The sequence below is a fragment of the Lactuca saligna genome, chromosome 8 (genome assembly GCF_052625555.1).
Source record: "Lactuca saligna cultivar CGN05327 chromosome 8, ASM5262555v1, whole genome shotgun sequence".
In the NCBI taxonomy this organism is placed as follows: domain Eukaryota; kingdom Viridiplantae; phylum Streptophyta; class Magnoliopsida; order Asterales; family Asteraceae; genus Lactuca; species Lactuca saligna.
Window position 1 is genome coordinate 1,503,354 of NC_136424.1, and position 72,089 is coordinate 1,575,442.

Sequence of the window (72,089 nt, forward strand, 5' to 3'; positions counted from 1 at the left end):
TCTAGTTGGAATTGTGAATAATGAATTAATTAAATTCAGAAATCTATTTATAGTCCTGGAATATTTTGACAGAAAATATTTTTATTCCAGAAGTCGGACTATAATATTGTGAAACTTACAGTGTTCAAGTTTCACGATCATAGGAGCATTCATTCTCCATATATGTCCAGAAACGTAAACCCTAATGTACACAAACTTGTTCGGACAAGTCTGAAATTTACAGAAATTGGACTAGCTTCTATTGAATAGATGATGTTCGTACAAATGAAAATTTCGGGTTGTCACAACTGCTACCCCAGGGGAGTTTTTTCTAGTTCTCTCTACATTTCATGTTTGTTATTTTTCATGCATAACATGCAATGAGGACATTGCATAAATTAAGTGTGGGGTAGGGGTTGATGTCGTCTTAGTAAATATAGAATCCTAATTTAGGTTAATAATTTTTTTTAAAATTTTTGCATACCAAAAATATGAATTAGGAATTAATTTAGGAAATTTTGGTAAAAAGTAATTAGGATTTCATGTTAGAGTTATGCTGATGATTGCATGAAGACCCAAATGTTTAGTTGAGCCTATATACGTTCTAGTGCATTTGTGGCTTCCTTATTCCAGTGAAATCATGGGACAAAAACACAACCTTGCTTAGCCCGAGGGATGCAATATGTTTAGCATCGTGTAACAGAAATGTATCCAGGAAAATTATTATCGTTAGCCAATAAATGTTGAAGTTGAGAGCCCCTACTTAAGCATGTAGGGTTTTGAGCAAAAAAAAAAGTGAGTTACATGTTTAAAAAAAAAAAGAGAACTACAAGAAAAGTTGTAAGAATTTTGGAGCAATCGAAGTTAAAGTATAAAGTGAAAGATCAAAATTCCGAAGATTCAAAAATTTAAAGATACCAAAAATTAAATCAAACAACAAGGTGATGAATTCACAAGAAATCGAAGATCAAATATCAAAGAAGTGAAGAATTCAAAAGAGCTCCATAATGGTATCATAAATTGTAATTGTCTAGATTATGTATGCTTGGGTTGCTCAACCAAAAATACCTTGAGGTTAAGAGGTTTTCTAAGGATGGATTCGGAGGGATGCATAAAATGAGCATTGTTCGGGATAAGTGGGCGAATGTTTATGAGGATTGTGAGTATTTGGAGTATGGGGGGTCCTTAGGAAAAATTTTAGACACAAATGCATGCGTTGCGGTCTTGGCATAATGGCTGGGTTCGATTGGAGTTGTCATATGTGATTCTAATGTGTTAAAATTCAGTTTTGCTTGGGGCAAGCAAAAGTCAAGTGTGGGGTATTTTGATATTTGCATATTTAGTCTTATATTAAGCAAAGATTTTTATCATTTATTAGCTAATTTATTGCATATCATGGACAAAAGATACTTAAAAGTGTTTGAATTATGTTTTCAGTCCAAAGGTGAAGCTCGGAATCAAAAGGAAGCAGGAGAAGCGGTTGGGAGCTCGGGAATTGAACAAAGAAGAAAACCACCAAAAACAACACCTAATCGGCGAGTAGGGTCGACTACTCGACGAGTCTGGTCGAAGGATTGAGAAGATAATGAGAAGATAAAGACTCTATGACTTATCGTGCACAGGAATCAAGTGATGGACTCAGCGAGTCGGACATGGAATCGGCGAGTCGGTTCGCATCTATAAAAACGGATGCCCAGATCGACATTCAATATTCTGGAACCCTTGGGGAGAAGCAAGCTGTGAATTAGAGCCAGGAGAGATCTGAAGAACGAAGATACAACCTAGAATTCAATCCCGAAGGAGATTTGAGGCAAAATCTACATCATTCTACTTAATCTTTTGTTTTTCATTATGGCTAGACAATTAGAATTCATTTTTATGTTGTTAATCACCTCAATCATGAGCTAAAACTCTTAAACTTCTATTTGGGGATACAATATTGATACTATGAATTGATTATTTATGGTAGGATTAATTCAATGTTGGTGATTTTGTTTACCTTAGCTTGTTAAAGAACCTTGTGTGTGAATAATAACTATTTTTCTGTTAATAGGAAGATAATTAAATAGTATGAACATCTTTTAATTGTCAACCTCATATACTTATGTGACCACTTCATCATATGACTAGGATTAATGAACATGAAACAAGAATTAATAAGAAAAATGGGTAAATTCATGTATGAGCTTGTGTGATGACCATCAATAAGAAGTTAACTAAAGGACCAAATTAGTTAGCTATTACAAGTCTAAATTAACCCGAATAAATAATCTAGTGAATTAAATTAAATTAGACAACTGATCACTGTTTGAGTTAGTTTGTTCTCTAAGGATTAGTGCAGCAAACATGAATCTAATCACTTGAATCGGTAACCAATAGAAGAATTAATCCATTGCACTATTGCCATAATATCAACCATAGAATCAATTGAGTTGAACTAAACAAAAGTCCTTCCCATTATTGAATTTAGTTGAATCTTTGCTTTTCTAGTTTTTAGTTTAAGTGATAGTTAGTAAGTTTCTAATCTTGTAAAACTAGAGAAAAAACCCCTACTTATCAATTAATTTAGATAAAATTAGTTTTTAGTTTTAATTTACCGTTCCCTATGTTCGATACCCTACTTATTTAGCTTTACCACAATTGATAGGTCCACTGCCTTTATGTGTTTATTTTATAATTAAAAAGTAGGTTTAAAACTAGTTGAGTCTACACACATCAAATATCATAACAAAATATGTTAATATAATTAATACAATACAATTCATCCTCGTGTAGTTTCTATTAATATATAAATTCTTCAAAGAATTAAAATCACCATCTTCTACAACCTCACTCATTGTCTAGGCAGAGATTAATTGTTAGGCACATTCTAGTCTGTCGAGTAACGACTAGGGACTAATTGGGGTCTTGTATGGAGTTTTACAACAATATATATATATATATATATATATATATATATATATATATATATATATATATATGTTGTAAAACTCCATACAAGACCCCAATTAGTCCTTAGTCGTTACTCGATAGACTAGAATGCGCATAACAATTAACCTCTGCCTAGACAATGAGTGAGTTTGTAGAAGATATATATATATATATATATATATATATATATATATATATATATATATATATATATATATATATATATATATATATATATATATATATATATATATATATATATATATTTGTTGTAAAACTCCATACAAGACCCCAATTAATCCCTAGTTGTTACTCGACAGATTAGAATGTGCCTAACAATTAATCTTTGCCTAGACAATGAGTGAGGTTGTAGAAGATTGTGATTTTAATTCTTTGAAGAATTTATATCTTATTATTATTTTTCAAATAAAAATCTAAGAAAAATTATGCATTAATTAAACTAAATGGAAAATATTTAATTGTGGTCACCACCACCACCACATGTGAATATATCATGTAATATTAACATATGAATAGACAATGTAATATTTACATGTGGATATACCATATAACATATAAAGGTTATATGTTCACATGTGAATTTACCATATAAATATAATACATATATATAATATTCACATATGAATAGCATATATATATATATATATATATATATATATATATAGGGTTAGGTTCATGTGAGACGGTCTAATTTTGTGAGACCGTGAGACACATTTTTTTATTTTTTTAAAATTTTTTTTAGTTAATTCAAGTTCCGAAAATAATATTTAAAAAAAGAATTTTTTTGATTTTTCCATTTATTTTTCATTTTAAAATTATTTCTAGAATATATACAGTGTAATATTCTATTTAGAATATTTCACATATTTTTCAAAAAAAAAAGGATTTTTTTTTATTTTTTTATATTTTTTTTAGTTAATTCAAGTTCCGAAAATAATATTTAAAAAAAGAATTTTTTGATTTTCCATTTATTTTGCATTTTAAAATTATTTTTTAGAATATGTCAGTGTAATATTCTATTTAGAATATTTCACGTATTTTTCAAAAAAAAATGGATTTTTTTATTTCTTTTTATTTTTTATTATTTATTTTTTATTTTTTTTTAGTTAATTCAAGTTCCAAAAATAATATTTAAAAAAAGAAATTTTGGATTTTTTTCATTTATTTTGCATTTTAAAATTATTTTTAAATTTGATATCACGGTCTCACAAAATTAGAATGGTTTCAAATGAACCTGAACATATATATATATATATATATATATATATATATATATATATATATATATATATATATATATATATAATATTCATAAATATACCATGTAATATTCACATGTGAATTTATCTTCCTTCTCTAATAAAATATTCATTTTTAGCTATGTGTCCACTCATTAGACATCATTAACCTTCAACTAAATTTACCACCTTACCCTTACGTTGCTAGCAATCCCCTTCTTCTCCTTTTATCTCGCCTCCTAAAATTGATACGATATTCAAATTTTGAAATATAAAAACGGTAGGTATCCCCAAGGTTACAAACCGCAAACATTTTTTTTCTTGGATCCACGATATTGCCTTCTCTTTTTAAATCCACCCTTTCTCCAATGCTTACCATGCTTGAAAATGTTCCACAACTATATTATGCTTAAACTCAAGACTAAGAGAAATGATGGGAAAGGTAAAGTGATTTGATTATGCGTTTTATTGTTATTAAGAAAGATATTCATCTTTGTTTTTTCTTGGTTTATGTTTCATTATGGCATGTTTATTTTATTTTCACCAATTAATCTACATTTGTTTCGATTTTTATTTTGTTTTGGTTTGTAAATCTGGTTTGATCACTCGATATTTCTAAGGCTTGATTGGTTCGACCTGATTTCAGGTTAATTCAAACATTTTCTTTCAATTAGACTTAGGGTTTTATTTCATGAATCGTAAGGTTTAATTTGTAGGGTTGACTACTCGCAAGGTAACATCATCTTTTTTTGTTTGAGTTACAGTTATTCCATAACGCATGCCAACCGTTCGATGATTTGCCCAAATGAAAAACTTTGATGTGTATGGTATCGCAAAGTGTTATATTTTCCTCCTTTCGTGTTTCCTTTTAACCTAGAATACCATGGTAGTTTAGTCATGCAATTAGTTTTCGATTTTGATCTTGGTAAAAAGGTTACAGAAAAGAGAAAGTCCCTCTAAACATCAACATTTACATGTTCTTGTGAATTAATACTTCAGTTTATGATGATGTTAGTTGAAACATTATGTAAATCTTTAGTTATATCATCATATTTAAATGCAATATTCTTCTTAACGTGTTTTACTTTTATCATCAAAAAATATGTAATATATTTGTATTATTTGTTGTTTATTTTAAATTTATCTCTTTTTAGTTTTAACAAACCAATTATAACTTGGAAAACTTTGCTTATTAAATGCAACTTGAAACAAAATGACTTCATATGGACTTCTAATGTCTTCTAACTTGGATCAATATGTTAGATACCTATGTTTTTTAACATGGTCTAAATGTTATGTTTTCAATTTGTGCTACACATCATGGTACTCTAATGGAAACTATGATGTCAATACGATAATCGAATATCCTTTTGATACCATCAACAACAAGTTTGCACTCAGTCTTGTTGCCAATGATGACATTGGTTGATAAAAGGTATGAACTAGTAATTTAGCATTAATGAAATACAAGTGTGTGGATTATGGATAGAAAAGGGAAAATTAGAGAGGCTCAATGGATACAACCAGATCAAATTCACTATCAAAAAAAGGTTGAAGAGGAAAAGGTATATGTGCTATTTTATAAATATTAGATTTGGAGGAATTGAATACTTATAATTTTTTTATACAAAGTTGAAGGGCTTTAGGAGTACATGTTAGATCTTTAATTTATCTCAAAAATGACAATTGTATCAGGTGGTTGGATTGGTTTACTAAGGAAGAGCTTGTTTGGTCTTTTTTTTTTTTTTTGAAAAAATTTATTAGTAAGTGTTGCATTCACAGTAAAAAAAAGTGACGAAGTTTGTCTATTTTGGATGTCAAATTAGTTCGAAGAATGAAGGGTATAATCGGTATTTTATAAACACTAGAGTTGGAAGACGGAATTTTTTTCCCAATATATAACTGAAGGATGTTGGGAGTAAGTTATTCTCAACAATAGGATTATAGCATTATCATTCATCTGCATCAGGAAGTTAGGTTATTCAAACCATTGTGTTGAGCAATTACATCAAATTACTTAAGTATACAGAATTATGTTAATTCTTTTGTTTACCCGTTTAATCCAAAGAAATATATAGATGTTATCAAACTAGCCATATTATCCATAATTAATCCAAACTAGAGGGGTTACCCGCGCGTTGCGCGGGACAGAATGTGTTTCTTTTCGAAGACAAATAAGGAAGTACATTGCATAAATTGGTTTCCAAATTAAAGTATGTTGCTATTCTGTGTAATTACCTGATATACAAAGTGAACATTTTTTATGGCAACTTTGATGTTGTAGAAGCTATATGGATGACAATTTCAATAACCTATTGTTGGACCTACAATTTATAATAGAAAAACAATACACAAATAAGAAACTGGAGTCTAATAGAGTTTGAATGGTCTTAGTTTTTTTGTTAAATGTCTACATCACTAAATGTTGAATATGAGGACGTTATTCATATAGACTACATAGCAAAGGCATACAAATGATGATTAAATAGAAAAAACATAAATTTTCAAAAATAGGCATCTGGTTTTTGCATTTGTCGGCATCTGATTTTTGCATTTGCCGACTTAAAGTGCTTAAAAGTAATATCTCTGGGTGACTTCACCGCTTTGCTTTTTCCCTGCATAATAAAATAATTAAACTGTTAAATGTAATAAATATTAATGTACTTTCGTTAATATTTTTTCTATTACATCAATACTATCATTTCTTTCTATTTCAACCTTGTACTTTGGAAAATCTATCCAATTAAAATAATATCATCTGAAACAAAGCAAAACAAAATGGAAATAGGATCCTATAATTAAAAAAAACAATTAAATAAATAAATAAGTACGTTGCTAATTTTTTGTATTTCATTAGCCCTAAGTTTTTACAAAATTCAAGATCATAGATTGTTGTTGGTGGTGGTGGTGGTGAGGCTGCCCAGTTAGTGGTGGTGGTGGTGAGGCTGGGTGGCAACACCCAACTGCATCGGGATATTTATATTTATATTTATATTTATATTTATATTATTATTATCATTTCTGTTCTGATCTGTTTAACATTAACTATTTATGGATGCTTATGATATCAAGTTCAATAATAACACATTAAATAATCATTTTCTCCTCAGCTTTCTTTCCGACTCTTTACGACCTACAAAGGCTATTCACTAACCATCTTTTCAAGTTCCACCATTTTATGTGGCCTTTTCGCCTCGAGTAAAGTCTGTCAGCAAGTAACAACATGTAAAATGAGAATATTGCCCCCAAATTCATTTATAAATCAAAAGAATTAAAATAATACCTAGATGACAGCTTGAATTATTGCAACTACTTCTTCTGGTTTATGTTCAAGTAAAAAACCCCTTTTGCACATGAAAACCCACTTAAAATTGTATGTGTTTTTGTTGATCGATATCTGATTTGTTCAATTTTCCATAAATAATCATTATCTCTTGTAAAACATAAAACAAAAAACATATAAAAATAGATTTTTTGCTTACATACCCATGTCTTATTTTCTAGGACTTGACTAATTTATCCCTCAAGTGAGAACATACAATTCAAAGTACATTGCTAGTTTATCGGAAAAATATCAAAATAATAATAATAATAATAATAATAATGATAATAATAAGAATTTTTTTTTGTAAAGTGGAGGTACAGATTTACTGCATTTATAACCAATAAATGGAAAATCAACCAAATGTCAATGTAACATATTTTAAGAGAAATGTGGGAGAATAAAGATAAACCTAACCTTCAAAGCAACCAGTTTCATGCTGAAGCTATCACATTTTCTTATGTACTTAAAAGAGGAGATTACTAAAATAGCCAATCGTTTTTAAAAAAAAAAAAGAGTAAAAGAAATCAATATCGATTTCAACATTTCCAAATGGAATCCTTTGGAGGAGTTGATGAAAATAGTAATTAATTTTAGATTTAAAAAAAGCAAAATCTATATGCAAAGTAATAAATTTCATATCATACCTGAAGAATAGAATGAGAGCAACTCAAGAACCTTGTAACGTGGGGAGTTAGGGAACCAAATACAAAATGTGGGTTGAATGGTTTGACAATCTGTAGGACAGAAAAACAAAAAAAATTGTCAAAGTCTATGGAAAACAGTAAGAGAAAGTGTGAAAGGCGATTAAAAGATTTGTTTTTACTTACATATTCATTCTTCCAAAGCCCCTTTCGATTCAATGAAGAAAACTCAATGAAACATACGGAAAAAAAATCATATCGGGTTAGTGTTTTTTCGATCTAGTTACTGGAGAAGAAACAAACAAACAAAAAAAACATTATTATAGTTGGATGTAAGAGTAATCTTCAAATTCCCTTCCCTTTCTAAAAAAAACATGGATAGTTACCTCAGGATAAAGCACATCAAGATTCTGAAGATAAGCATAGTCAAATCCAAATTCCAGCTTACTTTACATGGTCCAATCGATGCTCCAAACAGAATCAATCTATGCACGAATGGACAACTCTGCTTTCAGATTGTTTAAAGCCACAATTAGGAATATAAGATAGAAGTTACAGTTTCATCATTTAGACATCATTCAAAAGAAAAACTTCACATATGTACTTCAGAAACTGAAAATAGAAAAATTCAAACAACTTTTTTACTTACAGTTCAATGCAATACATTTATGAACAATTGCATAAGATACAGTTGTAAAATAAGCATGTTTCATGGTGAATGACAATTTACTTTAATTTTACATATATAAAAATTGAAAACAAACCTAAAATCAAATGCATTACACACATGAATCAAAACAGATACCTTGAAAGAAATCCCAAATATGTGATATAATGGATTGGTAATTTCCCAAATCTTTCTTCCCTTAAATAGCCTACAAAATAAATCCGAAACCATGTTTCTTTAGCCCTAAGAAACCATTCAGTCACTATTCGTCAACATTATCTGACCAATTAGTTAATTTGATATCCTAAGAAAAGTCACTACAGTCTCTAAAATTACAGGAAAAAAAAAAAAAAGACTCACCCCCTTCTACAACAGGGCAACCAACAATTCTTTGGTGATAGTAATATTTCACAATAACAGGAACCTCCTATAGCCAAAGGCAAAAGAAAACATGAGATCTGATGTAGGGATTTCATGATACCTTTATAGAGTAGAGTATCCCCAAAGGCCAAAACAGGTAATTCATAAACTAAATTTCATGTATATGTTGCAAAGTGTTAAAACTACTTCTTAGACACTTGGCATTCAAACCAGTATCAAGTATCCGTAGAATAATCATAAATCTTTATGTGTACTGACATTATATATTGATGATATTAGGGATAGGTAACAAAAAGCTATAGCATGAGCAAAGAATTGCACTTTTTTACTCAATATTATTACTTAGAGTACATATTGAATTCCATGACTTCCAATTGGGACATGTATAGAATTGGTTGATTGGTTAAACCAATTGAGGTCGAATTTCAGAAAAAAAAATCCAAAATTTTTACTGAATTGCATTACTCAGACTACAAATTGCAATCAAATGGTTAGAATTACGTACATAAATCCATATCTTTATCCTAAAAAAGCAAATTGTTGATTGAATAAGTAAAAACAACGCGTAATTGCTCCCACAGGTCCTTCTTACTTGTCCGCTGCTGTATAACACCAAGTGCACATGTAAGTAAGACGTTTAATGGGAAACGGCTTATGCATGTAACAGAACAAAATCCCTAATAATAGATAAAATTAAATACACAAATCCAAATCCATTGTTCAGATCAAACCGTAGAACCCTAACTCAGTATCAGATGGTTCAGACTGAACATACAGATGTTGATATTGTAAAACAGTTGAAGGGTATCTGCAATAAATCACAGATTGCAGACCTGGAAGTGAAGGAGTGGAAATGTGGTTGTAGACTGGAGTTTGGAGCGCAAATGGAATCCACGGCAGTAGGTGGGGATGGAGACAAAGGTGGTGGATTGGAATAGTAATCGTTAACAACAGGGGAGCAAAAGCAGAGTGTAACGCCCATAGATCCGGGTTAGTCAATTTAGAGACAATAAGTGTCGAAAACGACTTTTCGACAAAGGATTATTTAGAATAAATAATCTTAACCAAGTTGTGCAATATGTCTCGAGGTTTCTGTACATATAAATAACGTCGAAATCCGAGTTATAACGAAGAAGTTATGACCAGTTGAAGTTTCGCGACGGAACCGGCACGATACCGGGAAGCGTAAATAGTGAATTTACGATAGAGCGAGATTTAGCCTTAGCGATCTAAACGGAAGTCATAGAATATGTTAAACTAAGAGCGTCGATAAAAAGAACGCCCAAATCTGAATTCGTATGAAGAAGTTATGATTTTTCGAAGTTTCGAGTTGGCAGTGTATAGCCCGAAATTCAAATATTAGATCGAGCGGTTTTTAGCTGACACGACCTAAACGAGAATCGAAGATCTCGTTAAAAGTAGCGTAACAAGAAAAAGATGGGAAAAAACGGACGTCGGATGAAAAAGTTATGAGAATTTAACGGACCAATCCTGTCCCGGCCTGTTAATAATATAAAATTTAAAATTGAGTAAAAATCAGCCGACAGAGTCTAAATGAAAGTTGTAGAGTATGTTCCCACCTTCGCGTGTATATAAAGAACATTGAAAATGAAGCTCGTACGCGAAAGTTACGAATTTTTAAAGTTGAGTATGTAAATTGCAAAATCTGATGCGAGATGGATGACGTGGCCTCATCGCAGCCGTCCATCGCCGATCACAGAGCGCCCTTCGGATCACGCCACGTCGCCCCGCTTCGCCTTACGCCCCGCGTCGGAGTTCGGTACTCCCAGCGTACCCTCGATCCTTATCCTCTTCCGAAGTGCGAGACAACTGGATGCAGCTGGACCCTATCCGAAGTTACGCCCCGTGTAGCCAAGGATTACGTCCAGCGTAGTCCGAGGCTCGCACGTTATAAAAGGGGGAGAGGGTCTCCGGATTTTTCACACATTTTCTCATTCTCTCTCTACAATCTTTCTCTCTCTAAGGGTTTTAACCCTCTCCTAAGCCTAGATGATCCCCTAGCACCCTAAGGAAGCCCCGAGGCTTCTGGAGTCCCGAGAAAAAGAGCCGTTCGGTTTCGAAACGCTGCTCCAAATAAGTTCCGATTTTCGATAAAATTCGCTGTAAGTGTGCTACACTTATGCAATTTTTAATATAGCTTTCAAATAATTATAGGAATGTTATTAGGTCCTTAAAATAATTATTTGAGCTATGATTATGAGTTATATTGAGTGTTATTAACGCTGATATAATAATAATAATAATAATAATAGTCAGACTAATTAATTTGTCGCGATTATCGTTAGACTAAATCCTAGTGGTGTTGATACTAGGTTTTATCGAAGGAAATTGTTTTGAGAGTATCGAAGCACTGTTCGAGTACTAAGTCACCACCTTTCAGGTGAGTGCATAGTCTCTTTCATCTCACACATAGATATGAAGTATCTTATATAAATTACGTGTTATGTGTGCATATTATCTGAATACTTGTTGTCTATGCTAGATGAACGTTTTATACATGTTTTAAATGATTTAAATTGTATACGTATTTTATATATACGAATATGTTGGGTATGACATGGGTAGATGAATAACGAGAGATATAAGATGATGAGAGTATACATTGGCAGCTATAGACTTAGTGCCTATTGGACAAACACCGGTAGCTATGGGTTTAGTACCTGTTAGACGTTGGTAGCTATGGATTTAGTACCTGCTAGGAATTGGTAGCTATGGAGTTAGATGCTGGTAGCTATGGATTTAGTACCTGTTAGGAATTGGTAGCTATGGACTTAGTACCTATTAGATGAACACTGGTAGCTATGGATTTAGTACCCGATGAGTAGACTATAGCAGCTATGGAATTAGTGCTTTACAAACGTACATTGGCAGCTATGGATTTAGTGTCAGTCCTATGACCCTGGAAGTAAGGGACTTCGGAATAAACGAATGCAGGATAGATGACTCTTAGGTTAAATCCTTAAGAGTAAAGAAGATAATGGGGATGGGTAATTGGGTTGATTGTTTGAGTGTTTAAACATAATAATTATATTATTGTGGGTTGAAAACCCTATGTACTCACCAGGTTTCCCAACATGACCCACTCAGTTTATTTATATCACAAGTGTTGATACGAAGTCACATTACACTGAGAGATTAAAAGAGATGTAGATCACTAGTGTAAATAAATGTAAGTTTCGTTTATGCTTATGTTTCTGTATTGACAATGACATCCCAAAAGTTTTAAAATGAATAAAATACGTTTCTTCGAAAATGTTAGATAACGTATTTATCGTATTTTTCTGGGAACAAATTCCGCAACATTTTATGAAAAGAAGTACTCTGATTTTTATAAAGAATAAACAAAATCGGTCTTTTCTGGCCGTGAAAATTAGGGATGTCACACAGAGAGCTAAATTACCAGAAACAACGACAGCAAGATGAGTTCCATCGATTACTTTCTTTTTCACCCGAAACAAAACTGCAAATCAAATTTTAGATTCGTATGAACAAATCATCTAGAAGATGAATTTAGAAGTTTTAGGTGACAAACGTTTCCAAAAAAGAAATGAAATAGGAAAACTACCTAGTACGAAGGTCGTCTAGCATCAAATATGACATCCGTATGAATTTTGTCGGGCTATTCGGATCTGTATACCTCCATCTCCATCCTCACCCCCAAAATCGCTCTTAAAAGCTAAAACAAAGGGAATTCCAATAACAAAATAAACAATACAAGCCATTAATCGGTCGTCATGAAATGAAGGTCAATACCTGTAATGAAATAGAGTGGTAGTAGTGTTGAAGAAGTGTGATTGAAAGAATAAAAGATTTAAAGTGGTGAATAAGCCGCTTTGCTTGTCATAGTCAAGTCGCCGAAACCTAAATCGGAACTTGATCGACGATCATCTTTGTCATCGCTCTAATCCCATCTTCACCGATAATTTGTCTTCATTCCATGGTGGCGCTGATTTCACCGTTCATCATATCTGGAATTAGCAACATGTAGAAGTGAATAATCGGGCGGAGATAGAGAAAAAAGGAAAGAGAAACGATGGTCTAATTCCAAAGCGAGTCGAGGTAGAGAATAGTCTTTAATCGAGAGAGAGAGAGAGAGAGAGAGAGAGAGAGAAAAGAGAGAGAGAGAGAGAGAGAGAGAGAGAGCAGACAGTGGTGATGGTGGTTCTCAATAGCTTCTAGAGAGAAACAGGCATACAGGTTGAGGAAGGATCCAAATGAAACGGTGGGTTCTAGATTAGATCAACAAAAATCGAAAGCTGATTGGCCAAAAAAACGGCGGACACAACTGTGAGTTACACATGTCCATAAACAATATACAAAATGACAAAAAAATGCTCACACAAAAACCGACAACAACATTAGACAGAAGAGAACACCCAACCATAAATAAGGACCAGTTTTGCCAAACCCTTACGACCTATGGACCGAACATTAGTGCAAGGACCAAAGTGACATTTCAATAAATAAAGGGATCAATTTTGCCAAATCCTTAGGGAGTATATTGTTCCTTTTTTTCACATCTTTAATATATATATATATATATATATATATATATATATATATATATATATATATATATATATATATATATATATATATATATATATATATATATATATATATATATATAATAATTTTTGAGCAATTACATCAAATTACTTAATTATATAGAATTATGTTATTTCTTTTCTTTACCCGTTTAATACAAAGAAATATACAAACTTTATCAAACTAACCATATCATTTAGGATCACGTATCCTTCAATGCGACCTACTTGGCATTTTGAATAACATGAAGTTGTTTGATAATTATGAAGATTTGATGCAATGACATTTAAAATATAAGTAACAAATCGAGCAAATTTTCAAGGAAATTCAGATAATTGTATATGATAATTTTGCATCATTGTTAGAATTTAATGTATATGTGTTTGTGTAATTGTCACAACAATGAAGTTAAAAATAAAAAATAAAAAATAAAAAAAAAAAAAAAAAAAAAAAAAAAAGACAAATCAATTACCTCTCAGAAATTATTTGTATAAATGAAACTAATCGTATTCATCAGCATTGTATAGTTATTTTATTTTTATTTACAAATATACATGTTTTAATAGAACATATTTTGTCAATTTAATCAAAGCTATTTTTGATAGTAATTGAAAGTATACATGTTTTAATAAATATATTTTGTAGATTATATATAAGGGAAAATAGTTTAATATAGTTTAAAATGCAATTTAGTTTTGCTATTTCAACAAAAGCAAATAGATAGACAATTACAAATATAAGTTTTTTCTATGAAAAAAATTTATATCGGCAACAACAATATGAACATATGAACATATCAGTGAAGAATATTGCTTTGTTACTTAAATGGATTTACTTATTCTTTATTTTCCTTAAAAAAACATTGTTTTAAGAATCTTAACATTTACACATTCCTATTTAATGTTTCTTTTAATCAACTGGTACAGGTATTAACCTAATCATGTAATATTTATATGTGAATATACCACGTATTATTCGTGTATGAATAAATCATTATTAGTATGAACTAACCCTATAATTCGTGTATGAATAAATCATTATTAGTATGAACTAACGCTATACGCATATTTACATTTGAATATATAATGTAATATTCACATATGAATATATCATATAACTATTTACTAATCAATGCCATAATTATAATCGTCATACAACTAGTAACAAAATGAATATACCATATAACATATGCAAGTTATCTTATATGTGAATCTACCGTATAAACAAAATATGCATGTAATATTCACATTGATAACCCTTTTTCCAATAGTTGACATAACTTCTCCGACACTTACCATATTATCAACAAGGCGAAATTTACCATACACTATTTCTAAAATCTAGAAAGATAAGTATGGCAATCACATATTTGCCACGAGAGCTCGCTAAACTTATCAGATTGGGGGACTTATTAGTGTATCGCCCTAATATGGCCACGACCGAACTGAAACACAACAGAATTTATGACCATATTCGAACCGAGAAACAATTCCACAATACCGTTCAAGGTTGGACAGAGCCAATGTATACTTGGCCCAAAGCAATATAAGGGATCAAAAGTATCCCATTTAATTCCAAACGAAGTACTATAAGCTTCCCACAATCACCTCCAGAAAGAAGACATAATAAAAATTGTATAAGGGTGACATGCTTTGGTCCCCTTCCTCAAGCACTATAAATACCTCATCCGTATGGGGTATCTCCATCTAATGAAGTCACATTCTCTCTCTAAAAACTCTCTCGATTAGCTCTCACTAACTTAGGCGTCGAATTGTAATCTCAGGACACCTTTTTAGACTGTGACAAACCCTAGATATTATTTTGTCATCAATAGGTCTTGGAGCATTCTATTCAATCAAGACGACCCTAAAACACTATACATAGTTAAATACATCCTCCATATAAGGTATCTCCAAGTAACAATTTAGTCTCATTCTCGGGAGAGAAAATATAAAAAGAGAATGACTATCACCGTATAAGACTAATTGGTCTTGATGATGTTTTTTTTTTAAATTGAGTTTGATAAAGACTTTGGTTTGACTAATTAGGAAATTTGGGATTCGGTGATAGAATAAATGAAATTTTTGAAAAAAAAAACATCATAATTAGATCCATGGTTATTTCACTTTGAGTCGAGACTCCATCTTTTTAGGCAATGTGACCCGCTCTCTATATTCTTTTTCCTTCTCTTCATGGAAGGATTACATGTCTATGAAGGATGCTTATGATAATAATATCTTTCATGGAACTTTCCTCCCGAATAACAGCACAACCATTTCTCGTTTCATGTATGTTGATGATATGATAGTCGGTGAGGAATGGTCAATTGGTAAATAACAGCCCAACCATTCCTTTGGCAAATAATCTTGTTAATAGGATAATGACATTTCCTCGGTCGCTTGGTGTTGTGGGTAACTCAAATGATGAGATCAAAAGTTGGAACATACATTTTTCCCATGTCCTTTTGTTGTCCGTATCTAGAAGGGGACAAGTTCCCGGTACGAAGCAAGTTTTGGCTCTCCACTATCGCTCCAAAAGTTGTTTGAGCTTGTATTTTTTCACATTTGGAAGGCTACGAATGTGTTGGTGTTCAATGAATCAATAAAAAAAAACCTATGAAAGTAGCAGATAAAATTCAAGCTAGTATTTTTACTTGATTATTTTTCACATTTGGAAGGCTACAAATGCATTGGTGTTCAATGAATCAAGAACAACACCTATGAAAGTAGCGGATAAATTTCAAGCTAGTATTTTTACTTGATTAAAACATATAGCAAAATTTTAATGTGTATTGGGCTGTTGTATCCCAAAATTAGCTTGTTCTTTGCAATTGCTAGGCATCTTGCTTGCTAGTTGTTTTGATTTTGTATAGAATGAAAGGACTTCTGCCCTTCCAAAAAAAAACATAATCATCAATAATTTGAGATATTAGATTTCTACATAAGTTGTTCTTGTCCGAGTTAGTCATTAATTTCCTTAAGTTTATTACAAATTGAATGAATTGACTAAGTTATTTTTTTTTCTTTATAAAAAAAAAAAAAAAAAAAAAAAAAAAAAAGTCATAAGATCGCCACAATCGATTTGTATGAAGTAAAGAAGCGGATACTCGTACAACTACAAATGTTGCAAATGTTGCAAATGTTGCAAATGTTGGGTTGGGTTGGACAGTAAATAAATTAAATGTCAAAGGCGATCTGTGGCTGTGGGTCCGACTGAAATCGACTTTTAGGTTTTGTCAAGTAAAAACATTAGGCTCAAGGAATTGGATTTTATTTAGGTTTTGTTGTGGAGTTTTCATCCATCCTGTAATAATGTGGTTAAAGTTTTGTTTGTACACAGCGCAGCAACAACATACAAACATGAAATGCATTTCGAGTTTTTGTTGAAAAACTATTAGCCGCTAACTAAACACAAAGCATGAATCCATGAATGAATGAATATATTTCAATTGTAAAAAAAAATAATAATAAATGTATGTTAATTGTGCACCCACTCACAACTATAGAAGGATGTGAAGAGAGATGCTTAAAAATCCAACCGATCACTGAAATGAAATCAAACAACGACTGCAGGAGGATGTAAAAAGAAAAAAGAAAAAAAAAATCATGACATGTATGGTTTTTATACAGAAGAGAAGATGCACAACAAGCGTCTAGAAAAACAAAATAATAGTAATAATAATATTGTAGTAGCATGCATTATCTGAAAATATAATCTATCAACTAACCAACCAACCTATAAGAAGAAGAAGAAGATGCAGATTCGCAGTAGTATTGTATGTTCAACCAACCACTCCAATGGTCCATTCTTGCTTCATTCCACTACACAACAACATTAAAATCTTTACATCATCAATTACACAAGACAAGACGGTAAAAAAAAAAAAAAATCAAATAAAACTTATTCAACATATAAAACCAACATGCATGCATATTTGCATATTTAGAGACATAACATAACCACCAAACAACCAATGCATTATGTATTATTATATTTATACCAATAGTCAATAGTACAGTACAGCCACAGGGAGGGATATCCATCCTTATTACTTTCAACTGTCGCCCCTATTCAGTATTCACCACTCACCAGACACCAGTACAGTACTCAAGTCTCAAACCAAACAATAATAATAATAATAATAATAATAATAAGAAGAAGAAGAAGAAGTGTGTTGTTTTCATATCATAGAATTAGATACCAACAAACAAACTCATCATCCTTCCCTCACAGTACGTACTAATATACAAGCATCAATACTCAACACATCTGTTTTTCACTACAACTCATCAACCTCCAAATTCTTACTCAAACAAAAAATGACTCATGCTTATTATTTTCTAAATCCAACTAAAATATGCAACTGAACCCTATTAAAACACTTGAAACATTGCAATTCTTAATTTAACATTAACACAAATGTTCTAAACAATATCAAATTCAAAAATCATATACTAATATAATGCACAACTGTCACGATACAAATACACATAAACCTTTATATACTTATTATAGTATTATAGTAAGGTAAGTTATTTAATATAACAAATGTGATACCATATATTCTATTTAAAATACAATAATACAACAGAACAGCTACTATTTGAAATACAATAATACAACAGAACAGCTACTATTTGAAAAGAGTCATTAGGTATTCAGCTTCAGCCATTCCATCACAAGTAACACAAGTCAGTGCTATTAATTAATCTTCTACAATTCCCCAAATAGCCCAGCCCCAGCCCTTAAACATGAAAAGTTTACACTCAAAACTATAATAATAATAATAATATCTCAATTCTCAACAACTCAACTTTATTTACTCCTCAAACTACAAACACTGCAACTCATGCAGCTTCACTGGTCATGATCATTGATCAGGTAAAAGATTATCACATCCACAAAAAAATGTACTCTACATACTGAATGCACTTCTCAAAACAAGATACTAAAATACAGGAAACCATCTCCAACCCATAATCCCATTTTTTTAACCAAAACAAATTCTTAAAAATTGGAATAGCTTCTTCTTTTTTTTCTTCTTTTTTTAAACAAAAAAAAAAACTCTCGGATTTATTAGCTTTTACAGACTTCATAAAACTTGCGTTTTAAATAATAAAAAAGTAGTACATTTTTATTAAAGTTTGAAACATAAAAATCAAATTTAGTATACTGTATACATAACATATTATCATCAATTTAATATCACAGGTAACAATATGCTATCAACTAATGAAAATCATACCAAAACACTGAAAGATTAATGGTATTCAAATAAATGTTTAAGAAAAAAGGATAGTTTGGCATGTTTGAAAAGCCACTCTCCCAATGGCCAATATCTTATAGGCTAACAACCCCTGTAACAGAAAACCAACCTAAAATGCCACTCTTTGTTTCCCTCCCATATTACCCTTTCCTTTTCTATAAAACATGCATAGCACAATAGTGAATATAGACTATTATTATACAAATAATAAACTGGTTGAAGAACCAATTTGTACTGGTGGGTTGGAGACTTGGAGCAACTTCACACCAAAATTAGTGTCCCCAATTTTTTTCAAATTCATCTGCTAATGATATGCATATGCCAACTAATTTGGTAATTTCAGACACAAATATAGCATGCCTACAGCCTACCTATGTTGTTGGCTTATTTATGAGCCATTATTTTTAATGAGACAACAAGCTCAACAAGTAGATTCTACAAACAATTTCAAATGTTCATTTCTGAATCATCAAAAGAGCAAGTGCAACACCCTTCCACAATGAAAATTACTCTTTGTACTTTAGATTTGCATATTTTAAGAGTTTGATATCAATACAAAAATCAAGATTTCCTTATGTTAGATTCATCATGCATTCCCATCTCTGAGGCTGTAGGAAACCAGTGGAACCTTTAGTGAAGAATTGTGCAATCTTAAGTTTAAAAACCTTGACAAATTTAAGGATTATTTCCTCCGATGTTACCATTCATTTTATTTGAGCATCATATAATCAAAAGCATAGTGCTGACCAATATTAACATCAGAGTGTGTGCAGCGCACATAATTGTGGTTTAATACTGCTTCTACATATGACATACATGCCTTCTAATTCAAAAGAACAGGAACCCAATTCTTTACTTAGATGTTAGCAATTAGCAAAAATCAATTCCCCAATAAAGTTTTTTTTTTTTTTTGCTAATCTGTAACATATTATATAGGCAGATGTAATGGGTAAGTAAACTATTTGACAATATAAAGTATGCAGATTTATACTAACCGATCATCAGCCAAGATCTTCCTGTCTTGCCTGACCACCACTTCCTGAGTTGGAATTGCCTGAGTTGTTGTTACCTGCTCCACTATTGCTTGACTCAGCAGATGTGCCAAACCCAGTAAAAGGCCAAGGCAAGTTAATCCTAAACCTCCTTTCCATACTATTTGGAGTATTGGGATTCTCCTGAGGATCACCACTGCCAGAGGCCACCCCTGGCCCTGCAGCACCCAAAGTTCCACCAGTAGAACCTTCGCGAGACCTGTTCTCATACTCCTGGTCATCGGTGGGTAACTCATATCGACAAACAGGACACGAGTTATGCAGCTCCAACCACGGTACGATGCAATCCTGATGATAAACGTGCTTACACGGCAACTGCTTGGCCTGCTCATGAAGCTCAAAGCTGTCTTTACACACCGCACAATCAGAATAATCGGATTCCAACAGATCATTAGTAATCTTGATGTTAGGTAGGTTCTGAATCACAGATTTTGACGCAGGGGGGGTGCCATATCGATTAGGATCGTTTTCGGCGAGCTGTTGGATCAGTTGCTCTAAGCCCGGGCCAATAAAGTAGTCTCCTAGATTCGCAGGGAGACGAAACCCCGACGGATCACCATCACTATTGTTTTCAATAACAAACTGGATGTTGGCGCCACCTGCTCGTAGAGTGCTGAGATAATTCTGAAGAAATGCAAAAGGATTGAACTCACCAGGATTCTGGAAGCTTCCAGATCGTGAAAGAGGACCGCCAAAGAGAGCAGAGAGATCCGTCGGATTCTGAAAATCTCCGGTAGCCGCGCCGGAGCCACGGGATGTAGTGGAGAATACAAGGGGAAAACCACTGGAGAAAGGAGCAAAAGGCGAGGCATCATCATCAAAGGCGAGAAACGGATTTTGCGTCGTTGGGCTAGGGTTAGGGTTTTCGTATTCTTCAAGGAAGCCACCACTACAATCGGGGCAAAAGAGTTCGGATGAGTCGGTAGGTGAAGGTCTAATAGAGACCGTGCGTTCACACTGGTAACAAAAGTATAACTTAGAGATTGCCCCATGAGTGTTTCCTCCGCCGTCACCGTCTCCGCCGCTATAGACTCCTTGAGACATGGCGTTGATGCAATGGGAAAAGGGTACAGAGCCGGCGGTTGCTATAATTTTTTACAGAGAAGGGAGAAGAAAGTGTGCTGCGTCGTGTTTGAAGAGTGGCGCGTCGATTGTAAAACACTCTGACCAAACAATAGAAACCACAATAAAGGGTTTTATGATTTTTTATAAAATCAAGACAACATTATATAAATGGTCCCTGCATTTTTTTAAAAAAGACCACAGATGGTCCCTATCAGAATTTTATTATGCTGATGGTCCTTTTTGAAAATCTTGCATGTTGCATTTTAGTCCTTACGATGAATAATAATAATAATTAAGGTTGTAAAAATCGTTCGGCGTTAGCTAGTCGGTGGACTGGGGTTAAGGGATTAATCGGCTAGGCGGAGATTAATCGGAGGATTAATCGGGGACCATTAATTGTTAATTTGCTAGATTTTAAAAAATTAAATATGACTAATATCATATAAAAGTTCATAAATGTCACTAATATCATAACAAAATAGGTTAATATGATAAATACAACACTAATCATACCTCATATAGTTTTTATTGAGATACAAATTCTTCAAAGTGTTAAAATTTCATCGAGTTCTACTATTTCAGTCATTGTATATGCAAGGATTAATCGTTAGGCGCTCTCTAATCAATCGAGTAGCGCCTAGGGATTAATCGGAGATTAATTGGGATTTTTACAACACTGATAATAATAATAATACATATAATTAATGGATTACATGTGTCATTGTAAAAAGATTAATAATAGAAAGATTAATAGATAGAATTAATGGATTACATATCTCATTATTTTATAGAAATAAGAAAATAATCACAAACAAAAAAATAGGATATATTTAATTTTTCATCAACAAAACACTTTTACCCTTCTTATCATTTTTCTTATATTTTCATTTTATTTGTATTTTATTCTTTTGTTTTCTTATTTAATCCATTAGTTAGTAATCAATACAAATCCATAGAAACTGAATATTCCCACTCCAACATTGTTTGTGCCTCTCTTACAACCACTAATTTCCAACTTTTCCGATGACCACCTTCCTCTCTCTCTTTCTAATTCTTCTCCACTACTATTGCGATGAAAATGAATGGGTTTAGGTAAGTTCTTGGTCCAAATCTGAAAATATGAAATTAAAAAAATTTATGAAATCAAACCATTGATTTATCGATCTTCTACATCCATATATACATGAACAAAAACAAAGTTGATGAAATTAGTGGTTTCATTTTTACCTCAAAAGGTCCAAAAAACAATACTAACCAACCTTTGGATCTGGAGTTTTCTAAACTTAATAGAAACATGACTAAAATGGACCAAACGTGCTCATAATGCTAGATCTATAAGCAAGGAAACATAAAAATTGAAGCTTTAACACTAACAAAGGTACAGAAGATGATGAGAGGGTAGGAACTTATCTATATCTAGCTTCATATGCACCAACACATCTTGCTTGTTCACCAAGAATCACCAAAACACTAACAAAACAGAATGATGGAAGGAGATAGGGTGAGTTTTTTCTCTCTATGGTTTCTGGAGGATAGAGGTTGCAGAAATGATAACTTGAAACATCCCAAAAACTTTCAGGCAAAATTTTACTTTTAAATCATTTCAAACATCCAATAATCGTATCAGAACAACCAAAAGTGTAGCATAGTGAATGATAGTAATAATATCATAGTACAAATCCTAAAATCACATAGTGCAGAAAATATGGGCGGATGTGGTGCGATCAAGCACAAAGTTAACATACATACATAACAGTCAAAAACTATAAGCACAAAGTTAACATACATACATAACAATCAAAAACATATTTGGTCTAGTTCACCCGCTTCGCTATCTTTCAACTGGTATTTGGTCTATTTCACCCCCTTCGGTATCTTTTAATCGGTACTAGGTCTATTTCACCCCCTTCGATATCTTTCAACCGATACTCATTGGTTTCATAAATCTTATTATTGTCATGTTTCTCACCTTTCAGTCCCTTGAGCTTGTGTTTTTTGAGTTAAGACAACTCCAAAACCTCACTATTGGGACTTTTTGGACTTGGAAAGTTGTGCTTGGGTACTTGTGCTTTAATTCATGCAAGTTGTGTTATCATTTTTGGTCATTTTAGTGCATAAAGTTTAGATCTTGCTTGGTGGGAGTATCTTAATATGTAAAGTTGGAAACTTTATCCATTAAGACATTGTAAAGGTCCATATTGGAAAGTTTAAGGGATTAGCTTTTTTTATTAAGAGATTAATAAATTTTTTGGATTTATGGGGCTATGTTGAGCGTAGCTTCCTATATGATGAGAGTGGGAAGGTCCTCTATGCTGAGAGTAAAGTTGTATGATACGTTAAGCATAGGTTAGCTGAGGATTGGCCATTGACTTTTTGAGTGGTTTGACTTTTGGTCAATTGTGTTAGGATTTAGTTTTGGATGGGAAACTGATATTTTTCCTAAAGGAGGATTAATTGTGAACCAAGACTCTTGTGAGTTAGTTATTACCTTAATTGTTGGTTAGGGTTTATGATGTGTATATTTAGTGTGAGGAAACTTGGTATCATCAGCTCAAGTACGTGGATTATATTGTCTTCAGATTGAGGTGAATTTCTCACTATGCCATGTATCCCATTGTAAACCCTTTGCATGGTAGGGGAGAGGTACTATCATAGTAAATGTATGCTAGCGACGAGGATAACTCCTTTGATATATATGTGCAGTTTAGGACACTTAGTGTCTTAGTATGTTAGACTGGTAGGATTTTGCCTATTGGTCGTACGGTATAGTTAGGATTTATGTTTGGATAGGGTAATTAAAGAAATCCATTTACCAGGATTATGTATGTTTGACTAACGAAGGGCTCCATTAAGAAGTTGTCATACACAGGGTAACTAGGGAACACTAGTTTCCAAGGGAACATACTATGTTAATTTATGTTATGAGTTTAAGCTATATTGTTATGTGGTAGTGATAGCTTGGGTTCTATGTAGTCTAATTTGGATAGCCAAAGAACTTTTGGTCCAATTCTTTATTGTGATGTTATTTTCTGATTGTTCGCTCTCGGGTGGATCATATGTTTGAATCTCTATCTGATCCCTGACTACATATAACTTTGTATTTCATGGAAAGGCCACAGGGGTACCGCATGGAAATTATATGAAAGACCACAGGGGTAACCCATGGCACTTACTTATAAGACTAGGATGTAGCCCATGGCATTACAGGTAAAAGACCATGGGAGTAGCTCATGACACTTGCTTGTAAGACCATGGGGGTAGCCCATGGTATCGCACGGGAAAGACCATAGGGGTAGCCTATGGCACTTGATTGTAAGACCATGGAGGTAGCCCATAACATTACAGGGAAATACCATGAGGGTAGTGTATGACTATGATTTGGCCCATAGCATTCACCCGGGGGTTGGAGCAAACTCGTTATTTCATGTTGCTAGGAGATTTGGTTGTTCGACGCTAGAGCCGAACTGTAACATCCCAAAATTCAAGGCTAAAAATTTCCTTTTTTTTTTAAATAAGTTATTACCTAAAACCATCAGTATAAAAACATTCATAATAATATCTCGTGCCAAACCAAAGTGCCAGTAATCAAAACATATTATCATAAAACCATATCAGAGTGTAATCCCAAAGATCTCATGTGCGGAAAACATAGTGTGATGCGTTGCGATCGAGCCGGCTCCTTTCCTTTGAAAACGAAGTACCTGAAACCAAAACTGAAAACCGTAAGCATGAAGCTTAGTGAGTTCCCCTATCATACCACATACAATATAATCATATAAATACTATCAGGCATATCTGGGTGCCCGACCTACCCCTTCGATCCTCTCGACTGGATACTGGCTAGCATATCTGGGTGCTGACCTCCCCTCCGGTCCTCTCGACCGATACTAGCTAGCATATATGGGTGCTGGCCTCCCCTTTGGTCCTCTCGACCGGATATTGGGGACTATTTCATCCCTCTACTACTACCACATAACATATATCACATAATCATATTCTATCTAGTTTGACTGGGTATGACTACCCCTCTTCGACCCTATCGACCGGAAATCTTGGGGACTATCTCCCCAACTGCTACTAGCATATAACATCATATCATACTAGCACATAACATATCAGTTAGAAGCAAACCTAGATGAATATCACAAAGACAATTATCTAACATACAACTCCTACTGGTGGGCCGGCATTGTGGTCGTAGACCCACCGCTACTGCAAGGTAACTCACCTCACACTGCTGAAGTCCCGCATACACAATCCCACACTTGTTGAAGTCCCGCAGACTCGACCCCAACTGTTGGCTGACAAATTCCCGAACTATCAACACCAAAATAACACCTAATTAATAATTGGGTCCCAATACATAACCATAAGTACATTCTTTGGGTAATTACTACATTACCCCTAGCTTGGCTTATTCAAGCCCAATGCCCAATCCATAGGCCCAAAGTCAATTAGGAATCAAAGCCCAACACATGGCCCAATTTTCCAAATTGGGGATAGGCCTATACATGGTCTCATTCTAAGGCCCAACATCATATAATCATTAAGGCCCAAACTATGTCCCATCTATGGCCCAATTTTCCAAATTAGGCTCAAGCCCCTTACATGGGCCTTACCCTAGGCCCATTAAATTACTCTAGACCATTTGCTTGATCTTGGATAGCCCATTTAATAACCCAATCATCAAGGCCCAATAGAAGGCCCAACAATAAACCCAAGTGAAATTAGGGTTTCATATAACATGATGATTAGGGTTAAGTTTCCTACTTAACCCATTAAGGACTTAATCCATTAAGTCCAATATTGCTTAGATTAATTTCCGCCAATGATTATTATTTAATATCTCAAGTTATTAAATAATTCCTATGTGTCCCGATTAATTTCCCAAAATTAGGGTTTTGATTGCATTAGGGTTTTCCAACCTAAATACTAGCCTATTTATTAATTTGTTGGACTTTTAGGTTATTTAGGGCTTTATTGGGCCTATCAAGCCCACTAGAATGTCATCAAGCCCATTTGGGTTTTATTGGGCCAATTTATGAATTTTTTGGGCTAACAAGGCCCATTAGGGTTTCAAGCATCCCCAATCGTCCAAACGAGTCCAAACACCATCAAAGCACACCGTCACCCGACACGGCGGCCGGTGGCGGCAGGAGGCGGCAGCCACCACCCTAAGGTGGTGGTTTTCAATTTCTTTTATTATTCCAAGCTATAATTTACACTTTACAATGCTGAAGCTCAAAATAAACACCTAGACTAAACAACATAAACACACACACAGCCACCCTGTGGTGGTCGGTGGTGGCAGGAGGTGGCAACCACCACCCTAAGGTGGTGGTGATGTCCTTTTCGAGCAATCTAGTCAACACCCACACGTATCATCACGCCTTCAGCTTGGAGAAGGAAGCCAACCATCCATTTGGTGGCGCATGGAGGTGACATATGGTTTTACGTCGTCAGCCACCACCTCGTGGTGGTGGCGATGGTTCCTTTGGGTCCCAGAGGAACAACGCCCCCACACCCGGATCTTGAATCAGGATCACACCTACATGAACTCATGAAAAGTTGTATCAATGATTCACGGTGGTGGCTCGACTGGTCTCAGTGGTTTTGGCTAGAGCGAGTCGTCAGCGAGACATCGACCAAGAGCAATGGTGGCGCAACAGCGGAAAGAAATAGAGACAGAGGAGATTGGCGACCCAAATAGCAAACCGCAGTAGCACAATCCTTGATCTCCCGACCAACCTGCATCGACTCGTGGCTCCTTTCTCTTCAACGGCGGCGGTGGTGATCGAACTCGAACTCACAGCGACGGTAGCTCCGGTCTGCGAAGTAGCGAGCGGGCGAAGCCTCAACTGACAGCGACTGAAGAAGGAGAATAGGGGAAAAAGGACAATCGTCCGATGGTCATTTGCTGATCGGGAACTTGGAGATGGCAGCGGCTCCGGTGAGGGGGCATAAGGGGGGAATGACGGCTACTACATACGGGAGGGTTTAGGGTTTTGGTAGCGATGCTTTAAACGGGAAGGAAGGAGTCATCGGGTTTAAATCCCGCTTCACTCAAAACTTTGCTCATTTTTCTAGAGTTTTTCTAGAGTTTTTCTTTTTGCATTTCCCACACCATTTTTCTTTACCTCCTCTTTTTCTAGACTTCGAGAACCTGTTGCTCTTGTCAGACCTTGAAGACCCCTCAAATTTCCTCTTCTTGCCAACTTCAGTCTTGTTGGCGATACTATCGTTGATCACTTCTTCGACTGACTTAGCAAACCCGATAGTTATCTCAAGAGTAGGTGCATGGCGTACTGGCACAGTAAGTTCATCTTTACTTTGTTGAAGTAAAATTTTTGTCTCTTCCATCTGTTGATCCAACATCATCCGTACCATTGCTTGTACTCCTGCCATCATGATTGGCTCAGGTGCAGCTGTTATTTCGGATGTACTCTCAATGACGTGTGGCTCAGGCTTCGGGTTATAATTTCCCAATCCATTTTGTGTGCTTGCCATTTCGATCTAGGTGAATTTCGATCTCTATTTCGATAGACGTTCAAATCATCCTTATAACTCCGAAACGTTTACATACTAGGTCTAATATCGTAGACGTACGCTTAGATTCCTAAACACATAAGGTTTTCAGATCTGGTCGGCAACGGATCATAGATCCAAACAAAAAATATCATATATGGAAAAGATATAGCATTTAGCACATAAAAGCATTTTGGGCATCTTTCCTAAAATATACTGGTGCTCGTGTCTAAAATATGGTAGACACTCATCTCTTAGCATTCTAAGTTTAAGTCTAGAAATCCTACAAATTCCTAGTTCGCTTAAACTAATGCTCTAATACCAACTATGACATCCCCAATTTTCACGGCCAGAACAGACCGATTTGTTTATGCTTTGTTTTAAAATCAGAGTAATCATTTAAAGGAAACTATTGCGAAATTTGTTCCCAAAACGAAATACGATAAGAATTTATCAAAGCATTTCTTAAAGAAATGTATTTTTATTATATAACAAAATCTCGGGATATCATGTTCTGATACAAACCAAAAGCATAAACAGGACAAAATAGACCTTACAACAGTTATTTATAACTATTAGTCTATAATCGAAAATCTCTCGTCTTGTCAACCAACTTATGCTCTTGTGCCACTACCTGTAATTCAAAGGAAACCGAGTGGGTTAGGCTTGGGAGTCTGGTGAGCATATAGGGTTTTCAACCCACAATATTATATCATACATATATTTTATAATTCACAAACTCATACAATTTCACCATATATAAGCAACTCTTACCCCACCCCATCGTTCCCATAACGACACAATCTATACTCTCATATCTAAAATTTACCTCCTTACCTAATCCATACTAATCGACCCAAAACTAACCTCTCTACCTAATCCATACTCCTAGATTAATAACAAATAACTATGTCTTAATCCATAGCTACCAAAGTTTTTCTCGTTTATCGACAGTATCGTTTTCAAGACCCCTCTCGCAATACATGTCAATGGGTTTTTAGAGTACACCGATGAACATTAAGTTCACAATACCTACAAGTTACGAGTCTGCTAGTGTTCCACTGGACTGTCTACAAATTAGAATAGTCTGTGGTTTTCATCCCTACTCTGCTGAATGACGGGGCTATCGCTTGGGTAAAGGTTTCACTCATTTTTCATGTGTCACCGTCATCTCATGATCTATATCACCTTTTGTATTTATCATCCAACTCATCTTTTATTACATACCAACTGTCTCATCTACCCATGTTCTACCCAACATATTTGTAGATATAAAATACATATACAATTTAACTCATTTAAAACCTATATAAAACATTCATCCAACACCCATCTCAAGTAAACAAACAACGTATAAACACATAACACGTATTTCATAGCAAATACTTCATATCTATGCGATAGAAGAAAGTAACTACACACTCACTTGTTAAGACGATTGTCGAACAGCACTACGACTCTTCAAGTATAAGTTCTTCTATGAAACCGGGATATCTTCACACATCAGGATTCTCGAGGGCACAGCTTTGGCTTGAAACTTATTTCTCCTCGGGATCTTCGAGGCTTCGGGACTTGCTTCGGGTGTCGGGATGATACGGGGGCTTCGGGGGTGCTTCAAAAGGGCTAGAGAGGGTATCGGGAGTGAGAGAATGAAGGAATTAGCAACTATGGTCGGATGCCCTTCGATTTCTATTTATAGGGACATTTTTCTGGATTCACGTCGTGAATCTCAAATATTCACGTCGTAAGTTCAGTAGTCATTAGGTACGTCATCGCAACTTTGGTTCGTCAGGCTCCAGAAGACGTTAATACTGAGTTCACGTTGTGAACTTTGACACAGTGTCCGAGTTTGTGCCCCGAAATTCAGAAATTCATATCTTTCGCATACGAGCTCTGTTTTCGATGTTCTTTCTATGCTTGCGAAGGTGAGATTATGCTCTACAACACTCGTTTAGACTCCATCGGCTAATTTTGATTTTAACTTTTATTATATTATTTTTAGTAGGCCGGGACAGGAAAACTCTGTTAGGAATTCACAACTCCTTCATTTGACGTCCATTTTCATCTTTCTTTTTACCGTTGGACTACTATCGATGAGATGTTCGATTCATGTTTAGATTTTTTCGGCTAGAAACCACTCGATCTCATATTCGAACTTTGGGTTGCATACTGCTAAGTCGAAACTTTGAAAAATCATAACTTCCTCATACAATGTCAGATTTAGATGATCTTTTTATGCATGCTCTCGATTTAAAGTATTTACGACTTTTGTTTAGATCACTAAGGCTAAATATCGCTCTGTCATAAATTCACTATTTACGTCACGCAGTGTCGTACCGGTTTTGTCACAAAACTTCGACAGGTCATAACTTCTTCGTTATAACTCAGATTTCGGCGTTCTTTATATATCTGGAACCCTTGTCACGACCACTACAACTTAGTTAAGATTATTCATTCTAAATAATATTCTATCAAAAAGTCACTTTTGAAGTTTATTGTCGCTTAATTGATTAGCCCTGATCTACGGGCATTACATTCTTATTGTAGCCATGCATGAGTTTAGCCATTTCCATGGAAGTTAGTTGTCATATTTCAAGTTTGGGTCAATTTGGTGGTTTACAAGCCACCAAGTAATCGACTTTATGAGTTAAGACATGTTAGTGGACTCAAATATGTGTTTTATTGTTTTAAGCTTAAGGTCTTAAGGGATTAAGCATTTTTGAAGAATATGGCTTAACAGGGCAGTACGTTGGGTATACAAGCCAGTACGTGCAGCATACAAGCCATGTAGCCTGTACACTTAGCGTACAGAGGAGTACGCCCCATGTACTCGCTGATTTTGGGCTTCACGTATTGCGGGCCTTGGTTTGGGTTACTCTTTGGACTTATGCCTTAGTGGGCCATCAGAAGTCATTTATTGGGCTAAGGACATGTTTGGGCTTAAGGGAAGGCCTATTTGGGGAGTTGAGCCTAGTCTAGAAAATTGGGCCATTAGTGGGCTTGGAAAGATTATATAAAATTGGACCATTGATGTTATGGATTCGGTCCTAGGTTATGGTCCAAATTAGATCAAGGGTAAAATGGTTATTTTACCCTAAGAAAGATTATTGGATATTGACTAAGTATTATTTTGCACTGATAGCTAGGGGAGTCGTCAGGGTAGCCGATAGAGATTTTGTAGCGAGAGATTCTAGATTCAGCTTTGAGAGGTGAGTTTTACTCCTGTATGAATGGGTTGAAGGCACCAATGCCAGCCCGTATATGTATACTAGTTCCGAGCCAAGGTCTGATGTCGAGTAGTGCCCGATGTAGGTTTATATGTTTCCAAATCTCTGATATGATGTCGGGCGGTGACCGAGGAATGTTTGTATGCTTGATGTCTTTGTGATTCTTGCATGTGTCTATTTTGTATGTTCCGGATTTCGGTCTGATGTCGGGCAATGCCCGAGGAATGTTTGTATGCTTCCAGATTTCGGTGCGATGTCGGGGGGAGCCCAAGGAATGTTTATATGTTTATGTTATGTGATTATTTATGTGTATTTGTTGATATGTTTATATGTATACTAAGCTTTTCTTGATGTCGGGCGGGGACCGATGCCGGATTTCGTCTGATGTCGGGTGGGGCCTAATGTTGAATAATGTCCGATGCCGGGCGGCGCCCAATGAAGCGGGAAAGGCCCATGATATGTTATGATGTGATTATGTGTATGGTATGTGGTAGTTTGAGGTGTGGTAGTTTGAGGAGACTCACTAAGCTTCGTGCTTACAGTTTTCAGTTTTGGTTTCAGGTACTTCCGGTTGCAAGGGGAAGAGCTCGGGATGATTGCAGTGCACACACCATGATGTTAACCTGGGATTATTACTCTAATATATATATATATATATATATATATATATATATATATATATATATATATATATATATATATATAACATATGTTTGATATGGGGATATTGTTTTTGATATTTTGAGATATTATGGTTCATGTTTTGGTAAATGATTTTTAGTAATTAGGGTTCATTTAATGATATAAAAAGGAAATTTTTGGTCATGGTTTTTGGGATGTTTCAGTTACTTGTTATGATATGATAGTACTACATACTAGTGATAGGCTAGGGATCTTCAGGAATTGCATTATAGAATTTCCTGATGTATGATGCCTAGCTTAGGCAGACTTCTTATATGTTAGTTAAAATTGACATCATTACTGTAGTCTCTCAGTGTGTGCATCATAGTTGTACTGTACATAACAAAGATTCTATAGCCTGAGGATGTTTGAATTAGCATTATTTCCTATTCTTGTATGATTAAGGTCTTAGAGTAGAGTTAAGTATTTGACTGTCTATGGGATCCAGTGTTATGTATCCTTGTCTTTCAGGCTCTTGGTAACCTGGTGGCTGGACGATGTGTGAGACTGCTAGTCTCAGCGGTGGTTGGGAAAAATATTTATATCCAGGTTTAGTGAGGGGTTTCTATGAAACAAAAGATTTCAGGTGAAATGCAAGTATAGGTCCTTAGATCTTGGGTTATGAGTTAAGTACCGAGTTGGTTTTTGGTGGGAACTCGCTTTGGGAATTGTAGGTGTTTATGTGCAAGGTCCTCATTTTAGTAGGATATTAATTAAGTAATATGGATGACAAGAGTATCAAGTGAAGGGTCCAGTGTTAAAGGGTGGTTTCAATTTCGATGGCAGATCTAATTCTTGTGACTATGGTTTGGTTAGGTTCTATCGGTGTAAGGGTCAAGAAAGTATGGGGTTTCATAATTTCATCATCGGTATGTTGGTTCAGGAGTTAACGGAAGCATTGTCTTTTTGACACTAGAAGGTTCATCACCCAGTTCGTCTCCCGTTATTCATTATATTCCTGGAAAGTTTGTCATCGGTATGAGCTTCCCTCGAAGGAATATTTGTCCCTTTGGTCAAGTGAAAGGTCGTCGGCAGCAATATATGGTCTATGAATCTTTTTACTAGTGGGAACTTCTGGTTATCAGAGGTTAAGTAGTCGGTTGGGGATAAGTAGAATGGAATTAGCAATGGTAAAATATGGGCAATCTGTCAGGGAGTCAACCAATTCGAGACTTCAGATTTCAGGTTGAGAAGGCATAGTTATTTTTCGTGAGATTGTTTGAGGCTAAGAAGGATTCTTCCATATTTGGGTTGGAGAGCCCTGCTACGGTTGGTTTCGGTTGCCTTAGGAAGGTCGTGTTGCTCAGGTTGTCTGGCATGTCGGAGATGGTAAAGAATGATTTCGAGTACGAAATCTAATTTAAGTGGGGTAGAGTTGTAACACCCTGTTCTGAATCATTTCCTAATGTAGGGTGGTAACCTGAAGACCAAGTATCATCAGGCTTAGGGCCTTTAAGGAAAAGAGATTTAGACCCATTTGGGTGTGGGTGAGGTAGCTGGGGTGATCCGGGAAGTTCAGTTTGTGTTTTGGAGCCAAGGGGTATTTCAATAAAGGGTCAGTTCTGTCTTTTAGGGAATTTGGATTTTCATTCGAGAGGTTCTAAGGTATGTATGAGTTGATAGAAGTGTAGAGCTTCTCATTACCTTTTCATGGATATAAGGATCGTAGAAATCGGATTTATAATGAATAAGTAATGGCCTTAGGAAGAATTTATGGTTTGGGGAAAACTCTAGTATGCGGGCGTACATAGGGAGTACGTTGGGCGTACTTGTGCAAGGACCATTACGTGAGGCGTACATTGGTGTATGTTGAGCGTAGTCAGTAGATGGATCATGAAGCCTCGGCCTCGTACATTGGGCGTACAAAAAGTGCAAGAAACCTTAATATAAGTGACTTGTATCATGTTTAAGCACCTTAAGTCTCTAGGGATGGCCTCTTTACCAACCTCCAAACCTCCTAAAACCCTAAATTGACCGTTAAACCTTCCTTGTGGTATTCTTGAGCTCTTGCGAAGATTTTGGTGGTTATTTTGCCCTCTATGAAGGAAGTAAAGAAGATTGGAGGTGTCTTGCTTGGTGGGAAGGTCATAGATCCAAAATCATCACCCTTGTTGCAAACTTATCGAGGTATCAACTTAAAACCTTACTTTCTCCATGCCTAGATCTCTTCATATCTTGGTTTTTATGCTTTTGGTGCCTTTTTAGGTTGGTTTGAGGAGTTAGGACGTTTCAAGGACTTATTAGTTTAGATCTAAACTTACTGTGGACTCCTTAAGCATGAAGGTGCAAGCTTTATGGGAATTTTGGTCACATGCATGCATTTAGTCACTTATTAAGTCCTTTTAAGTTTTAAGAGTTCATTTAGCCATGCATGAACGTAAAGTTAGAAACTTTATGTGATAATCCAGCTCAAGGATGTCAGATCTACGTTTTGGAGAAATGTCTTAAGGGATTAAGGGATAAATGCAGAAGATGGTTGAATGTGAAGAGTACGCTGGGTGTACAAGCCTGTACGTGCAACCTACAATCCCTAAAGCATGTACGCTTAGTGTATAGCTGAGTACTCCCCATGTACTCAGTCAGTGGGCTTCAGACATTGTGGGCTTCAGTTTAGGCCATTCTTTTGGGCTTTGATGCTTAGGGCTTTGTAGGCCATCTGAATGTAATTATTGTTTTAGACTAGGAATGTTGTTGGGCCTTAGGGCAAGGACCATGTAAGGGTTTAGGTCCAATTTCAAAAACTAGGCCATGTATGGGCCTTGGGTGTTTAGTTGGATGTTGGGCCTTTGGATTGCTGTTTTGGGCCTAGATTTGTGTCATGTTGAGTATACGGTAAAAAGGTCTTTTACCCTATTTCGGGCACTTAGTGTGGACCATATTCGATTATTGATGGATGCTTATTTTGGTGATTGTAGCACGGGGATTATAGCGAGGAAGTGGCCATAGAATCTTTCTGTGAGATTCGGTAGAGTGAGGTGAGTTTTCCTCACTGTACTTTTGGGTCGAAGGCACCAAGGTCGGCCCATTTGGATTGTTATACTGGTTTATCGCATGCTTGTATGTTGTAGTGATCTGTTAGATCTGTATCCTGTTATATAGGATGATGTTATGCTTAGTGATATGTTTGATCTGTATCAGGTATATTAGATGATGTTATACTTAGTGATCTGTTAGATCTGTTACATATGCATGACTGTCTGTATATGCTAGCTAGGGTTTGATATGACATATGTGTTGGGTTTTGATCACTATAACACTCCTATGGTGCACATGCAACCCGAAATGCTTTGGATCTATGTTTTCTCTAATTATACATGCATTTTTTCATTTTTGCAAAGCATATATCCTAACTAGCATACAAATTGTCAAATGAACAATACAACTAGTTAGATAACTTACCTTTTAGAAGGACTTGTAGTTCATGGCCTTTGAAGCTTGAGAACCATAAGTGTGATGCCTCTAATAGTTCATGTAAAATCCAGACTCCCAGGTATATTATTTATTTTTGAGATCTATTGAGCAACTCGACGAGTTGGTGCATCAACTCGTCGAGTAGAGACTGATTGACCACGTGGGTCTAATAACTGACTCGACGAGTCAGAGAGCCGACTCGCCAAGTTGGCGTTGTGAGATGAAACCCTAAATCCCCAGGGTTGGGGCCTATTTAAGGGAACTTATGACCTCATTTGCGCCTCACCAGCTACCCAACTCCCCTGTGCGAAACCCTAATCGGCCATTGATCTAAGAAAGAGTGTTTGAGCTAATATTTGAGTGTTTTGGTGAATCTTTTGGAAGGAAAGAATTAAGATACAAGCAAGGAACGAGGAGAGGCTGTGGGATCCAACATTCTTTCACTTGGAGCTTCTGTTGAGAGGTAAAAGCCATCACCTTGCTCATCATGTTGTTTAGATCTTGCTAATGAGGAACTTTTGGGGCTTTTTCCATATTTCCTTGAGATTTGGTATGACTTGTGTTTTCCAGGCATTGAGACATCAGATCTGGACCTTTTGAGGTCCATAAAGTCCAAAGGTCCCAACTTTATTCAGCCATATAAGAGTTATTGTGCTTAAACATCCTTGTTAGAGTTGTATTGGCATTTTGGAGCAAAATATGCCATGCATGAACATAAAGATCGAAGCTTTACGTGATAATCGAGCCTTGGGAGCCTAGATCTAGAGTTTGGAGTGGTAGATCCGCCTTAAAACGTTTGAATGAGAAACTAACTTAAAGGACTCAACGAGTCAAAGAGCTGACTCGACGAGTCGGCTAGGTTTTCCCCGATGAGTTTGGACATGGGTAACTCGGCGAGTTGATGGGACAATAATCTAGTTTATTTCGAGTTGTGATTTAATTGTTAATTAGAGATTATTATCTTATGTGTTAGGTGGAGGCTAGTACGAGATTCGTGTAGGCGATTATTACTTGCTAGCTTACGAAGTGAGTCTTCTCACTATACTTTACCTAGAGTGGTAATCTTTGTGTGACCGAAGGGTCTTATGTGTTATATTGAGTATTATGATATCCTACATTATGTCTTTGTGATTTGTGTTATGTATTATTCTGGGCTATTGAGTTAGGATTGGAGGGTCCCACTGAGACACATTTACCAGATGAAATTTTTAGGTGAATGTGGTTGGGTATAAAATGAGTGAAGTATGTCATTCCCTTCCACATAGGATGACAAATTTCCTTACCGGACCATTCTTCTTAGCCTTATAAGGCCTTCCTTACCTTAAGCCTTAAGCCTGTTTTTTTAGGATTCTAGGTTTTTCGAGTTACTATAAATATGACCTCTCGAGTCCTATTTATTCCACATATCACATATAGTGTCATATCACCTTGTGTCATTGGCCCAACTAGATATGTGTGTGGGTTTGACTATCCCTTAACCTACATTAAAGGTCTTGGAGGCTAAAGGTAAAGAAAGCCTTATAAACCCATAAATCTTTCTTTATCCCAGAAATGCGGGATAATGAGAAACTTGTAAATTGCATTTAACCAATTAAATTTACAACAATATGATACAAAAACATGAACGGTTGAATTATGGCATAACTAGAATTGACCAGTTAGTAATGAGCATGTCTAAATGAAGGAAACTACAACATTGTCATTGTCAAGACTCGAACTCAAGTTATTTCTTTATCTCAAACCCGAAACATGGCATCCGAGAACCAAATAATGAGAGATAAGTTACGCATGCATTATTGTAAAGTCATGAACAAATTAAAGGATAATTTCATGTAAAACATGTTCTCTGGAAAGGCTTGGGACCTTATGTTTAGGAAGGTGAAAATCAACGTTGTTATAAAAATAGTTTTGGCGGTTATTTTGTAATGTGTTGATTTGTGAAGAAAATAACACAAGAAAATTGTATAATAAGGTAAAAAGAGACGTCGCATGAGGAAAGAAGAAAAGGAAAACAAAGAAGAGAGTAGAGAGTAGAAGAAGCGTGAGCAACAAAAATAACAAAGAAAGACATGAAAGGCAACAGTTAAGTTGAAAAAAAAAAAAAGACCCCACCAAATAACGAATAGGCTCACATCGATCTAATCAACGTCTTACATTGCATTTGCATAACAAATCTTAATATAATAAAGGGATAATGATTTGAAAGGGTAACGAACTTTCGACTTTTGTCACATTTAGTCACTAAACTTTTTTTTGTTATCTATTTGCCATTGAACTATTGAAACTGTTCACATTTTACCCTTATGACCGGCTGTTACCGTTCATAAGGGTAAAATGTGAACAGTTTCAATAGTTTAGTGGCAAATAGATAATGAAAAAAAGTTTAGTGACTAAATGTGAACAAAATCCAAAGTTCGTTTCCCTCTAAAAAGTTCAATAACTAAATGTGAACAAACTTCCTATTGTATTATGTTTTAGCAAAATTATTTATTTTTGTTTAATTGTAGCAACATTTGTTGATGAAGAAATCTATGAAATAAAAATATAAAATGTAACATCTGGATTTCCATGTATCATCATTTAAGTATTTTTCTTTTGAGTTAAGAAGAGAGACTCGACGAGTTGACGCCTCAACTCGTCGAGTAAGGTCGCGACTGGTGATTCAGATTAATGAATGGACTCAATGAGTCGGTGAGGCGACTCGACGAGTCCGCACTGTTGGCAGAAACCCTAAATCTTTAGGCTCGAGCTATATTTAAAGGCACTTATGGCCTTCAATTGCGACTAACTTTCCCATAAGTGCGAACCCTAGCAAGCTTGAGTGTGTAGAGTGAGAGGAAGAGCTATCTTGAGCTTTTTGGTGTGATAGATCTGGACCCTTCTAGGTTCAGAGAGCCGAGAATATGAAGCTTTAGTAGAGTAAACCTTGGGGTTCAAAGTTAGGAAGCATTTATGGTATATATATAGTTACTTTCATCTTACACATAGATATGAAGTATTTTATATAAATTACGTACTATGTGTGCATATTATTTGAATACTTGTTGTCTATGCTGGATGAACGATTTTATACATGTTTTAAAAGATTTAAACGGTATATTTATTTTATATCTACAAATATGTTGCGGATGAAACATGGGTAGATGAAATAGTTGGTGTGTGATGAAATAAAATGATGAGAGATAGGTAATGATAGAAAGGTGGTGATAATTAGGTAAATAGATGATGATGAATATGTGATGTAGGATGAAAGGAGATACCATAATCTTCACCAGCAATGTGGCGATGTAGTCATCTACCAGAGTATAGATGGCGACCACGGACTATTCTAGACAACCCAGTGGAAACACCAGCAAGCCCATAACCTGTAGGTGATGAATTACGAGTTCAGGCGATGTTGTAACTACGTATTCATGTGATGATACTCTAACTCCTTACTATGAATTACGAGTTCTGACGATGTTGTAACTACATATTCATGGGATGTCACAAATTTCGCATGCCAAACCAATGGTTATAATTCACATCAGTGAGAATGGTTCATTTTTTTGTAAAACCAAAATCAGATTGGAGATTTTGATTTTTTATTTTGGGAAATGTCAAACCATTGGTTTTTTATTTCGGTTTTGGTTTTTTGTTTTTTTTTAAATATATTTTCAGGGTTTTTTTTTTTTTTTATTTCATAGATTTCTTCATCAACAAATGTTGCTACAATTTAACAAAAATAAATAACTTGCTAAAACATAATACAAGAGAAGGTTTGTTCACATTTAATCATTGAACTTTTTAGAGGGAAACGAACTTTCGATTTTGTTCATATTTAGTCACTAAACTTGTTTTCGTTATCTATTTGCCATTAAACTATTGAAATTGTTCACATTTTACCCTTATGACCGGCAACAGCCGGTCATAAGGGTAAAATGTGAACAGTTTCAATAGTTCAATGGCAAATAGATAACGAAAAAAAGTTTAGTGACTAAATGTGACAAAAGTCAAAAGTTCGTTACCCTTTCAAGTCATTATCCCTATAATAAAGGGTTAGGTTATTTTTAGTCACCAAAAAAATTTGAGTATTTTATTTTGATTATTATATTTTGTTTAAACGAGCATTAGTTATTAAACTTGTTTATTTTTGTTCAATTTGGTTAACTTTTTTTTAGTCATTGAACTTTTCTTAATGTTTTACCTTAGTCATTATATTTTGTTTAGGCTACTATTAGTCACTAAACTTGTTAATTTTTTTTCATTTTAGTCATTCTATTATTTATTATCATTTATTAAAAATAAAAAAAATAAATAAAAACTACAATTTTTTTTCTTTCCTCAACTAAAATTGTTATATCAATTATTTTAAAGTAAATCATATGAATAATCATTGTGATTTAGGTAACATGTACATTTAATGTTTTCAATTTCTTTATATAAAACATAGAGATGATTAGGGGTGAAATTGGTACGGTACCAATTTATTTTTCTCTAAACCGTGTACTGTATCAACTATAATTGGTATAAAAAAATTGTTATCGGTACTGTACCAAGTATATTTGGTTACCAACAAGTTTGGTTGGTACAAATTGGTAATGTTATATACCAAATTCTTTTAATTTTCTATTGTAAGATTTAAAAATAAGCAAAGATATCAAAATTTTGATGTGTAGTATAGAAGTTAGTTACGTAGTTCTTTTAGTTTACAAAAGAATTCTACTAAAGTAATGCGAAAGTAACGTTTTAAAATTGTACTTTAACATGGTAATAAATATTGACTAATACTACCAAATGACTAATATAATGTTATTAAAACTGTAAACACAAAATACAATTAACAGTTGATATATATATATATATATATATATATATATATATATATATATATATATATATATATATATATCAAATGAATTGGTTGGTACGGTATTACCATGATATTCCAATTTTTTGTATCATTACTGTGCCAACATTGATCAATTGTACGATACTACCAACCAAACCCAGAAAAATTCAATGACTAATTATAACATTAACAATGTTGTTCAATGTTATACACGTATCACCGGTTAGAATGACCGAAATAAATAAAGATAAACAAATTCAATGACCAGTTGTCACTTAAAAAATATAACACCAAAATAAAACATCTAGAAAAGTTCAGCAACTAAAAATGATTTAAACCCTATAATAAATTAATAATCAATGGTGTGATTTTCATGTATGTATATATGTTTTGTTTTGGGATTACATGTCACTTTTGCCTTTACGCTAAAGCCTAAAAGGAAAGGAAAACGTTTATCAACTTTATCTTGACAAAAGAAAAATACCATTTTTATACACTTCCATTAGATTATGTTGTATTCTAATTTTTGTCTATGAAGTCACTTACAAATGTAATAACCACATGCCCATGGTTGTGAAAATTATAAGATATGTAATAATTTAAAATAAAAATTAAAAATAATAATAATAATAATAATAATAATAATAATAATAATAATAATAATAATAAAGGAAAAGATTTGGCAAGTGATGATGATTCATGTCACAGCCTAAGGATGACAAGAGATATATGAAACATAGCAAAAATGTAAATATTTAGTGTTAGACAATCAAATGCTTCAAGTTGAACCACCCACTCTACATTTCAATTCAAACCATCTGCAGTGCAGATTCTCTTCATGTAAAATTTAACCTTTTTATATAATATTTACTAAGACATAGCAATTTGTCCAAATCTTTTCCTTTTTTTATATATCTCTTGTCATCCTTAGGCTGTGACATGAATCATCATCACTTGCCAAATCTATTAAAATTGCAGTTGCACCATCAATTTTGTCCAACTTCATATTCAACACCCACCACTTCATAGCATTCATTATACTTATATTTTTATTTTCTTATTTTATTAGAACATTATATCAATTAAAATTGGTTTTTGGATTTAGAAAAAATTTTCAATGTACAATGTTGTAATAGAAAAAAAAAACTGAAAGTAAGATGCTGCAATAAACAAATTAACTGAAGTACATTGCTTGTTTTTCATTTTCATAATTCCGTCTGTAGGTTGTGGATTGAAATAAATCAAAACTCATTCCAGAGACAATGACAAAAAAAAAAAAAAAAAAAAAAATCCTTTTCAGGGTCTTTAATATGTTTGTACATTATAGTAAAAGTAAGAATAGCTAGTTGGCTTGAAATTCAAGAAACATCCTTAGCTTCTGTAGAAGAAGGTCACGGGTAGGTGTGGGAGCTGACGTGGCGATCCAGTCTTTGTCAAGCAGTCCAGCTTTAGAGCTGGTGAGCATTTGCTGATGGAAATTTGAGACGATTTGGTAAATTGACGTCCTGAGAATGTCAGCCATGGAGTATGCTTTTGAGTAGCAAGGGCTGTGTTTCTTGTTTGATGATGACGATGCTGTTCTTATTGTTGTGTCTCTCCTTGTTGGGCTCAATGCAGCCCATTTGATATTGGCAGGCCCATTTAGATACTGGTTGGGTGATTGGTTGGTCTTTTTCCCCATTAAAGTTTCAACAGCTAATAAGGCAGCCAAAAGGGTGGAGACAGTGGCGGCATTGGAGCCAGAGAGCTGAGCAACCCCAAAACGGTCTTCTTTGTGTGATCGTACAGTGAGTGAAGCTGCAATACGAGCACACCATGCACATACCTACCAATGCCATATTGCCATGTCAATTCACAGACTGAAATATCAATCAATTGCTTCACTATACTAAATTACTAATTACTAACAACTACAATATATATATATATATATATATATATATATATATATATGTGTGTGTGTGTGTGTGTGTGTGTGTGTATGTCTGCTAGATGCAATGGCCAAACAAAAAGTAATACTAGAAGCTCATTAAAACCCAAAATAATACTCTACTTCAATTGTAAACAAAAATGGATTATTTGGCATATTTTCATTCCTTTCCATAATTGAATGGAAAAAGAAAACTTACTCACTAAGAAATGAAATTTAACCATCCATCAAGGCTCAAGCAATTAACTTTAAGAAAACGGAATATTTATATAGCAAAATAAGTAAATAACAAGGTCAAGTGTATAAGTTTAGCAAGTTCAAAACTAAAATAATCTTTGTGTCTAACTACAAAATTAAAAGCAACAAGAGGTGGTTAATAAATAATAAGACTTATTTTTAACCTAAACCGGAACAATTATTATGTAATGCGACGTAAATACATAGCTTAAAAAGAAGTATCGACCTGAAAGTCATAAAATGGTTCATGCAGACTTGAAAGCAGCTGAGTTGAAGAACATAACTGATGAGACAGTTGGAAGGACTTGTCTTCACTCAAATCCAGTGTGAGCTGTTCCAGGGGCTTCAAACATACAGCTATCACTTTTTTGTAGGTCTCACCAGTTTCTTCAAAGAACGCAGCTCGACGCCAGGTGTCAACATTACTCTCACTCACCATACACAAATCAAGATAAGCAAGATGACGCACAACCGACCTTTCACTTGTCTCCTCAAGGGCTGCAAGAAGATGATCGCTAGGGTTTGTTTCTGCTGCTGCTGATCCCTTTGGAGGAGCAAACAGATACCTCTTTGTCAGAAACACCTAAAGCATACACCCAAATTTTTATATCATTTAGTGAGGATATGCAAAAAAAAAAAAAAAAAGAATTGTCTTTAAACCTGAAGCAGATGAAGATTCAGTTCCCAACAGAGGAACACCACAACACATGCAAAATAGAAAACAATCTGCTCGATGACAAGACCCCCGAACGCCAGCTGACCCTTGTGGTCATTGATAAAGAAAGGCAGCACGAATGAGAGTAAGTACCCAGCACTTGACAGCTTAATGGCTTTTACAATTGCCTTGCGGACGCCCATTTTGTAGCTGAAGAAAACAGGCCGCTGTCAAGATGAACATAAACATCAGCTAAAGGGAACCTCCTGACCAAATGGTACAGCATTTTTTCATAACAACTCGATGCTTTGCCCATTTGTTGCAACCGGTTTGAAAATGATTGTTTGACTCCTAAATAATATCTACAACTATGCTCTACCTAAACACTATAAACTAGAGCCTCTAATCCCTTTCAAAATGCACATCCAAACACCCACAAGCCATCTACATGCTTATGTTTTACAAATACCAGTATCAACCAAGAGAGCTAGAGGATATCCAATAAAAACCATACGAAATCATGAATAAAAAGCTCCCTGTACTTTGTAAGATTACAAATGAAAGTGTTTAGCGCAACAAGTTTCAAAAATCGACCCTTCTAAAACAGTTAAACGAATGTGCATTTACTAAGTCAATAGAAATTAAATACGTTATGCTTGAGTTCAAGGATGAGATATAACTGTAAGGGAAAAAGGTTTAGTCACCTGAACGATGGGGAAATCCAAAACCCATCTCCTAGTGAGCACATAATGTGATCCGTAAATCAATCCAACAGCCAAACCCCTTAGCCCTAATGCTCCAAAAACCTGACACCCAGAAAGGCAAACAACAGACAGAAAAGCAGACACCCCGGAGGAAGCTAGGAACAGTATAAAGCTCAATGTAATCCTGGCTCTCCGTCTAAAATCGGAAGGCAAGGGCTGGCCTCCATGGACGAAGATGAGTTTAAGTATGCCGAGGAGGAGTTCGATTGGTGAAACTCCGCGAACAGGTTGAGGAGAGGATACCAGGAAGAGGGAAGTGGAGAACAGAAGGAGGGAGAGTTGGAAGAAGAGGAAGGCAAAGACGGCGGCTGAGAAGGTGGTCGATGGGGCTAATGGGGCAAGCAGGGTTTTGCAGAGAAAGTAGACTAGGGTTGATTGACATGATTGCCAGATTAGAAACCCTAGGAATCTGTCCTTGATGATCGTCGTGGTATTTCCTAATCTCCCGATCATTGCTCTTGTGACTTCAATCATTTTTCTTCTTCTTCGACTGTGAGAGAGAGAGAGAGAGATATGGTGATAGGAGGAAGAAACGGCGATAGTAAGACTAATAAGAGCAGAGGCAGCAACCAATTTTGGGGTTTCCGGGACAAAGTGTTAATGGGCGGGAAGAAATAATGTCCTCACCCAAAATATCACTTGTGTTTATGAGTTTTTTTAACTTCATGAATTTGATTGATCCCATAACTTAATCTATTTTTTTTTAATCACAAAGGCTCCCTACTTTAGTATTTTGTTGCAGGGGAATAAGACTAATTAAGGTAATTAACTTTTCAGTTTGTTCACATGTAGCTAACTATCTTTTTTTTGTACACATCTAGGTAACAAACTTTTTGAAACTGTTCACATGTGACCATGATGACCTGCTGTAGCAGGTTACCTCCGGCTACAGTAGGTCATAATGGTTACATGTGAACACTTTCAACAAGTTCGTTACCTAGATGTGTACAAAAGAAAAATAGTTACCAAATATGAACAAAACCAAAAGTAAGAGTAAATTACACGAATGGTCCCTGTGGTTTGGGGGAATTTATGCATTTGGTCCCTAACTTATTTTTTTAATTCGAATGGTCCTACTGTTTTGTTTTGTTGCTTTTGGTCCATGTCTTATCTAAAAAGACTAGTGTGTCCTTATTAATTTAATTTTTTAAAATTAATTTCCTTATTTATGTATTTTTTTTATATGTTTAAAAAAACTAATAGACCTCACATATCTGTATCTCCTCACCATCCTATCTTTCATCATCCTAAACTTTTATTTCTTTTCCATATTTAATGACAATGAAGTCTTCACCATCTATTCTTTTTCGGTCCTTCAACTTCAGCAAACCAACACCACAACCCAATAGTGTGAAGAGACCGTGGGTTATGGTGTTTGTTCGATAGAGTTGAAAGACCAAAAAAAAGGATGGTGAAGACTTCCATGTTACTAAAGATTGAAAGAAAATAGAGGTTGAAGAGGATGTGAGATGGGATGGTGACCGGTAGGACCCAAATTAAATTTCTATATATGTTGTTTCAGATTTACGATGAGGAGATACAGATATGTGGGGTCTATTAATTTTTTTAAACATATAAAAAACATAAATAAGAAAATTAATTAAAAAAATAAATTAATAAGGGCATAATAGTCTTTTTAGGTAAGATAGGGACTAAGCGCGCAACAAAAATAAACAGTAGAGACCATCCGAGTTAAAAAGAATAAGTTAGGGACCAAATGCACAAATCCCCCTATACCATAGGGACCATTCATGTAATTTACTCTTACCTTTGATTTTGTTCATATTTAGGTAACTAATTTTTTTTGTACACATATAGGTAACGAACTTGATGAAACTGATCACATATAACCATTATGACTTGTTGTAGCTGGATGTAACCTGCTACAGCAGGTCATAATGGTCATATGTGAACAGTTCCAAAAACTTTGTTACCTAGATGTGTACAAAAAAAGATAGTTACCTATATGTGAAAAACCCGAAAAGTTAATTACTTTAACAAGTCCTATTCCCTTGTTGTAGAGATTGTTCGTTGCAATCTTTTACCTAACGTTTTAAAAACCAGTCAGTTGAATCGGTAAGGTCGGAAACCGGAGATGATGGTAGTTAAACAACAATCAATTTTATGTCAATTTCTAGATCGGATCGAATTGGATGGTTTCTTCGAAACTGAGTTTAGCCGGTGTGCAATGGCGGATCTAGAAAAAAAAATAGCGTATGCAACTAGTAAACTTTGATTAATAATCAAACAAAAGAAACCAAAAGTTATTTAATATTGAAATAAAAATTTACAATTGTTGTCGTCGATTGCTTATACTTTGGTAGTGATTAACAATAACTTCATCACTAACTTTTAAAAATATATCTTTTTCTATATAAGTTACTAAACAATCATTTAATAACTGATCACTCATACTGTTACGTAACTTGTTCTTCACAAAAGTCATTGCCGAAAATGCTCTTTCTACACTAGTTGTCGCCACCGGGAGGATCAACACGAACTTAATAAGTAAATAGACATGATCAAAAAGTTGATCTTTATTTGATCTCACCATCTCCTTAAAGAGTTCTTTAAGATCCTTCAATCCTTAAAATCTGTCGTCTTTTTTCATATCATAGATGTAGTTATCAAGTTGATCACCAAGACTAACTAATTCAACACTTGAAAACTCATTAGGATAAAGTTTTGCAAGTGCAATAATTTTTTCTTTATCAAAAGATTTAAAATCATCAACAGGGCTCAAACTAGCCATATAAACAAGTAAATCCATACTAACATCGTCAAACCGATTTTTCAACTATTAAAGTTGCAAATCAACGATTGCAACAAAAACTTCAACTCGAAAATGATGAAGATTTGTGGTGTGTAGTTTACCACGTTTTTTTCTACCTGTCGGAACATATACATCTTCCATATTAGGAGCTTCGATGCAATTTTTTTCACAGAAGGCTATGATCGAACTTAAGAGAGGTTCCCACCTATTATCTCTTACTTGTTGTAGTCGTTGTTGGGTCAATCTCACCAACGACATGGCATTAAGTATATTTTGATACTTTCTTTGTAAAGCGTTGTTCAAATCATTAGCCGCACCAAAAATAGTCTTCGTCAAATGTATCGTAAATATAAAATCAAAAGACTCGAGTGAATAACAAACAACATCCGCTTTTAGCCGATTGTCCGATCTTGAAGATACATCTCCAATCTTATCAAGAACCTTGTGTATCATAGGATATAAGGAAATAACATTCACAATAAGTTTATAGTGGGATCCCTAACGAGTATCACCCGGTCTTCCCAAACTAAGTTCTTGATTCAATCCTTTGCCACTTTCAATTTGACCATCATCAAATGCTTGTGAAACCCTTTGAGCTTGAGCTTCTCGCAACATTTCTTTTCTCTTACAAGAAACTCCAATGACATTTAGTAAGTTTGTAAGTATGTCAAAGAGTCACCACAATCTATGCTCTTTTTTGAAACCGCAACTAGTGTTAGTTGAAGTTGATGTGCAAAACAGTGAACATAGTATGCAGATGTGGTTTCTTTTAAGATTATAGTTTTAATTAAGTCCATTACTTTCACCCTTCATATTGCTAGCTCCGTCATATCCTTGAACTCGGATTTTAGATGGACTTAATGAATGTTCCGCAAGCAAAAAATAAATTGCCTTTTTAAGAGATAAAGTTGTGGTATCAACGACATGTACAACATCGAGAAACCTTTCAACTATGTCTCCTTTCTTATCTACATGCCGCAAGCACAAAGATATTTTCTCGTTATGAGTTATATCAACCGATTCATCTGCCAATATTGCAAATTAATCTTCACCAAGTTCTTTAATAATGGCTTTAGTCGTTTCTTTTGCACAAGCGTGTATGATATCTTTTTGAATGGAAGGGGAGGTCACTTGTAAGTTCTTTGGAGCATTTTTCAACACAACTTTATCAACTTCCTCATTATGTTTTGCTAACCATTCAAGAAGTTCGAGAAAGTTCCCTTTATTACTTGATCCTTGACTTTCATCATGACCCCGAGTTGGCAATCCTTGATGTAAAATATACCTTATACAATGTATTGAAACAAGCAATCGAGTGTGGTATTCTTTTTGGGATTTTGTAGATTGATGCTCAAAAGCGCTTTGTATTGACTTTTTAGGTTTAGTAAGCATATCAAACTTTTATCTAGCTCGATTATGGATACTATTAACGGCTCCTTCATGTCTTTCGAACCTATTTGGTATATTCCAACTTTTAAAGCCATTTGTAACAAAAGCATCTCCACCTTTTCCAGAGAATTCATCCTTATCCCTAAATAAGTAGCACACAAAACAAAAAGCAGCATCTTTATCGATACTATATTCAAGCCATTTATGTTTATTAAACCAAGCGGGAATAAAGCAACGCATATAGCCTCCAAAATCCGTTTGGGGAAACCAATGACTACGTGGTTGGCAAGGGCCTCTTTGCATATATTCTTTCCTTACTGTATCTTATCCGTTGGGATGATACTCAAGGATATTTTTTCTCAAGCGTGGATCATGTGGAAGTGTATTTACATCAAATTGACTTTCTCTCTCCCTATATGGAGCTTTGGTGCTACCATGTGTGATATTATCGGGCGTCGAAGAAGAACCATCTTAAGTTTTGGGTTTTTTTAGCATTAACAAACCAATCTAATGTCTCGTGTTTCTTCTTGAGTTTTGCTAACTTGTTTTCATCATCAACCTAAAAGACTAACAAAATTAATAGTCTAAAAAATAAAACAAAAGTAAGAGTTATAATATGTGTTTGTACAAATTAAAAAGAAATTAACTGATAGGATTTAAGTATACTTTCATTTATAGTAGTTAGGTAAAATAAGACTAAAAGTAAAAAAGATAAACAATTAAACTCATAAGTAATAGTACTGTATCGTTTTTATTCTATTGAATGATATATGTATAGTCTTTTTCTGATGCACAAGCAAATTGGTTTTCATTTTTTATATACCACTTTTTTTTTTTACATTGAAAAAACAAAATGTCATTAATCCACCACAGATTACAAACAACACAGTGACATAAGCACTTTCTAGACTTTATTTTATCAATATAATAATAATGACAACTTTGAGTTATGTAATATAATAATCAAGAAAGTAACTTTCACTATTTCCTTAGGTTTTAATATACATCCATGAACAATCACACAAAACTAAACGAGAGAAATTATTCAAAGTTTACAAAACCCAGCAAAAAACTATGAACGACTTAAGGATATTGTGATAGACAAAGATAGACTAACTTGTAGAACAAGAGGCCAAGAAAGCAGACGATTACCAGCAAGATATCAAAGACGTAAACAGCGGGCGTTTCTCACTTTCTTGCTTTCTTCACTTTCTTGTTTTCTTCTGTCGAAATCACCGGTGACGAAAGTAACGAGAGCGCTTACAACGGTTAGGGTTTCTTAGGGGTTATTTCTTCAGATTTATTTTCTTACCCATTATTTGGTTTTAAAAAAATTGTGATAGATATAGAGTTTGTGTTCTTTTTTGATTCAAATATTTTGTAGGTTTTATAATTTTGTTAATAAACCTCAAATTGATTAGGATTTGTAACAATTTTTTTTGTTTTGTTTTATAGTTACAAGTATTTACAAAAAAAAAAAAAAAAAAAAAAAAAAAAAAAAAACTCATTGCGTCAAATATAGTTTGCACTTTGCAGGAAGATGAATCCTTTAGTTTGGGTATTCATATAATTTCACAAGGGTTTGCACTTTTAATAAATATAAATATGTATAAAAATTTTAATGAAAAAAGAGTACTTCACGTGATAAATCAAGGGTATGCATTTGCATACCCTTCCAATATTCTAACTCTATCCATGCCGGTGTGATAGAACCAGTTAAAAACCGTTTGAACCGGTTTATTGGATTTTGATAGTTGGATTTTATTTGATCCATTAAAAAATAATTTGTTTTTAAAAAAAATTGAATAACTCGATCGATCATGTTATGTAAAATGTACATAACTTGAATGCTAACGCACACAACTGCCATATGTAGACTAACGGTTGAAACAGATAAATCAACAATCGAACCAACTGATCCAACTGACCCAAAAACTGATCATTATATCAATTCAACTAAAAAAACTTGTTTTTAAATCATTGATTTTACCTTAAATTTTTAGAAAACAATTTTGATTTTTAGTTCATAAAAAACTGTTGGGTCAGCGGTGGAGGGAGCGTGGGTGTAAGACTTATATATCGTGTTTATTACTTTTAGTATAACATGATATTGGTCCTTAGGTTTTCAAATCCTCAACCATTATCTTGATACGTGTTTATATTATTAAATTAAATATATGTCGGTGAGCATTATAAGAACCAAACATAGTTTATTTTATTTACTTTATAAGAACTATGTCATTTGACATGACTATAGAACTTTTATATAACTATAAAATCTTATTTAATTATGCATCTTGGAATCATGGGACTAATCCGTAAATGTTTTTCTTAAATTGAAATATTAGACATTATTTAAAGTTATCTATATGACAATATTTAGGGGTGTTTGGTTTGTCTTTTTGAAAGGTAAAAATCATTTTTGGAAAAGTTACAAAAAATCAGGTTTTCCTAACTTTTTCAAAAAATCATTTTTCCTACTTTCTAAAATCCAAAAGTCTTTTTAAAATGTTTTTACCAAACATTTTTTACCTTTTATTTTTGACAAAATGAACTTTTGCCTTTGAAAAAGACAAACCAAACACCCCCTTAATACATGAATACATAGGAAGTTTATTCAACGGAAATCGGTGTTCAATTATTTTGAGAACACAACATATGGTCTATTACATTGGAATTTTTGTGGGGCACGTTACAATATTTGTGTTGCATGCTTTGGGATATTTGTTAGAAAAATATTGCAAATTAGATATAACATCGAGTATACTAGTCGTCGTTATTAAAACATAAGAAATTTGAATATAGTGTCAATCAAGTGCACCAACAATCTCTATTTTATGATACAAATATTACGGTATTTTTTATGAATGAGTTCTACTTTTGATATTGGGTCTTTTAAAACTTTAACCACATCGCAATGAAATAAAGACAAGAAAATGACAAACATTATACTTCTTCAATTTTGACGAGACAATATGGTAGATAAATAATTGTTTCTTGAAATATAAAAATAGTCGTTGTTAATTGTGTTTCTCCTCAACAACTAAGATACTATATGAAAAAATTAAGTTTCCATCTCCGTAGTTAGCAAATTAAAGAGGGAAAAGTAACATAATTAAGTTTCTAGCTTCCTTTGTTGGCAAATTAAAGACGTAAAAGTATCATAAGTGTTTGATAAGGGATTTTCTCCTTGTTTGTTAAAAAGGAGTTGAGATCGAGTCCTAAGAATGCAACCTGATATCCACCCACTGAGCAACAATATCCCACATACGAGTTGTTGCTTCACATTCAGCAAACAAATGCAATAAGTTTTCCCCATAAAACTGAAGATACATCAGCTCTTCTATGCCCCAAGTTTGGCCATATTAGAAGGCAAACTCAATTCTATAAAATCCTCCACAGTAGAATGTTTACTTTTTGCAATACGAAATGGTTCCACCTTCTTTCACCGTGTTAAAGACTTTAATAAAAAGTCACCAATATATTTTCTAGTATTTTACCAGTGAACTCATCCGATCCATCTAATCCCTAAACCCAACTATCTTTGACCTTAGTTTGCATGAAATTGCTAATGAACTCCATCAACACATGCCCCTCAATAGTTTTTTAAGATTCGATGCTAAACCAAAGAAATAAATTCAACGATTCGATGCTAAACCAAATAAATAAACCAACAATTGTTCATTCAAGTACTAAGCTCATGATCAAAGTATTAAACAAGCATAAGAATTAAGAACTAGAATCATAAACATGAGATAAATGATAATCAAGCATGAATTCTTCAAAACCCACAAATATCCAAGGGTTTTAGCCCAAGTCAACCAAATTAAATAGATTAGCCACTCATGGAAACAAGATAACGATCACAAAGGTGTTTTTACATCAAGAAACTAACAATTACTAGAAGGATGAGAAGAATGTAGATCAAGCTATCAAAAATCACCTCCAAGGGCCTCCGATGGTGGAAAATCAAAGTGTGGCTGCCCAACATAATCCCCCAATGTAAATGATAAGCAAAATGACCAAAATGCCCCAAAATGTGCAGTTGTGCAGGTACCCTCACAAGTTTGTGCCACCGAGACTCCACCCTCGCAAACAATGCTGAAATGCTATTGGCTCTTTTTTTCCACTACTTAAGATTCCCTTGGTCCCTTCCACACCTCACATGATTCAAATTTGGCCAATCATGTTCAAGCTTTCAAATGGATAATCCAAGTCCATCTTCTTTAGTCCATGACCCATCTTCATAAGACCACTTCATCCAAGTCTTTAACATTTTAAGCCCAATTCCTCTTTGATGGATCTAGAAAGCCCAATAATGCCTCGAAAGTCCACCAAGCCCATCTCCAAGCCAAACTACAACCGCATCGAGACTCTAAAACCTTGCAAAATACCTCATGCAAAATAAAAAGTATCCGACATGATCAACAGGCCCGGCCCTATAGGGGGCAGGCTGGGCAATGGCCCAGGGACCCAAAATTTATATAGGGCCCATTTTAGAAGTCTGTTATAGCAAATAGAAATAGTCTGATATGTGTTTTCTAAAATTTTGAGGTCCATATGATGATATAAAGTTCGATTAGCTAATTAGAAAAAAAAAATAGCGTCTGATTTCTCAGTGGCTTCTCGTACGCACATTGATTCGTTCAAGCCTAAAGCGGGACTCTTCAGCTTTCAATGCCAATTGTTGTCGTCCTTGAACCTTGATTCTTGAACCGTACCCTCGACCTCTCATCATTTCTATAGTCCGGCACTCCCGCTCCCGATATTGAAGGAAAACGAGAACAACTAATTTCTGAAATCGATTCCATCCAGACGTCCAGTAATCGATTGAGCAATTAGGAATCAATAACATCTGATCAGGTAAGAATAAGCAATTGATTTTTACTTTTTTTTTTATCGATTTTCAGATTTGTTAGAGTGATAGAGATTTATCAATTTTCTAGATATCGTGTTTTCTCAATTTTATTCTCCATCTGATTTCTTATATTTTATCTTTCAAATAGATTTTGTTGATTTGTGAAAGTCCCCATAACCGATTTCTAAATCACGATATAGATGATACCCAAAATCGATTTTGTTGACTTCTCTGTTATCAGCCCCATTTAATCAACTGGAACTTTTCAATTTTCTGTTTCTGTTTTTTTTATATATACACTTTAACTTTGTCTCATATAGTGAGTATAGGTAATTGTGTAATTGAAAAAGAAATATAAATCTTTTTGGAAGCAAATAGCAACTTGACAACAACCTAGTGAGCCTACAAATTGATGCTTCATGTGTTCATTTTCCATTGCTCTATCTAATAATCTTATATTATCATTGTCTTCCATTGCTTTGTTTAAATAAAAATCCACATATAATAACTATAAGATAATAATGATTCCTAGAAAACATCTATCCGGAAGTCAAAAAAGGAAAAAGAAACAAAAAATAGAACAAGTTGAACATGCTCAAAAGGAATCCATGGATAAATTTATAAAAAAAAATAGATAATCCCTATGTTTCAATTCAACATGAAAATATCACAAGTGATAATGAAAATAGTCACAATGATAATGAAATTAACACTAATGATAATGAATTTGATAATGAAAATAACGTTACTAATAAAGATGAAAATAATAATAATGAGAATGAAATTCGTAATGAAAACATTGTTACCAATAAGGATGAAAATAACACTAATACGAAAGAAATTGATAATAAAGCCACTAATGAGAATGAATATAACACTAACGAGAATAAAATTCCCAATGAAAGTAATGCCACTAATGAAGATGAAAATGACACTAAGAATGAAATTAGTATTGAAAATAATGTTGGTAGTGAAAATGATATGAATGAAAATGGCCATCAATTTGTTCTTCCTTTAAATATTTATGATCCAAGTAATTGGGATAATATTGACAATAAATTAAGGGAATTTTTAGTTGATAAATGACGAATTAGAGAATCAAATCTTGTGTTTCATAAAGATAATTTATCTAGATATTTTTCTTATGGTGTTTATACTAGAAAGCTAGGTAATGGTGAAACAAGCGATCGAAAACGGTTAATTTATTCTAAACAAGTAGATAAAATTTATTGTTTTTGTTGTAAATTGTTTAAACCTATTAATAATAATAATCAAATTTCTTTGACAAATAATGGATTTAATAATTGGAAATACCTTTATGAAAGACTTGATGAACATAAAATAGTGCTCATATGTGTACCATCTTGGAATGAGCTAAGAGTAAGATTGGGTAAAAATGAAACAATTGATAATGACTTACAACAAATATATACATAAAAGAAAAAGAATGTTGGAGACAAGTTTTAATAAGAATAGTTGATGCCGTGAAATATTTATCCAAATATAATTTAGCTTTTCGAGGATCTAATGAGAAACTTAATCAAGATAATAATGGTAATTTTTTAGGAGTAATTCAAATGATGACAGAATTTGACAGTGTAATGCAAGATCATGTTAAATGAATAGAAAATCATGAAACCCATAATCATTATATAGGGAACAATATCCAAAATGAACTAATTTCTATTTTAACTCGCAATGTTAGAAATTCTATAATTAAAATTATTAAAGAAGCAAAATATTTTTCTGTGATTCTTGATTGTACCCCCGATGTAAGTCATCAAGAACAAATGACTCTAGTTATTCGATGTGTGAACATATCTAGTAACAAAATAAAAGTTGAATAACACTTTTTAGAATTTTTAAAGGTAGATGATACGTCTGGCTTAGGACTATTTAACGAATTATTATATGCAATTAAATCAATCGGTCTTAATATTGATGACATAAGAAGGCAAGGTTATGATAATGGTTCTAACATGAAAGGGAACACTAAGGGGTTAAAAAACGATTACTTCAAATTAATCCAAGAGCGTTGTATATGTCATGTGCTTGACATAGTCTTAATCTTACAGTTAGTGATATGGCTCATTCATGTGAAAAAACTATTTCTTTTTTTGGAGTTGTGCAACGCATGTTTGTACTATTTTCGAGTTCTACTAAAAGATGGAACATACTACTTGAAAATGTTCACAATTTAACTGTAAAATATTTATCTAATACACGTTGGGAAAGTAGAATTAAAAGTGTCAAAACTTTTAGGTTTCAAGTTCCTCAAATAAGGCAAGCTATACTTGAATTAGGTAAATCATGCAATGATGCTAAATCAAACAGTGAAGCAGAAAGTTTAGTTGGTGCCATAGAAATTTATGAATTTTTACTTGGTATGGTAATTTCGTATGATATTTCGTTTGATATTAATATGGTAAGTAAAAAATTGCAAACTAAATCTATGTGTATTGATGCCACCGTTAATCAATTAAAAAATATAATATCATTCTTTGAGAAATATAGAAATGAAGGATTTTCCCGTAGTTTAGATAATGCTAAAGCCATAGTAATTGATATGGATGTTGAACCTACATTTCAATAAGACGTCAAGATACTAGAAAAAGGAAATTTGATGAAATTGATAATGCACAAGAATTACATTCAGCCGAAGAATCATTTAGAATTGAATATTTTATGGTTGTTGTTGATATGACAATTGTTTCATTAAAGAGTAGATTTGAACAACTAACTATTTTTGAAAATATTTTTGGATTTTTATATAATTCAAAAAAGTTAATGTCATTGGATGACATTGAACTTAAAAAAAGTTGTACTAATTTCACAAAACAATTTTCTCATAATAACTTGTGTGATGTAGATTCAAATTATTTGTTTTCCGAACTTCAAGTGTTACAAATGACTTTGCCAAACGTTTTTATGTCCGTTGTTAAAGTTCTAGAGTTCGTTAAAACTGAAGATTGTTATCCACATGTTTTCATTGCATATCGAATATTATTAACTATACATGTTATTGTAGCATCAACAGAAAGAAGTTTTTCAAAATTAAAATTATTAAAAAGTTATTTGAGATCATCTATGTTACAAGAAAGATTGAATGGTTTGGCTATGTTATGTATCGAAAAATATATGTTGGATAAAATTAACCTTGATACTATTTATAATGACTTTGCTTCTAAAAAAACTCGTAAATGTAAATTTTTTAGTTTTTTCTTTGTTATGTTTATGTAATAGGTGCAAATCATGTTATAGCATTTTTTATTATGTTGCTTTGTATTTATAGTATTAGGTTGTTTGGCTCCTCGCCTGTCGCAAAGCTTTTTCCTTTCCATAGGTGGGGAGTCCTCAACTTGCAATTGTATTATTTTTCTTCTAATTAATAAAAAATTTCGGAGGTACCGCCCCTCCTTTACCAAAAATAAAAATTATATTTATATATCTATCACTAAAGGTTCCATTTTTTTTTTTGCCCAGGACCTCAAATCATCTTGAGACGGCCCTAATGATCAATGATAAAGAAAACAAAGAATATACAATATAATACTAAGAAAAAAGGATAAAAATCTAAAATAAACTATATAAAAGAATGAAATAAAATAAATTATAGTTTAGCATAAAACGGATGCCACACCGTTTCTAGAACCTCGACATGTCGTGGCACACACCAAAATGCATATTTCTAACGGCTGAGGCCATGCCGTGGTGCCTTCCCCCACCACATCATGGCCAACCAAAACTTCATATTTTAGTTTTTAAATGCCAAAAACACAAAGGGAAAATATATACCTGAAACTAATATTACATTCTGTGTGGACCAATGTTACGTTGAAGGGCGGGTGCAAACCATATTTATGTTGCAGGCGAGTAGGGTGGGCTAGTCATAGAGTGAAGGCCAATGCTTATATGCTTGTATTTATATTGTGGTGTGCGGTATTTTAGGGAACTCACTAAGATTTGGCTTACGATTATGGATTTCAATGTTTCAGATACTTCAGATGATCATAAGAATGCGAAGACGTGACTGTACACACATCAACAACTTTGTATTTTATGATTCTGACCTATGTTCATACTCTAAAATTTGGAATGTAAACTTTTGGAACAAATGATTTTCTTGATGTTACCTTAACAAATGGCTTATTTTACCCGAATTAAAAATTGAAAATTTTGTTGCGAAAATCGGGACGTTCCTAAATGTGTATAATTTAAACAAGTAGAATGAGAAAATGTGGATGAAAAGAACTCAGTGATAAAATATGTACAAATCAAAAAATATATTATCATTTTAAGATGTTATCCCTAAAATATATTATAAAGTATAACATAGTTAATATATTTATTTAAAAATAATTATAAAAGTTTGACGTCACAAATAAATAAAGTTAGTTAAAAAGGTGTGTATGTGTGTGTGAGAGAGAGAGAAAGAGAGAGAGAGAGAGAAAGATAGACATAGGCATAGATATGGATAGAGATAGAGATGTGTAATTAATCTTAAGCTATTAAAAAGGAATTTTGAGTAATCTAACCACTTTCTAATGTTATTTTAAAAAACAATAACCATAGATAATGGTGCAAACGAGCAGAGTTACTCATGAGATACTCGAGATTAGATCGTTAAAAGTCTGACTCGAAACTGATTTTAAATGAGTCCAAACCGAGCTCGGGTTTAATATTAAGTTCGTTCATTAAACGAGCTCGAGCTTGAGCCTATGTCACTAAGCTCGATTAGGCCCGCGATACTAAACAAGCCTATATATAATATAATTTATTATTATTATTATTATATTTTAAAATAAAAACTATTTAGGACATTAGTGATTTAGGGTATTAATAAATGAGTTCAAACCAAGCTCAAGCTTGTTTAGGCATGTTAGACAAAAAAATGAGTCGAGCTCGAGCCCGAGCCAAACTTTTATAATTCTTTACAAGCTCAAGTCAAGTTCGAGCCTCGTATAACTTAAACGAGCTTGACAAGGCTTGGCTTGGCTTTTTTACATCCTTAACCACAATTTTTTTTTTTTTTTGAAAAATTACCACAAGGTCTGGAATTGGTCATTTTGGACCCGTATGTCGAAATCAGTAATGGGTATAAGATCCAAACAAGTATTGTGATCCCCTTATATATTGCATATAGGTAACAAAGAACACACAAATACCCTAATTTTACCTTTGTGGAATAGTACTCTAGAATGTCCATACATTCCGGGGTACATTCCCAAAAAAATACTTTTCAGTCCGGAACGTACGTTGTGTCAGATTCCAAACTCAAATCCTATCTACTAAAACCTACTTCGGAATGAACTTAAATACTCCATAATAACATATTTTGGTATCCATAGTCTGGAATACATTTCGTCAATCTCTAATGTACAATTGTCAGATTTCGAACCTAATACCTGCGAACAACCTCAACTCCAAAATGATCGTACCCACTCTCGAATACGATATTCCGGAGAGATGGTTATTTTTCGAAAATAAAATGTAGGTTGTTTTTATTTTAATACTCGTTTATAAATGTTAAAATATTTAATTTCTAAAAATAAATAAATAAATAAATATAATTATAAAAAAAAAAAAAAAAAAAAAAAAAGACTTCAAGCGACTCCCAAACAAAATTAGTCAAAAGTCTAGATTATGGTGTAACTAAAAATCTCTATACTAGATTAGTATGTACAATAAAATTAAGATAATGTGTAAAAAATGGGTAAATGGTTAATATATATATATATATATATATATATATATATATATATATATATATATATATATATATATATATATATATATATATATATATATATACTAGCCGTTACCCGCGCACAGCGGCGGGGACAAATAACTTCTTTCAACGATATTTTTTTAAGAAAAATGTTATGTTCCAAAAGAAAGTTCATGTCGTGAGTGAGAGGAAGGGTGGTAGTCGTGATAGTGGTTGTTTGAAGGCGAAAGGAGGTAGAGTAGCTGTGGTGGTGGTGGTTATACTGTCTTGGTTACTGGTTAGGTTCTTCGAGAGAGTGTGCGTATATTTCTTATTTTGAAGGGATTACGAAGATAGATATTATGAGATGGCTTGTTACCAATGTGAGAGAAGGGATCCTCTATAAATTGTTGACATTGACTGTTTCAAATGGCTGAAGTGTTGAGATTGACGGGTTCAATTTGTAAATGAATTCTTCTATTAATTTGATACGAGATTTTTAAGGGATAAAGGATAAGGTTAAAGTTTTAATATTATTATATTATAAATGGGTTGTACTTCAAGCTTAATAGTTTGGACGTCTTAAAAAAATAATATTATTATATTTAATCTATTTATAGAAATAGTTAAATTTCTTTTATAAGTAGTATATATATATATATATATATATATATATATATATATATATATATATATATAGGTTCAGGTTCATTTGAGATTATTCTAATTTTGTGAGACCGTGAGACCAAATCTAAAAATAATTTTAAAATACTAAACAAATAGAAAAATCCAAAAAATTCTTTTTTTAAATATTATTTCGAAACTTGAATTAACTAGAAAATTAATAAAAAAAATCTCATTTTTTTTAAATACGTGAAATATTCTAATAGAATATTACACTGACATATTCTAAAAAAAAAGATTAAATGCAAAATAAATGGAAAAATCTAAAAATTCTTTTTTTAAATATTATTTTCGGAACTTGAATTAACTATAAAAAATCCCGTTTTTTTGAAAAATACGTGAAATATTCTAATACAATATTACACTGTGCATATTCTAAAAAAATAATTTTAAAATGAAAAATAAATGGAAAAACCTAAAAATTCTTTTTTTAAATATTATTTTCGGAACTTAAATTAACTTAAAAAAAAAAAAAAAAAAAAAAAAAAAAAAAAAATACATCTCACGGTCTCACAAAATTAAATCGTCTATATATATAAAGAAAATAAGCGAAAGAGTCATCAAACAACTTCCGATCAAAATTAGTAAGTCTAAATTATGGTGTAAGTAAAATGGATTATGTTACAAAAAGCCTTAAATTTGTCTTGAATTTACGGTTTTACCTTTTGTTGGAATTTTGGTTCGTCACTTATAAAAAAAAATAAAACAAAAAATTTCGTTTTGCCCTTTTTTATAGGTAAAACCAATCACCCTATATCACATGTGTGTTGATTGGGCTTGATTAGCTGACGTGGATGTCCACATCAGTATCCTCCTTCTCATTGAAAAAAATCGGAGGAAATAGGAAAACCGGGATTCGAACACAAAATCTCCAGTCGTGTACACATGGAGTGTTTTCCACTAGCCTAACCAACGGATTTGTTAATAATTGCTTCCGCTTAATATATAACATAATCTGAAAGCTTATATATATATATATATATATATATATATATATATATATATATATATATATATATATATATATATATATATATATATATATATGGTCCATTAGCATGGTCTAGACTGCTCCAGCGCACCAGCCTAGCCTGACGCACTCCTGTCAGTCCTGCCCGGCGTTCCCTTGTCAATCTTGCTGGGGACTCCCTTGCCAGCCTTGCTGGGGACTTTCTGTCGGCCCGGCATGACGCTCCCTTGCCTAGCTCCCCTTGCCAGTCTTTCCTGGTACGCGCCCGCCAGCCTTGCCTAGGGTGTGCCCGCTAGCCCGCCCGACGTCTCCGGGCGGCCTCACCCAGCTCCTTGCTAGCTGGGCTTGAATTGGGTTGGCCCAAGGCCTGACCCAATTCCCTTTGACCTAATTGTCCACTATAAATAGAATAGTGCCTCTTCCATGAAGGGAGACATTTCTTAAACCTCTCCTAGACCTTTTCCCAAGGACTCTTCCCCATGGATCAGCCGCTACTATACTTCGGCCGGGTGGCTCAACCGCCACCCGCCGCCGTCACCCATCATACACCACCACCAGCACCAAGATGGTTCTCTCCAGCTATGGAGGATCATCTCTGATCTATCAGCTGATCTAACTTGATCGTCGGAGTCCGCTCCCGGGGCACAGTCCCATGGGTGGCTCTAACACATCTCTCTAATTGTGACTAGCAGATCTCCACCGCAGCAGGAGACCAGAAGAATCGTTGGAGGTCCATGTCGCATCAATATATATATATATATATATATATATATATATATATATGTGTGTGTGTGTGTGTGTGTGTGGTGAGGTTCAATAGAGAACCATAATTAACCAAGGAACCAATGAACCAATCTTTTTTTTCAACTTTTAGAGCTTATTTTTTATCAAAAAAAAAAAAAACTAAAAATACATAAATTCATAACTTTTTATCCTTTTTCCAATAATATCAAATTCGATTTTTTTTACGTCAAATTCACAATGTGAATTTTTGAAAATTTACAAGTGAATCCGGATTCACACGGTGAATCCGAAAAATATTTTTCACATTCACAATGTTAATATATGAATGTAGATATTTATAGATTTTTTTTTCGATAAAGAATAAGCTTTAGAAATTGAAAAAAAAAATTTGGTTCCTTAAAGAACCAATAATTATGGTTCTCTATTAAACTTTTTATATATATATATATATATATATATATATATATATATATATATATATATATATATATATATATATATTACAAATACAAATGCTTTATATTATTCATGTATTGTATATGTATCTTTTTTCTAATTTCAATATAAATATATATTATTTTGTATTACCAATATAATTTTTTTTGTATTTTCAATAAATACGGTTTTTTCGTATTATTAATATAAATAAGTATTTTTTTGTATTTTTTAAAAGAAATTTTTTTAATGGTATTTATATATTTAAAAACATATTTTTACAATTAAAAACAATTTACAACCGAAAACTTATTTATATATTTGAAAGAGTATTTTATATATTTAATAACATATTTATATATATTTAATTGTAAAATACCTTTTTAAATGTATACACAAACAAAATACATTTTAAATGTGTAAATAGCTTTAATAATTTCACATCAAATAGATATTTTTATGTTTTTACAAATTTATAAAATATGTATATATCTATATCTTTTATACTTTCAAAAACGTAATATATATATATATATATATATATATATATATATATATATATATATATATATATTTAAGAGTATTTGTATGCTGATTAAATATAAATCAATACATTTTTACTCTATAAATAAAATTTTCACCGTATAAATATCATTTGGCTTACATGAATAATACAAAAAAATATGTATTTATATAATATATACGACAATCTATGTATTTATATTGAAAATAAGAATATATATATATATATATATATATATATATATATATATATATATATATATATATATATATATATATAGTATTGATATACAAAATATATGTATTTATATTAAAAATACAAAATGTATGTATTTAAATATTTATTCTGAAACTACGAAAAAAAAATACTTATATTGATAAAACGAAAAAAAAAATACATTTGTTGAAAATACCAAATATATATATATATATATATATATATATATATATATATATATATATATATATATATATAGTGATAATACAAAAATACATATCTATATTGAAAATACGAAATAATAATAATAATAAGAATAATAATAATAATAATAATAATAATAATAATATTCGAAATTGAAATTATATTTAAAATGTTTGGGTCATTGCATTATATATTATTTGTTCAAGAAATGGAAACAAGATGTTCTCTAGCCTTGTCGTAAGCTTATGGGTTTGTGAGTGGAACGGCAGGTTCTTGAGTTTTAGATTGCAAAGTAATACAGTCAGCACACAGTTGCTACACGTCATGCATGTGGTTGCCACATGTACAAGTAACCGACTTAGCAGAGTCATTGAAACATAATAATTTGTTATCCTTATACTTTTTAATACTAGAAAATAGATGACGATGCACAGTTTCATATATTTAACGAGCCATGTAGGTTTGTCATTGATATAATAAGAACAAAAGTCTCTATTAAGGTCCCACCCTATAAATTAAAAGAAAAACATATGATATAAAATAGACAAATTTACATAAATAGTCCTTATAGCTAACAAAAAATAATGTTATAAATCCCTTTAAGGATTTTTTTTAGCATGACGATCCTTCATAGTTTGAAATCAAATACAGTTGGTTTTTATGACTAACACCGTTAGTTAACAAGAATTATCTACTTATGAAATGACTAAAATAGCCTTAGTAATTATTTTTCCTTTTCTTTCAAATGTTTTATAACCAACACAATAATAAAATGGGGATTACCCATCCGATCACCATCATTGGCGACAAATCATCAATCTGATCTTGATTTTTCACAAAAACTCAATCATCCATTTGTCTCCTACATTGTCATATGTTCAAAGAAAATCACACAATCAAAATTGGTTAATCATCATCACCAAAAATATGGTTCAAGAAAAAGACCAAATAAATGTTGGTGATTTGTTATCATCAATGTTATTTAAGTGTAATGAGATTACTTTGTTGATTAAAAATGATCTTGATAAATATTAAACAAGTAAGAAAGGTGTGGAGTACACACTTGTTTAAGTTTGATCAAGTATTAAAGTATATTGTCATTTATGGGCAAAGCCCCTGAACGAACGGGGGTCCGGGGGAAGCACCCCTGGGAGCGGGGTCCAATGGGCGGCAGCCCCTGGCGGGGTCCAAGGGGTAGAGCCCATGGCTGGAAGGTTTATACAAAACCAGGATTTATAATAGTTTTGACTGTTGAGAAAAAACTGTTATATGACAGTTTTGACAGTTTTTCAAACAAGGAAGGTTTATAACCAATTTTAGTCATTTTTCTGGTACTCACGAAATTACACAATCTCATTCTCTATTTCTTTCTCTTTGATTTTCTCTAAGTCTTATCCAATTGAGGATTTGGGAGTACCATCCAAATACTTCGATTTGAAAGTGATTATCACGATTCTCAGATTTCCAAGTGCCACAAAACCATATTTCTAACAATAAACACAAATTACAAACTACCAAGACTCACATAAGACTTGAAAATACAAAATTGTTCCATTATCATCACTATAAATTGCAAATTCACTCATAAAGGACAAAATTAGGAGAATAATATGTCAGAGTCACCAAAGAAAAAAAATAAATTAGGGAAAGAGCGGGTACTGGGTATGATGATGATTTTGAACTTAAAAAGACAAATTATCTTCTTCCCTCATCCTTTTCCTGAAATTAAATCTTAAAGGATTAATAGACATCTTTTCTATGAAAAACTCATGAATGATTCAGATGTAAAACCTATAAATGAGGGAATCTCCGAGAGTCTGCCCACAATGTAGAATCTTGAAATGATCGATGTGTAGATGTAAAATATTGAAAGGATCGTTGTGTAGATGTAAAACCAAGAGATGATTTGGAATTAGGATACCTAGAAATGAGGAGATCTCGGGAGTACGACCACTATAAAAGGTTTCAAGATTTCCGATATATGCACCCATAATTGAAGCTTTGTTTTATTCTTTATGTTTTTGCCTTATGGATTGATTCTAAATCTTTGTTTTTACATTTCCCGATTTCAGTTAACACGCATACAAAGCTTTGAAGCTTTATTTATGGCGGAAACGGAGAGTTCCTTAATCAAAACTTTCAAACTTCATTTATAGTGGTGGTTTTAGAACCACCAAAATAGGTCCAACACCCAAACCCTAGGCTTATGGGAGTGAGGTCTTAACCAATAAGCACTTCATATTTAAAGACATAGCCACACAATGTAGATCTAACACCTTAGAGCTGGAATACCACGTAAAGTTGCCAACTTTACGTTCATGCATGCCAAGAAGTGCTTAATAAATGACTTAATGCATGCATGAGACCTATAATCTGATAAAGCTTGCACCTTTTAGCCAAAGGAGACCACAAAATGCTCATATCTAACAGGACAACCCATGAAATAACTTAACTCCTTAGATAACCCAACAATGAGCCAAAATCATAACAAAACCCCATAAAAGAAGATCTAATCAACAACAAAGCAAGGTATGAACTTGATAACTCCAAGAAACTACAACATGTCACACCCCCAAACCAAGGATGGCGGAAACGTCCGGGGGTGGAGGACTTCATGTACAGTATCACAACAACGAATATAATAGTGCACAAAGTAAATACAACCAACATAAATATAATTGAAAAAGTTATACCAAAGTATATGTTTACATGATTCAAAATCAATTACATTATGATGACAAAAATAAATTGTTGACGGTTTAACGTCCCATCCTCAAAGCGATGAAGTTTTCCTGTTTCACTGATTTCCTGAGAATACAAGTAGTTTTGAAAAGTGTCAACAATTAAGTTGGTGAATTCATAAGAGTTTTGTTTGAAGTAGAAACCGTTTTCCTTGTAAAATCGATATAGTTTGATTTCCAGAAAATCCAATATTTTCTTAGTTAAGTGTGAATAGAAATATTCCTATATGATGCATTAATGAACCCTAGAATGACCCGTAGAGTTCCTCTATAATCGTCCAGCGTATATAAGTTATATAAGGTTTAAATTAGATAAAATGTTGAATATAGTGGGTCTGCCCTAGGTCCACAACCCAACGAGGAACAGGAGATGAGGCGGGCACCACCAATTTTAGGCCAATCAAGACTAAATTCTTATATGACTCAAACATATACGCTCAGCGATTATAGTTGAAGTCTAACAATTTTAGATGAAATATAGTTTGATTTCTAGAAAATCCAATATTTTCTTAGTTAAGTGTGAATAGAAATATTCCTATATGATGCATTAATGAAACCTAGAATGACCCGTAGAGTTCCTCTATAATCGTCCAGCGTAGTTATATAAGGTATAAATTAGATAAAACGTTGAATATAGTGGGTCTGCCCTAGGTCCACAACCCAACGAGGAACAGGAGATGAGGCGGGCACCACCAATTCTAGGCCAATCAAGACTAAATTCTTATATGACTCAAACATATACCCTCAGCGATTATAGTTGAAGTCTAACAATTCTAGATGAAATATAGTTTTAATATCATAATACTATCTTAAGTGAACCTGGTACTTTGTATCGGTACCCCCTTTTTGTATAGAGACCCGACACTTTGTATTTGTACCCCTTTTTGTATAAAAATCGGCACTTTGTATTTGTACCCCTTTTTATATATAAACCCGACACTTTGTATTTGTACCCCCGTTTGTATAAAAACCCGGTGCTTTGTATTTGTACCCCCTTTTGTATAAAAAGAAACCGGCACTTTGTATTTGTACCCCTTTTTGTATATAAACCCGACACTTTGTATTTGTACCCCCCTTTTGTACGAGTGTATTATGTAAATGATCATAAACTATACCTATTATAGTTTATTAAAATGTTTGAAATGTATATGTACCCTAACTATACCTATTATAGTTTAGTATATTTCTTTATGGTGTTCAAGAATCCCATTCTATGTAAGTCAAATGTATAGTACAATATAACTATGTTTAACTTGCTTTGTTTTGTACTAATGATTATGATGGAGGATTCTTATAAATTCAGTAAATAATTTCTTATTATACAAATATATCATAATAAGAAATACATGAAATATATGAAGTCATCAAGGACTTAACACCTTGCTCAACATGTTACAAAGTGTTTTGATAGTTAGAAACTGTTAACTAATTCTTAATCTTTCTGCACTGTTTTAGAAAAATCATAGAAAAATAATACGAAGTCAAAAACTAGATCCGTAAATTCTGATAGTTCCTAAAATGAGTCTAGTTTACTCACAATTTTTATCATGATTTTTGGAAGCTTTTAACTTGTCTTAAAATGCTCAAAATCACAGACTGGTCCGGGTTTGTGTTTGAAAAGATAGGCTGTTTTGTAAAAATCACCATAAATTGTAGAAAAATCGTATGGAGGTGTGCAAGTAGTCATTTTAAAGATAAGAAGTGGAACTACTTGCACCTAAAACAGTTTTGAAAAATAAAATGTTTAAGTTGTCCAAAACAGTCCATGAATGGAGTGGAACTTTTCTGATGAAGGCTGTTAGAAAAATTTAGTTATGTTCTTGGTGTTTTAACTTGTATTCCCCCCCCCCCCCCCCCCCTTAAAAACTTGAGAAAACATTAAAATGTAGGGGTATGAACTCACCTTGAGTGATTTCAGTGGATGGATGATGGAGAGAAGGGGTGTTCAACTCAAGAACACTTGGGAAGATTGCTTGAAGATTTGAAGATCTAACACAAATATGATGGAGTTTGTGTAAGATATCTTTGATATGTGTGGAAATAAGTGAGATAATCACAAGGAGAATGGATTGTGCTTACCAAATGTGGAATAACACTTGATAATCAGCCTTGAATCTCGAGTTTGGTGGAGAAAAAGTTTGAGAGAAAAGTGGTGTTTGATACTTAGTGAAATGAGGCAAATGAGAGAAAATGAGGAGAGAGGATGTTTGTTCCAGCTCTAAAACGTGGGAATGGGTGGAAAATGAGTGCAAGGGGCATTGATGTAACTTAGGTAAGGTGGGGAGGTGTGGTTAGTCAAAGAGTGGGTGTGGGGTGGTTGCTTGTGACATTGGATAAGGCAAAGTCAACACTCCACCTTTAATAATTCACCCATTTGATTTTTATTATTTAGATAATGATTTTCATCAAAATATGTTTAAATTATGAATATTTAGAGTTTATTATGTTAAAATATAATTTCTGGAGAAAATCCCGCTTTAAAATCACGAAAAACGGGCTTAAAATGTTAAGAATATAAAAAATGGGCTAAAAGTGACAAAATCCCGAAATTTGGCCGAGGTTCGGTCTTCTGATGCTGAACCAAGAGAGAGGAAGGCAGAAACCGAGAGGGGAGAAGAGGGAGAGAAGGAACCGAGAGGGTAGGATAGAGACCGAGAGAAGAGAAGAGAAGAGAGGAGAGAGGCGAGAAAGAGCAGAGACCGAGAGGCCGAGTAGAGACAGAGAGGCGGAGGCCGAGAAGGAGCAGAGACCGAGAGGCCGAGTAGAGACAGAGAGGCGGAGGCCGAGAAGGAGCAGAGACCGAGAGGGGCAGAGACCGAGGCTCGGTCTCGCATGCCTCAGCCAACAGAGGCTCGGTTCTGGTCCTGAGAGGCCTCTCTTCTTGGTTTCGGTTCTTAAAGCTTATTTTTCTCGTTTTCGCCCTGTTTTAAGCCGTTTTTTACCCGGTTAAGGGTCGGAATGACCCGAATGATTCTGAAAAGTTACGGGAACTTTTGAGAGAGATTTGGGAGAGATTTGACATTCTTGGAGAGATTTCTCATACAAAGAGATATTTGAGAGAGATTTCACATACTTGGAGAGATTTGGGAGAGATTTGACATTCTTGGAGAAATTTCTCATACAAAGGGATATTTGAGAGAGATTTCACATACTTGGAGAGATTTGGGAGAGATTTGACATTCTTGGAGAGATTTCTCATACAAAGGGATATTTGAGAGAGATTTCACATACTTGGAGAGATTTGGGAGAGATTTGACATTCTTGGAGAGATTTCTCATACAAAGAGATATTTGAGAGAGATTAAGTGACAACGATTGAGAGAGGTTCCATGTGGGACAGTTGTGAGTGTCCGGCTTCACAATGCAAGGCTTGTAAATCCTGTTAAGCCTTGCTTAAGGGTCTTACACACTCCCGATGAGTATGCAACATTGTTTTATCGGTTTGGCTTGCCACTTACCGTAGTTTTTAGGTTAAGGAGATCTAGTTGTACGTACTTTTCGATTTATGATTTCTTATCAGAATAGCGAGTTGTTTAGTAAATACTGAACATAAGTCCTAGTACACAAGGGTTAGTTGAGTTGACCGGTTTGACTTGTTGACTTTATTTGACTTTGAATTGACCAGAATTTGATGGTTGTCACACAACAAGTGGTGAGATTTTGGATCTATGTCCTTCCTTCTAAGCTGGGCACCTTCAAACTCCAAATCTCTTTCAAATGAGCAAAAAATCCACACGAATCCACACAAAACTTCAAGAACACCACCAAGAAAGCACAATACACAATTTAGGGTTTTATATAACAAAGGAAGCTGGTAAGGAGGCCAGTCAAGGTGTCACAACTCGAAATTTTAAACCTAACAAAGCCTAAACCCTCACCTAACACAAGTGAACTTAAATTGCACTCCTTATTGCATTATAGTCTCTATAACCATTAAGCCTTGTTCATACGCTAGTAACTAAGCCTAGATATAAACCTAAGTTAATTTAGGTTAGCTTAATATGATATGAACGAAGAGCAAAAAGGTTTAAAACATAAATATATACCATTTATTAGTGAATTCGGTCAAGGAAATGAGTCAAATCAAGAATTTGGCCATAAGGAAATCAAAAGCACATGAATTCGGTTATGAGAATCTTTTCCAAGTGAGTTTTCGGTCCCAAATAAATTCAAGGAAGCAAGTTCGGTCATTGCATGACTGAAAACAAAGAGAAATGGCCCATTAAGGACCGAACACTCCAAATCCCAATCCACTAAGACCGATTTTTCATTCCTTTATATATGTGTTCGGACGAATTCACTTTCATTTCCCCACTTTTCACATTGAATCCTTGCCAAATTTCCTCTCAAAACTCATAAGTTTTCACCCCGAAGATCTTCAACTATTCATAAATTTTTCAAGAACACACCTAGAACACCAAGAACATTCAACCAAATCTTCAAATCTTCAAGCCTTGGCCGAAAACCCATTTTCTTCCAACCGAACACACATTTTCGACAATTCCCCATTTAATTTCCAATTAAATTGTAAGTCCTCTTTTATATAATTAAATTATTATTTAACCCATTATTTAAATTAATTTATCATTAATTTAAATACGACGACGAATACAATTATTTTAGGGTAACATTATTAGCATGTACGCTTACCTGGGGATCGTCTCTACAACTCGCTACTTCCAGTCAACGCACATTTAATGTGAGTTCATACCCCTACTTTTCTTTCACTATTTTTAAATGTTTTTAGGGGGAATACAAGTAAAACAAAAAGAAATTTTGTGTTAATATTCAAAGGATTTCAAACAATTTTAAAGTACATCAAGTCATTTCAACTAAGTCATAATATTTTAAAAAGTGTTTCAAATTACTTCAAGTGTTTTATTGTAACACCCCAATCTAGGTATGACTTAAAACCCTTGAAGAAACTCCATTTTTAGCATATTGGTCCCTTAAGTACGATGGGCGTACTTATGAGTACGCTTACCATACTACGCATGGGTGATCGCGGAGGGGCAGCACATACGCTGGGCGTACCAGAATTACGTTGGGCGTACGTGCCGAATGACCAAAACCTAATTTTCGGACATGAGACCTATATAAACACCCTTAACTCACTTGAGCCTCACCCCCATCAGCTCCTTTCACCTTCAAACGTCTCTGGAAACCCTAATATCAATTGTGAGTTCATTTTGAGCTTTAAGAGTGCATTTATGGCCCTTTTAGTGTCCATTCAAGGAGAAGAGGCTGGAAAACAAGCTTGTAGTGGCCTTGGACTTCAAAAATCTGAATATATTCGACCTTGAGGAGCTTCTGGAGGTATAAAGCTTGCATATTTCCACTTGAATATGTAGATCTAGCTAGGGTTTTCTAGTTTTGTCCCTTTGGTTGTTTTTGGACCTCCACTTGTGAGTTAAGCATCTCCAAAGGACGTAAATGACAGATCTGAGGTCCCTTAGTCCTTTTTCAATATAAAAATGGAGTCTTGGTGTGTGCTTTGACCTCATGCATGGGTTCAGAGCTTTAAAAGGTCTTAATAAGGGTGGTGGGAGCATATGGGACATGCAAAGGCATAAAGTTGCCAACTTTTTTTCCTTGGGTCGTCTTAATAAGCTTACATCTGACTTTTGGACGTAAAATAATAGATTATTGAGCACTTAATGGAAAAAAGTGCTTAATATGCTAGTACACTGGGCGTAACCCAGTGTACGCAGCGCGTAAGCCCCAGAACCCCAGTACACTTCACGTACTAGGATGGTACGCTAAGCGTACACGTCACAAATAGGCTTGGATCTGTTTTGGGCTTTTGGACAGTTGGGCCTCATTTGGTTATTGTACTTGGTTGCATTCTGAGTATAGTGGGGCATTTTAACTGTTTGGGCCATTGGTGTTATGATTGGGTCTTTTGGGCCAAGAGGCCCATTAATGATTTTGGATATGGACTTTGGGCCCATTAACAAAGAAAGGATAATTGGGCTTATTATTCAGCATGGGAGGGTACAGACTGTTAGGAGAGCAATTTTCGCATTCAGCATACAGAGGTGAGTCTTCTCACCATACCATTGAGTCTAAGGCACCAAGACCGACCCATTTTATGATAGTTGGTATACTTGTTGTGTAGATATGTGTGGCATGATTATGTGGTAATATGTGGTAGAGATAGCCTTTATGGCAATGATAGAGATAACTTTATAGCTAATAGCCTTTATGGCTAATGGTTGAGATAGCTTTTATAACTAAGGTAGAGATAGCCTTTATGTCTAATGGTAGAGATAGCTTTATAGCTAAGATGATATGTGATATGTGGTAGAGGAAGCTTTTACAGTTGTTATGATATGTGTTATGTGACTTGTGTGTCGGGGTATGCATTGGGGAGCTCACTAAGCGTTAGCTTACAGTTTGTGGATTTGTTTCAAGTACATTGGAGCCCAAGGGCAAGGGCAAAGCTTGATGGCATGGCGTGTACTCTCTCAGACGTTTTCACGGGACACTCTAATGTTTGGAATAACAGTTGTATCTGACTTATGTTTTGAAAACAATAATAACTAGATTTTCTTAATGTTGGAATTGTGTTAAATTATTCTAAAATGAAAATTTTTCTTTGTAAAATTTGGGTCGTTACATTTATACTTTCATATGTATATGTCTTATACATATATGAATACAATTTTATTTAGATAAATCTTCAACCCTGTGACATCCCCAAAATCACGGCCAGAAAAGACCGATTTTGTTTATGCTTTATAAAAATCAGAGTACTTCATTTTATAAAAAGGTTGCGGAATTTGTTCCCAGAAAAACACGATAAATACGTTATTAAAACATTTTCGAAGAAACGTATTTTTATTCATCTTAAAACGTTTGGGATGTCATCGTTAATACAGAAACATAAGCATAAACAGAACTTACAATTATTTACACTAGTGATCTACATCCCTTTAAATCTCTCAGTGTAATGTCACTTCATATCGCCACCTGTGATGTAAATAAACTGAGTGGGTCAGGTTGGGAAACCTGGTGAGTACATAGGGTTTTCAACCCACAATAATATAATTGTTATGTTCAATCATCAAACAATTAACCCAATTACCCATCCCCGTTATCTTCTTTACTCCTAAGAGTTATCTATCCTGCATTCATTTATTCCAAAGTCCCTTACTTCCAGGGTTATAGGACTGGCACTAAATCCATAGCTGTCGATGTTCGTTCATAAAGCACTAATTCCATAGTTTCTATAGTCTATTCATCGGGTACTAAATCCATAGCTACCAGTCTTTATCTAATAGGTACTAAGTCCATAGCTACCAATGTTCAACAGGTACTAAGTCCATAGCTACCAATTCCTACAGGTACTAAATCCTTAGCTACCAGCGTCTAACTAATAGGTACTAAGTCCATAGCTACCAATTCCCAACAGGTACTAAATCCATAGCTACCAACGTCTGACAGGTAC

General features: G+C 33.8%; 3 protein-coding genes across 3 annotated transcripts; all 3 read right to left on the minus strand.

Annotated features, from left to right (window-relative positions):
- Nucleotides 1-17,331: 17,331 nt before the first annotated feature.
- LOC145010869 (E3 ubiquitin-protein ligase RING1-like) lies at nt 17,332-21,253 on the minus strand. Its single transcript, XM_078969429.1, has 2 exons — nt 20,014-21,253; nt 17,332-17,573 (listed from the first exon to the last, which is right to left on the minus strand). Exon 1 carries the CDS (start codon nt 21,112-21,114, stop codon nt 20,020-20,022), a length of 1,095 nt encoding a protein of 364 aa, XP_078825555.1. The 5' UTR covers nt 21,115-21,253; the 3' UTR covers nt 17,332-17,573; nt 20,014-20,019.
- A 19,701-nt stretch (nt 21,254-40,954) lies between these two features.
- LOC145012540 (nucleoporin protein Ndc1-Nup protein) lies at nt 40,955-44,022 on the minus strand. Its single transcript, XM_078971337.1, has 4 exons — nt 43,337-44,022; nt 42,638-42,859; nt 42,204-42,560; nt 40,955-41,635 (listed from the first exon to the last, which is right to left on the minus strand). Exons 1-4 carry the CDS (start codon nt 43,868-43,870, stop codon nt 41,153-41,155), a joined length of 1,596 nt encoding a protein of 531 aa, XP_078827463.1. The 5' UTR covers nt 43,871-44,022; the 3' UTR covers nt 40,955-41,152.
- Nucleotides 44,023-45,983: 1,961 nt separating this feature from the next.
- Nucleotides 45,984-52,296, minus strand: LOC145008631 (uncharacterized). The gene is made up of 7 exons (XM_078967216.1): nt 52,195-52,296; nt 48,062-48,117; nt 47,594-47,700; nt 47,222-47,437; nt 47,061-47,137; nt 46,389-46,610; nt 45,984-46,193 (listed from the first exon to the last, which is right to left on the minus strand). The coding sequence occupies exons 1-7, from the start codon at nt 52,294-52,296 to the stop codon at nt 45,984-45,986; spliced, it is 990 nt and encodes a 329-aa protein (XP_078823342.1).
- Nucleotides 52,297-72,089: the final 19,793 nt, after the last annotated feature.

Excerpts from the sequence above, each read along its gene's own strand:
- LOC145012540 (XM_078971337.1), bottom strand. The coding sequence starts at position 43,870 with ATGATTGAAGTCACAAGAGCAATGATCGGGAGATTAGGAAATACCACG. Across the intron at positions 42,561-42,637 it reads TGAATCTTCATCTGCTTCAG|GTGTTTCTGACAAAGAGGTA; the intron begins GTTTAAAGACAA and ends TGTATGCTTTAG. Across the intron at positions 41,636-42,203 it reads AACCATTTTATGACTTTCAG|GTATGTGCATGGTGTGCTCG; the intron begins GTCGATACTTCT and ends TGGCATTGGTAG.
- LOC145008631 (XM_078967216.1), bottom strand. The coding sequence starts at position 52,296 with ATGATGAGAGGTCGAGGGTACGGTTCAAGAATCAAGGTTCAAGGACGA. Across the intron at positions 47,438-47,593 it reads ACATGAAGGAGCCGTTAATA|GATTGCCAACTCGGGGTCAT; the intron begins GTATCCATAATC and ends TTTTACATCAAG. Across the intron at positions 46,611-47,060 it reads CAACTTTATCTCTTAAAAAG|GTTCTTGATAAGATTGGAGA; the intron begins GCAATTTATTTT and ends ATGATACACAAG.
- LOC145010869 (XM_078969429.1), bottom strand. The coding sequence starts at position 21,114 with ATGTCTCAAGGAGTCTATAGCGGCGGAGACGGTGACGGCGGAGGAAAC.